The sequence below is a fragment of the Lactuca serriola genome, chromosome 3 (assembly GCF_051521515.1).
Source record: "Lactuca serriola cultivar US96UC23 chromosome 3, Lser_US96UC23_V15, whole genome shotgun sequence".
Taxonomy (NCBI): domain Eukaryota; kingdom Viridiplantae; phylum Streptophyta; class Magnoliopsida; order Asterales; family Asteraceae; genus Lactuca; species Lactuca serriola.
In genome coordinates, this window is record NC_136410.1 from 3,244,308 (window position 1) to 3,316,396 (window position 72,089).

The 72,089-nt window shown below is 35.3% G+C and overlaps 2 protein-coding genes and 1 long non-coding RNA gene across 6 annotated transcripts; 2 read left to right on the forward strand and 1 right to left on the reverse strand.

The window, feature by feature from the left end:
- The first annotated feature begins 5,336 nt into the window (after window positions 1-5,336).
- Window positions 5,337-7,910, forward strand: LOC145091331 (protein NRT1/ PTR FAMILY 6.3-like). The gene is made up of 4 exons (XM_079029031.1): window positions 5,337-5,548; window positions 5,699-5,916; window positions 6,023-6,600; window positions 6,924-7,910. The coding sequence occupies exons 1-4, from the start codon at window positions 5,434-5,436 to the stop codon at window positions 7,786-7,788; spliced, it is 1,776 nt and encodes a 591-aa protein (XP_078885157.1). The 5' UTR covers window positions 5,337-5,433; the 3' UTR covers window positions 7,789-7,910.
- Window positions 7,911-7,939: 29 nt separating this feature from the next.
- Window positions 7,940-11,917, reverse strand: LOC145091330 (oxysterol-binding protein-related protein 2B-like). Of its 4 annotated transcripts, XM_079029027.1 has the most exons (10): window positions 11,761-11,917; window positions 11,204-11,682; window positions 10,226-10,585; window positions 10,019-10,109; window positions 9,296-9,933; window positions 9,073-9,213; window positions 8,778-8,999; window positions 8,550-8,663; window positions 8,263-8,444; window positions 7,940-8,172 (listed from the first exon to the last, which is right to left on the reverse strand). In XM_079029027.1, exons 2-9 carry the CDS (start codon window positions 11,621-11,623, stop codon window positions 8,274-8,276), a joined length of 2,157 nt encoding a protein of 718 aa, XP_078885153.1. In that variant the 5' UTR covers window positions 11,624-11,682; window positions 11,761-11,917; the 3' UTR covers window positions 7,940-8,172; window positions 8,263-8,273. The 4 variants fall into 4 exon arrangements, with proteins under 4 accessions (XP_078885153.1, XP_078885155.1, XP_078885154.1 ...); XM_079029029.1 differs by lacking the exons at window positions 11,204-11,682; window positions 11,761-11,917 and adding an exon at window positions 10,704-10,880; XM_079029028.1 differs by lacking the exons at window positions 11,204-11,682; window positions 11,761-11,917 and adding an exon at window positions 10,671-10,880.
- LOC145091332 (uncharacterized) lies at window positions 10,744-11,903 on the forward strand. The gene is made up of 2 exons (XR_013702118.1): window positions 10,744-10,880; window positions 10,971-11,903. It is a non-coding gene; the product is annotated as an uncharacterized LOC145091332 (long non-coding RNA).
- Window positions 11,918-72,089: the final 60,172 nt, after the last annotated feature.

Here is a 72,089-nt window from a genome sequence, read left to right on the forward strand (position 1 = left end):
CTGAGTTGTGGAAGCATTGGTGTTTTGGTTATCAGAAGAAGTCATGGTTGAAGATCGATAACTCTGATACCATATAAATATAAAGTAATGAGGTTGGAGAAAAGTTTTGTATTACATCTCTCATATATATATATATATATATATATATATATATATATATATATATATATATATATATATATATATATCTTTACTATCTTATAAAAGAAATCTAACTATTTCTAAAAATAGATTGAATATAATAATATTATTTTTTTAAGACGTTCAAGTGTCTAAGCATAAAGTACAACTAATTATAAATTTATAAATAAAATAATATTATAAGCTTAGACATGAAAATGATAAAACCCAAGTATGAATCCGTCAATAGCAAATTCTCTGTAACTTTGGCTAATTAAACTGGTGAAAACCAATGGAATCGGTGAACAAGATTCAAAATTGATATCAGATTCAAAAGAACTAAAACTTTTGAAAACCTTAGAAAACATAACCTCTCATCTCTCTCAAAAAATTCTTCCGACTTTCGAAGATACAAAGCTGATGACATAAGAGAAATCGGAGTTTGGGCTTTATTTTTCTGCATTTCTCCCTAGACAGGTTTAGTGTTTTTTTCAGATCTTTCTTTCTCCGTCTCCTTCTCTCGGTCTTCATTTTTGTATTAATGGAGATAAGATTGATATGCAGTCGACAATGGAACGAGAAGTGTTTACTTTGATGTTGTAATTTTAACTGTAATATGTTGGTTTTAACCCTAATCAGTCAAAATCATCACTCAAAAGTATCGATTTTTCTTGATGGATGTGATGCAGGTTGTAATTTGCATCACTGACTTTCGTGATGGGGAAACCTCATGCAATTTGACATTGATTTTTATTCTGCTACTAGGTTTTGGATCTAACCACAAAATGTTACATCACTATTTTCTATTCCTCAGTTGTGATTTCTATCTTTTTTTTTTTGGCATCTATGCGTTCGTTCATTTGCTTGGATCAATCGACCTCTGGTTCTAGATTTTGGTTGATCTTCATCTTCTTTCTTTTTTATTTCCTTTCGATCTAACCTTTCTTTTTATATTTTAAGCCTAAATGCTTCCCCTTTTTAATTTCTAATATTTCTTGGACTTTGGTGTTTTCTGTAGGTTGCTGTCGGAGATTCTCTCCGTTTGAAGGTTAAAGTAATAGTAGTTAGAAGTTATTGTTGATTCTGGCTTTAGAAGAGAACGACCAAGAAAGAGCTACTAATGGTTCAAAGTTTAAACATATTTATGTAAGTTTTGCCGTCATTTAGTTTTGAGTTTTAGAAATAAACCCAAAAAGAGTAGCATTGTGTTAGTTTATTGATTTTTTAGGATTGTATATTTCCTCAAGTTTTTTTTAGTTAGTTTATGATGTTTAAATGTTTGTTTTAAAGGAAAGTGATGGTGGTGGGAGAATGAGACTTATCTTGAAGAAAGTAGAAGGTCAGCTTATTTCTTTTTCAGTTTTCCTTTTATTCTAAAATAATAATGGTCCTTATTATTTCTTATTTTAGTTAAATGACTTTGAAACTACATCAATTTTTGTCATTAGGAAGGATCTGATAAGATCCCCGATGGTTTGGAATTGTGGTTTCAGAATATTGCACCATTTAAATATCAGATCCCAAACATTGCTCGCCACTGGGCAACGTATCAGAATGTCTCCGTATCTTCATCCTCAAGATGACACTGGGAACATGATGCGTTTATAATTGTGACTCCTCTCTTTTTCAACGCCAGGTTGGTTGGATACGTCCCAGATTAGCTTTCCAAATAAAGGTATTGACCTTTATAGGGGTATCATGAATCCACAGGATGATTACTTCGTGAAAAGTACCATCATCCGATAAGGGGCAGATCCATGAGTCCGGATCTGGAGATGGTCGGTGCTCACCAATAGCCTCGTACAGCATCTGAAAGCTATGAATCTGTTCATCAGTTGCAGGGGTTGATAGCTAATAACATAAGAACGATTGGAATAATTAATATCAGAAAAACTGATATTCGAAGCAATAAGTTTTGAATGAATACTAAAAACAATTATGAAGAGTTCTCCAGTTTCGATGATGGTAATCAAACAAAAGGTTATTTATCGTTATTCCTTGTGAGCTCGTAATCTTGGCTATTTTGTTTGTACACTGAGACCTTATGATGCAATATATGTAGACTTGTTTGTAAGCTGGTTCCAAGAAGTTGAACCAGATATAAAAGTTGTCATCATTTCCAAGAAGACATATAAAGAGGCCGTTTCTCAAATTCCTACTTTTTCTGATAAGGATGAGGAGAAGCAAAATTTAAATGTTGAAATTACCCCTATCATCGAGGAGGCTAAACCAACTTCACTGTCGTCTCCAGAAACATCTGCTTCAAGTATAATATACTATTTTTTTATTGGCAGTACCTGTATAGAAGCATTGTGAGTCCACACATAAAACTAATTTTCAAGTTTAACTTGGTGAAATATATTTCTTTCCACGGGTTCAATTTGGGAAGTTATATATGGGTAGATTATGAAAAGGAACTTGAGAATATTGAGCACGTCTAACTGTGTATCAACCTTTTATAGTTACTAACTTTGTATTCATGTTGTAACATTGATTTTTAAAACTTTATATTTATTTATTATAACAATCAACTTCTAAATCTTTCTGTTATGGCATTGTTTGACTATGAATGTCAAAGAGAAATCTTTAGTTTAAATAATAAAAATGGTGTTTTGACTAAACAACATATCGCTAATAATCCATGCCATTAACTTTCTTCTAAGTAATTAACATATAAAGTTAATGTGTAAATGATTTTTTCAATTGGCAAAGTAGGCAAAGAAAAACTTAAATTATTTTGTTTTAGTAATTTTTATATCTATTTGACATTGACATTAGTCCCCTTCCATTTATACCAGAGTTTTAAATTACCTTTTTTATTTAATTGATTTTCATTTATACTATTATTAATAAGCTATATCAACTAATAATTCATTAGAAACATATAGATAAAATTTTGCTTAAATATGTTTATTGTCAGTGAGTTGCAAAGATACAAAGATACAAATAGACATTATTTTGTTTAAATGAGAAAGCGCCTAGATCACACACTTAAGTGGTTCGACGCTCGCTTAATTGGTTTGGTGGGTTCACGTTTTTCGGTTATATTTTGGTTTTCGATTTTGTTTTCAGGTTAAGTATTTTGTTAATTAATTTGTTGGGAAACTATGATTTCATTTAAGATAATTTTATTTTTAACTAAAACAAGTTATTTATATTTTTGACCACAAATATCAATTTGCTTATATTTTTAAATCAAAATAGAAAGGTATAATTATTTTTAATCTAAATCAGACAATACTTATAACATTCTAATTGATATTTAAATATTCGTAATTTATGTTATTTAGAATATTACATGTATCCAAAAGAAAATTAATTCGTCGTAAAACTTCACCAAAATTAGTATTCACCGTCCGCAATAAAGAAACGAATCACCACTATAAAACTATTTGTTGAAGCGTGCTAATATACAAATCACCACTATAAAACTAAAACTATTCGCCGAACGGTATTTTTTTTTTTTTTAAATATGACATGTTATCGAAGTCAAAACCAATTTTTATATAAAACACAACTTTTATCTACCCACCAAAAAGAAAATATCAAATTATCATTTTAACCATATTAAAATATGATTTGTTGTTATAACATGTTTACGAATGAAACTAATTGTCGAAAAAAACTATTCATCGCCGCCGCATTGCATGGGTAAACGACTAGTATATATATATATATATATATATATATATATATATATATATATATATATATATATATATATATATATATATATATATATATATAAAAGAGAAGAAAGTTAACTACAGAAACTATGGTAGTGATTGCTAATCAAACAACTACAATCAAGGATACACAAGAGATAATCATCCTTAAAATAGAATTGCGAAAATATCTTAAGTAACATATCACGTTCCCTTGTACATTCAATCAGCTAACGATATGACAATTTAAAGATAACATGTTTTATGAATCAAGAAAATAAAATCTAATTAGATGACTACAACTCAAAAAACGTTTTTTTGTACGCGTCTACACTTGTCAAAATTCATTTCCAACAATGGGGCCTAGGAACATCAACATATCTGATGATTGGTTTAGGTACGTAATTAGCAATCATCTTAACCAAATTCCTTTTGCGATATACATTTTTGACTAACAAAAATCTTACCGATTAATCTCCACATACGAAACATCAACATATCACACTTAAACATAGCATGCTCATCAACATTCTAAGCCAATATACATCCATATCAAATTATCATCAAAAGTAATTAATTAAATTCAATAGTTACTTTATTATTATATTTTAAAAAGAAAAAAGAAAAAAAAAAGATTATATTTGCATGTAATAAAGGTAAAGTTGAGGAAAAGCTAAGGATGGTGGCCACAAGAGTACAAGCAGCCTTGATTATCCCGTGGTTAAGTTAAGGAAGGACATTGTCATGTGTAGCTGGTTGGCCTTCAATTAATTAAAAGCAAGCACTGCAGCACCTGTATCTTTAATCTGTATGGGTTTAACAGTTAACATTTGGCCCATTCAATCATCCCTTTTATAGTTTTATTTACTTCTTTTCCTTTCAAGTATTATTTAAATTTATGAAAAAATAATTATTGGTCCTTATGAATCTTTGTCTAATAATATTCAAATATATGAATATATAAAGTTGCCGTAATAGAGAGGTTTACAAGTTGAAAAAATTAGTTAATAATGGAGTAATGGAAATGATTATATCGTGTAAAACTACGTATAATGAGTTGTTATATTAAATGAAGTAAAACCAAGGGTAATGAGGCTAGTTGCACTTTTAGCTTCTTGTCACAAATATTCATAACTTTTTGACGTGTCAAACTCTAAACGGTCTTTAAGCCAAATAAAGTCAATTATGATTTACCCCCACAATCACTTTCCATGTTAAGTACGACCATCACATGAACACTCAATAGAAAAGTTTCTTTTTATAAAAAAGAAAAACTTATAAAAAAAAAAAACATGTACGTGTACCAATTTTGACAAAAAAATGCGCAAAGTAACTAATAAAGCCGGATTTTTTTTATTTATCTGGTAACTTTCACATAAAAACTAAAAGTTTTAATATGATTAAAAACTAAAAAAGGTTAATATTATTCAAGTTTACGGGGTTTAAAACAAGAAAATAATAATAAATAAATAAAAACGACTTGATGTGTGACATTGTCACGGCTATAAAAAGACAAGGTCGGTCTTGCCACAACTCAAATTTATAGTGTTTTTAGCATCTCCAAACATACTGCATATATATATATATACACATACACGGATACACCTTGCTCTTCATTCACTACCAAAATATTAAACAAAACCATAACATGTCGCTGCCGGAATCACAGATGGCCAAAACTCTACCGGACGCTTGGGACTACAAAGGCAGGCCGGCACCCCGTTCCACCACCGGCGGCTGGACTAGTGCCGCCATGATTCTAGGTCCACCTCCACCCACGGCGGCTCAGTTTTCAATCACTTAAGTGACTGAAACAGTCACCGGAGATGTTTTATTTTTGTTTTTGTCGTTATACGTATATATATATTAATTATATCGTGATCTGATGTTTTTATTTTTAATTAATTATTCAGGGGTGGAGGCGTGTGAGAGGCTAACGACGTTGGGTATCGCCGTTAACTTAGTGACGTATTTGACTGGTACTATGCATTTAGGACAGGCTAACGCCGCTAACGACGTTACTAACTTCATGGGTACCTCTTTCATGTTATGTCTCCTCGGCGGTTTCGTCGCCGACACCTTTCTCGGCCGCTATCTTACAATTGCAATATTCACGGCGGTGCAAGCAACGGTCAGTACTTAACTTATTTTTACTCTTCCATTCCCAAAACATTCAGCTCTGAAGTTCTGATTAGATAATATATTAATTTTTACGTTTCATGCATATTTATATTTAGGGTGTGACGATATTAACGATCTCAACCGCCATTCCAAGCCTACAACCACCAAAATGTTCCAAAACCGGTGGTTCCTGCATTCCGGCGACCGATCTCCAGTTAGCCGTTCTGTACCTGGCCCTTTACTTAACTGCTCTGGGAACCGGAGGGTTAAAATCCAGTGTATCGGGTTTCGGGTCGGACCAGTTCGACGAAACGGACAAAGAGGAAAAGGCCCAAATGACAACCTTTTTCAACTGGTTCTTCTTCTTCATAAGTATTGGGTCATTGGCGGCAGTTACGGTTCTGGTTTACATCCAGGACAACCTAGGGCGGCGGTGGGGGTATGGGATCGTGGCGTGTTCAATCGGGTTAGGGTTGATGATCTTCTTGTCGGGTACAAGAAGGTACCGGTTTAAGAAGCTCGCGGGTAGTCCGTTAACCCAAATAGCATCGGTTTTCATCGGAGCATGGAGGAAGAGGCATTTGGAGCTTCCGTCGGATCCTTCCTTGCTGTTCAATGTCGATGATGTTCCCCAAGGAGTTGGAGTTGACGGAAAAATCCTTAAACAGAAGTTGCCTCACAGCAAACAGTTCCGGTCAGTCATTTATCTTAAATAAATCAATTAAATATGATATCTATTTCTTAATTCTTACACCCCATGTCTGTCGGTTTTGAATTTAATCAAACATATACACTATCACTATACAAAATAATGCACTAAATAATAATAATATTTTAATGTATCCAAATGAGATGCATGTGTGATTCGAAAAAAGTTCACGAGCACCTGAAGATGAACCCAGTCTGTCAACAATATTTTTTTATGACGTGGTTATATATCTACCAAGATTAATTCTCTCTCTCACGATTAAAATATATAGTATATCTTTATAATGATTATATATATATTTTTTACAGTTTTCTAGACAAGGCGGCAATCAAGAACAGTGAGACAGTGAAGGAGGTGAACAAATGGTACCTTTCGACTTCAACCGACGTAGAAGAAGTGAAAATGGTGATCACGATGCTCCCGATTTGGGCGACGACAATCATGTTCTGGACAATATACGCCCAAATGACAACTTTCTCAGTGTCACAAGCCACCACCATGGACCGCCACATCGGAAAATCCTTCCTCATCCCTCCGGCGTCCTTGACCGTCTTCTTCGTGGGGAGCATTCTGTTGACCGTTCCGGTGTACGACCGCATCATCGTCCCAGTCGCCAGACGGGTCCTCAAACACCCACAAGGGCTAACCCCACTTCAACGGATCGGGGTTGGCCTAGTCATGTCTGCGTTAGCCATGGTTGCAGCCGCGTTGACCGAGATCAAACGACTTCGCATGGCTCAGACCCATGGGCTGGTCAACGACCCGTCAAAGGTGGTCCCACTCAGTGTGTTTTGGTTGGTTCCTCAGTTTTTCTTGGTGGGGTCAGGGGAGGCGTTTACTTACATCGGGCAGCTTGATTTCTTCTTGAGAGAGTGCCCGAAAGGGATGAAGACGATGAGTACAGGGTTGTTTTTGAGTACGTTGTCGTTAGGGTTTTTTTTAAGTTCGTTGTTGGTGAGTATAGTGCATAAGGTGACAGGGGAGAGAGAGCCATGGCTAGCGGATAACTTGAACAAAGGAAAGCTTTATAACTTCTACTGGTTGTTGGCAATTCTAAGTGTTTTGAACATGGGGTTGTATTTGATAGGGGCCAAATGGTATGTGTATAGGGAACATAGGCTTGCTGGGGATGGCATTGCCATTGAGTTGGAGGAAGACAAGTTTGGTGCTTGAAGATGATGATGATGATGCATATTTATGTGGACTAATTTGTTTATCTAAAGTTTTAATTTGTAAAATGTTTGATGATCAAGATAATGACGAAAGTGATACGAACACTTAGTTACTTACTTAAATTTTTGACATATATATATGTTGTAGGCAATGAACGAATAATGTCTATCCAATAAATATATATATATAACCCGAAAGATACACATCTAAATTAAGTAGCTAGCTAAGCTAGTTTTAGTGCGCCAAGTGCCAACGTTACGACACCCACCCGAAGATTGTTGTTATCTATATCTTTTTTCTTTCAGCAAGCACTAAGAATCTTGAAGAATTGGGTTTTATACATACATACATACATATGGATTTTTGTACCTCCTCCCTTTCTCCCTGCATTTTTATAACATGATAAAAACTCTCTTTAAGTTTACTTTTTCTTTTATTTACCATAGAAAAGAAAAAGAGATAAAAGTAATTTACCTTGGGATAAATCAGGATGTGTTGATGGAATCATTACTAAATTCACCAAATATATTCGGGCAACCCTCCCACTTACCATCCTCTCGTTCTTCCCAATATCCACCTATATACCGATACGTCCCGTCTTCACCCTCTTTTTTAAACCATCGCGGTTTCCATCCATTTTCTTGTAGTTTTCGTGACTACAAAATAATAATAAATCAATCAATATTCACAATGTGTTCCTCATAAGTTCAAAGGTTAATGTCAAAAACCGGAAACAAAAGGTTAAGGTTAAGAAAGCATACCATTCTTTGTCTGGTCTCAAGACGGAGCTTTTCTGAATTTGCCATGTCATATTCACCGTTCTCAAGGTGTCTTTGGTCTGGCCTGAGTCGTGAATCCGTAGGTGGAAGTTTCTCCTTTTTATTTAAAATAAAAAAAAATAAACACCAAAAACAGATGAAAAACAAATCTTAAATAAAATTGATATCATCAAGAGTATGAATTTGAAAGAATGAGTTTGTGATTTGTACCTGTAGTCCTGGGGTTAACTCGTTCAATGTGATGGCAAAAGATGTTAGATTGTATCGAGTGAGATTAACAGGAGGCAGTGTCCTTTGCCACAATAGATGTGCATCACTCATATCCTTTGGTTTCACATTTATAATTCCATTTATGTAGTACATGCTGTCGTCCCATTTCCCAAATAATGTTGCCTGTTTTTTTCCATTAACATCTTCAACAAACCCATGTACCTGTTCAACAAAATAATTAGGGATCAAAACTCTATAATTTATATTAATGTTGAACATTTTTTTAAGCATTTACCTGGCGTGGATTTCTTTCAAGAATTGACTGTTCTTTGAACTTGAGCTTGCATGAATATTCTCTATTACCACGTATATGCATCAATCCATGATGATCACAGTATACTTTACCCAAAATAAGATTATAAATACTGGTTGTAACCTGATGAGACCAAAAACAAAATACACATAAATATGGGGAAACATGACTAAATGACCATTTTACCCTTTTGTATTTTTCATACCTTGCTCCATTGGAAAACCTCACCATCATCAAATTCTAAGGTAAGAACGCCAACAGGGTCAAGTTGAATTGATCTCCCCCAAAATTTAGTTCTGATGTTGCTGTCCCCCCAAAATTTCCAGCCTCTACCTTGAGAATGACAAGCTATGAGAGTAGGATGATGACTCACTTTTTCAGAAAAGAATCGGACTCCTTTCTCAGGGTAATCAGCCTCATAAGTTTCCCCTAACAAAGGATTGAAAGGTTTACAATGTCGTCCTTCTGAAGAAGCGTATCCAGAAACAGCAAAAGCAGCAACATTTAAAACTCTTTCAAGACTGTTTCCATGTTCATAAGCACGATCTAGAAGGTAAGAGTACTCCAGATCCTCAAAACATTTTTGTAGAGATGAAATTGGCTCATTGAAATAAACAGGGAGACAGACACGTGTCAGATCCTTTCCAACGTTGTCTTTAATCAAGGACCACAGACTCACACCCTTTTCTTTCTCACAAGGATCCGGAAGCTTCTTTCTCCTCTCGCCCATTACATCAGTAGCTGTAGGAAAACAAAAACAATCTTTTGTGTCAAAGAAACAAGTCTCCTCATCTTCTGAACCCTGATCCTCTAGTTCTTGTGATGATTCTGTTGTACTCCATTCTGAATATCAGGTTCCACAATTAAATTTATTTATATTTATACAATATACTCACATGAAATACTGTAATAGTAAGAAATAGCATACCACTGTATTTTCCACGATCTGTAAATTCCTGTTGTGTCAATTGGTAGTCACCTTCAGGAACTCCAGATGTTTCACCTTCAATATTAGAAGCCTGATTCATGCAAAGATGAATGCTTCTGATTATACAATTAGGTAAACCATACACATAACAACCACAGGTGATCATGAATTTAATTATATTACTAAACGAGAAGAGTTAAAATATACCTCCAACTGTCTTAAGGTGTCGAGCAGATTTGAACGCTCTTCACAAAGAAGTTGAACTTGTCCTTTAATTTCAGAAAATTCCAAGAGCATGATCTGTTCACAGTCTTTGATGAGCACCTCACTGATTCCTTCTTCAAGCAAGCGTTTCTTTAATCTTTCAGTTGACAATGATAGGTCAGGTGGGAGGATAGAGGGTTTAGAATTTAATCTTCGTAGGGTGAATAGATTTCTGGTTGAGGCTAAAGATTCAATCCAGGCAACTCTGTCCTTCTTTGAATTTGTTCGGAGATGAAGTGTCTTTGTAGCTGTGAATATATAAAATCGCCTATCATCTGATCTGCTCTCTCGAAATGATGAAACCTGCAAATAAAAAAAGTATTAATCGCATTGTGATTGCTGTATCCACTTGCATATATATTTCCATGTAAGCATATGAATGAATCACCCCAAGTAAAAGAAGGAGACGCAAAAAACTGACCAAAAGACAAGATCTAAAGGAAGTGGGACTTGTAAGACAAGGAAAACTCTTATCCAAGTTTAAAGCGACGAAGAAAAAAAAAACTGGGTGAAGCAGTCGTCGTGACCACAAAATAAAGCCAGGCTGCAAATTGCTATGTGGCCCTGTTGATGTGACCCACATATATAAAACAATCGAGTAATAATTTCCAAGTATTTACTGAACTGATATATCAATCATATACAAAATTCAATAAATGCTGATGTTATTATACGTGTATTTTATCAGCATACAGAGAATGGTCAATGGGGCTGAGCTCGGATATCAAGGCAATTCATGGCGGCACGGAAAAGATGTACAACCGGAGTCAACTTTTTGCCGTTAAAGGAAACTTTTCCGTGAAAAAGCGATTGGAACATACCGTCTCTGTGTTGTGTTGTGTTGTGTGCTCTTTTCTCTTGCTACAACCTTTTGCTTTTGGTTTAATTTACTAGTTATATGGTTCCAAGTCGTTTGATTACCTTGAGGTGAACGATTCCAACAGCTTTCTGATGTTTGTGATGCCTGCTACTACCGCTTCTATCGAGACGCTTAAGTCTTCCGGAGGACACGTCGCCGATGAACCTAACGTCTTCTCCGGCAGCGAGGGTTTCTGGTTGGAGGATCTTCGAGTAGGAAATTACGCCGTTGCGTAACAAAAACCATCTCGATCTCCATCCTTTGCCGTAATTTGTCCATTTGTATAAGACTCCGGCGAAGCTTGTGCTGCCAGAACAGGATTCAGATCCAGACCTCCTCAATCCGACGGCATTGCCGTCGGATCTCATGTCCGCCACCGAACACGACCTTGACAACTTCATCCTCGGTTCCGGCGACTGGTCCCCGATCGATGGACTCTCTAGCGATATACAACACAACGGATGCATCTCCTTTACTCTCATTTCGTCAATCAAATTCAATTCCTCAACTCAATAAAAAAAAACCCTGATCAAACCACCATCTGCATAAACAGTCGCAAATTGGTAACCATAGTACACCAATTGGCGAAATTTACGAAAGAATTGATAGATATACGTACATAGATGATGCAATATTGCGGTTGAAAGCGTAGAAATTGAGAGACGGAGAGATTGTAGGAGACGAAGTCGGAAGAAAGTTCAGTAGAAAAAAGAAGCCTTTTTCAGTATCGATATTTTTATTTGATTAAATATTATAATGATAGAGTGTATGTGTGACTGTGTGTTTTGCAATTTGAATGAATACTTATACAGAGGTGGAGTGGCAAAACCGTAAATTTAATGACACCATGGGACTCCATTGGCAAAATTTTGGTAGAGGTTGAAAGAGAGAAAAGACTCCATCATGTTTCAGCCTCTTAACAAAACAGACACATACATGAATGTCTATTTTGGGTAATCTTACAACCGTATTTTGTATATCTTATATTATACGAATCAAATATAACAAAAAAACATGGTTTTATTTACATTTTACAAAATGGATTAAAACAAATCATCAAGAACTAACTATTTTAATTAAGAGAAAATCACAAAAACAACCATAAAAACAAATATAACAAAAGGTTTACCAATTTGAAACTTCGTTCAAAATTATCATCAATTACATAGTGTCTATGCCAAAATGTTTTTAGCATAACAATATTAAGAATATTAAGAGTTGACGAATATATATCTATCAGGCCAAATGTTAATGACTTAACTTTTGTTGTAGATAAAATATATGGATTTAAGAGTTGAGTAGTAGATGTATGTATAAATTGTTCTAAAAAATTACATAAGACATATTGTAAATAAGAAACTCTAAGAAATAGTAGCTCCATAGACTGTTGTTAAGGAATTTTTTTTTCGTAAATTTCATTAATTGTACTTTAAAATAGATTTCAAAATCTTTGTCAATCCTGAGACTTATGGTATGAGTGGTGGTGTTGTGTCACCCTTAACAAGGCATGCACATCACCCCTTATGGCATAGCGGACGCTTTGTGGTGGGTGTGGCCTGAGTCACCACTCTTTACGTCTCTCTCTCTCTCTCTCTCTCTCTCTCTATATATATATATATATATATATATATATATATATATATATATATATATATATATATATGTGTGTGTGTGTGTGTGTGTATGCGTGTTTGTATGTGTATGTGTGTGTGTGTGGCTCTTCATGATGTGCTTCTTGGTGTGTCTATGGTTGAAAATGAAGATAGTGGAGTGAAGGTTGAGACGGCCATGCTTTTTGGCTTGTGTATACTATATGGCCTAAGATAAAACTAGGAATTGACTTTAACTTTTGCAATAGACAAAGAAATACATCTAAAATTTCCTTAGGTGTTGTTTGTTTTTGTTGGATTAGGTGTCTAAGCTCATAACTATATTTGGTATGTACTTGATTTGATTATGATCATGGTCCTTTTGGGTTGCCTTCACTCATGCAACTTGATACGATGACTAATGGGGAGAGAGTAGGATTTATTATATGAATAATAAATGGGTACTCAGAATGATTTTATATATTATAAGATTAATATATTATTTGGAAATCATATTGTTAATTGGTAATTAATCAGAAATTAATCTAGTATTAATTTTGGGATTAAAAGGAACCGATTAATAATTGAGGGACTATTGTGCAAATCATTGATAATTGCATAATTGGACTGATGGACTCCATAGAGTGGAGTGGACAAAATCCTAAAGGGGAAGCCCGATAGATTTCGTCCAAAGGGCTCTAAGGAGGGAGTCCATGGTTTGCTTGGTGCCTAAGTAAGGTATTAGGGTTTACACCTAAAAACCCTAGCAGCCACAGCTATTTAAAGACCCTCTAGTTAGGATTTTCATCTCTAAGCATTCTAAGAAGAACCCTGGCTGATTTTCCTTACCTCTCCAAGTCTTCCTTTGCATTGGGTGTTTGTGACTCCATTAGAGGTGCAACACTTGGGGCACTAGGCTTTCAGAAGTCAAGATCAAGCAAGGATTGTACTTGTTATTGTTGGATTAGTATCTAAGTCCATAACTATTTTGGTATGCACTTGACATGATGGTGCATGGTCCTTTTGGGTTGCCTTCACCAAAGCAACTTGATAGGATGAATTATGGAGAAAAAGGATTAATTATGATTTATTAATATATTATGAGAATAATATATTAAAGGAGAAATCATATTGTTTAATTAATATTAGTCAATAATTAATTAAGAATTAATTTTGTGGCTAAAATAGATTAATTAAACTTAAGGGACTAGAGCTATCAATTGTGTGATAGTTGAATATTAGGCTAATGGACTCCATATTAGAGGAGTGGACGAATTCTATGGGGAAACCCATTAGAAATCGTCCAAGGCCTCTAAGGAGGGAGTCCATGGGTTGCTTAGGGCCTAAGCAGTCAAATTAGGGTTTCCTAATTAGATAACCCTAATAGCCTTACTATTTAAGGACCCTTAGGGCACCAAAAACGTGGCTAAGAGTTTCATTAGGGTTTCTAGACGTTTTTGGGTGTCTCTCTTCTTCTCCTTCTTCATCCTCTTGCTCATGGTGTTTGTGAGCCATTAGAGGTGTGACATTTGTAACACTAAGCTTTCAGAAGCCAATTACAAGGAGGAATTGAGATTGTTATTCCTACATAACAATCAAGGTAAGATCTAAACCCTATTTTCATATATGATTTCGATTCTAGTATGCTAGATATAGGGTTTATGAGCTTTGGATAATTTGCATGGACAATTAGATAAACCTATATCCAAAGTTTAGGGTTTTTCATGTGCACCATAGGATTGATGTAATGCTCAAATCTCATCAGTGGTATCAGAGCCTGGTTGTTCTTCTATTGTATTTGATGCAAAATTAAGTTTTCAAAGCTGAAAAATTGCGAATTTCGAATCTGACCTGATTCACGTCGTGAACACAGTGTGTTCACCTCATGAGTTCAGTCTGACAACAGATTTTCGAATTAAACCAGGCTCATGTCGTGAACACGGTGTGTTCACCTCGTGAATTCAGTCCGACAGCTCAATTTCGAGATTTTTTCCTTAATTTGCTTTGGATAATTACCTTAAATTGTTTTTCCAAATTAAAATCAGATTTTTATATTATGGTAATTGATATCCAAATCAAATTAATGGATAATTGTCAATTTAAGGTAATTACTTGTTTTATAAGATAAATATTGATTATTTGTAAATTGATTTGAATTAACTTGGAAGAGAAATAGATTAGGTCATATTATGTGATAATTATTAATTATATGATATTTAATTATTTTTCAAATTTGATCTAAAAGATATTTTGAAAAGTTTCAAAATTTGCCCTCAAGTTTTGGAATTTAAAATTTAATTAAAAGGTTTTAATTTTGAAATATTAAATTCTAAAACTCTTAGTATTTTGAAAAGTTCAAAATTACACCTTATGATTTTATTAAGTTAATTAAATGTATAATTAAAAGAGAGTTAATAAATTCATAATGATATTGTTTATATTTAATTAAATTAAAAGGTATAATTTATTAAATTAAACCACTTAGTATTTTAAAAGTATAAAACACACCCTTATACTATATATAAAATTAAAAGTCTAATATTATATATGTATAACTTAAATTGCTAATCTTACCGTTAGTAGGCCTCATTCACGAAGCCGATCTATAAGTGGGTTATAAGGTTATGACCTATAAAATGGTTGTTTAATGGGTGTTCACTGTCACCCACCACTTCCTTGATTGGTGGAGGGTCGTTAGCCGAATGGGTAGGATAGGGCAAACCCTCTCCTCGTTAAACGTATAATGTTAAAGTAACTAAATGTTTTACAAAATTCCCAATCTTAGTTACTTTAGGCAAAAGTAAATTGATGCAATTCCATGAAATTACACTTTGTACCCTTGCTAAGACGTTAGTGGAGCGTGTGTGGTTAACCGGCACACTAAATGGTTCTAAGCAAAGGTAGCAAAGGGTGACTCAATGTTTGTCATAGTTCGGTGGAGCATGTGGGGTTAACCGGCACATCGAATAGGTGACTGTAACATTGGGAGCACCATGTAAGTTTGCATGGTTATTCACACCCTGTTTTGTGATCCTCGGCATCCCAGTCACAAATCGAGGGGCATATCGAGATTCAAACATGCCATTGAAAAGTTCAATGAATCTCAAAGGATCTAGGATTTTTCATTACATTTAAAATTTAATCTCTTTTTTCAATTTTCATGGTGGAAAATTAGTGAATCGTCATTCACTTACCTTCAAATGTTCTACAATTTGGGTTACGGCATCCCTCTCCCAAGTTGTAGAGTATTGTGTTGGGTCCTATCCTTAATATCTCATTTGGGTGTTTTATTAAGGACTCAATCGATCAACTAACTTGAATTTCTCCCGTTTTGTAGATGTCAAAGTATGACAACTATGGTGTGACATCCCCAATTTCACGGTCAGAAAAGACCGATTTGTTTATGCTTTGTTTTATAAATCAAAGTGATCGTTTAAAGAAAACGGTTGCGGAATTTGTTCCCAAAATAAAATATGATAACCATTTATCAAAACATTTCTCGAAAAGAATGTATTTTCATTAAATAATAAAACCTCGAGATGTCATGTTCGTTACAGACCAAAAGCATAAACAATATAAAATAGATCTTACAATAGTTATTTATAACTACTGATCTACAATCCCAAAATCTCTCGTCAAGTCCACCAACTTATACCCTTGTGCCGTTACCTGTAATGAAAAGAAAACTGAGTGGGTCAGGCTTGGGAGCTTGGTGAGCATATAGGATTTTCAACCCACAATAATATAATCATTATATTTAATCAGCAAACAATCAACCCAATTACCCATCCCCATTATCTTCTTAAGGTTTTACCCTAAGAACCAACTATCCTTCATTCATTCATTCGTAAGAAATTTGGCATGAATTCCATTACTGCCAAAGCTTACTTATCAAGTACTAAATCCATAGTTATCTGGTGCTAACTCCATAGTCACCAAGGTTCACTTAACAAGCGCTAACTCCATAGTCGTCAAGGTTTACTCAACAAGCGCTAACTCCATAGTCGCCAAAGTTTACTCAACGTGCGCTAACTCCATAGTCGCCAAGGTTCATCAAATAGGCACGAAGTCACATCGTCGCCAAGGTTTATATAATAGGTGCTAACTCCATAGTCACCAACAATTTCCATCTACCTATGTTCTACCCAACAATTTTGTAGATATAAATACTTTCACAGGTTAAATCATTTAACACCTATATAAAACTCCAATTTCCATGCCCATCTCAAATAGACAAATAACATATAAACACATAGCACGTATTTCATAGCAAATACTTCATATTTATGTGTTAGAAGAAAGTAACTACACACCCACACATATAAACAACAATATACTTAATACACTCAAACCATACTTGTATTATTATCGTGTTTATGAAAGGTAGTATACACTCACTTGATCAGAAGATGATCGGACAACACTACGACTTGCAGAAGTAGAAATCCTCAGCAGATCTGGAAGATCTCTACAAAAATCGCACTTCTCGCGGGCAGAGCTTCGACTCGGGAACCGCACTTCTCGGGATCTTCGGGATCTCGGGACTTGTCTCGGGGCTCGAGAATAATACCGGGGCTTCGGGGTACTTCTGGCACGCAAAACGATGCAAAACGGGAGAGAGAAGAGAAGAAATGAACAAAACTCTCGGCTGCCCTCGCAAGCCTTTTATAGGGGCTGAGCCTCGCACGTACGCGGGGCGTACTGGTCCGAGAAACGTCACTGCTTACGTATCCGAAGCCACTTGCTGCGATGTCGACACCTTCGGAGTACGCAGGGCGTACACGAGTACGCCGCGCGTACCTCGGATCAGACCGGTGACTCCTTCGGATAATGCCGGATTAAAAGATTAAAAATAAATAAAATTTATTTAATAAACTTCGGAAATTCAAATATTCTTCATACGAACTCCGTTTTCGACGTTCTTTATATCCACGCGAAGGTGAGACTACGCTCTACAACTTTCGTTTGGACTCCGTCGGCTAATTTCGATTTATTTTTATTATTTATTTTTAATAGGCCGCGACAAAAAAACTTCGTTATAAATTCATAACTTCTTCGTTTGACGTCCGTTCTCGCCTAACTTTTCGTCGTTTCGCTACCAACAACAAGATCTTCGATTCTCGTTTAGATCGCTAAGGCTAAATATCGCTCCAACGTAAATTCACTTTTTACGTCGCGCTGTGTCGTGTCGGTTCTGTCGCGAAACTTCGACAGGTCATAACTTCTTCGTTATAACTCGGATTTTGGCGTTCTTTATATGCACGGAAACCTCGTGAAATATACTACAACTTGGTTAAGATTAATCCTTCTAGATAATCTTCCATCAGAAAGTCATTTTTGACGCTTACTGTCTCTAAATTGACTAGCCCTGATGTACAGGCGTTACAATTATCTCCCCCTTAGGATGATTACGTCCCGGAATCATCAACGAAATAGGACTTGCATAATGATTCCATACGTTATCTCTTCATCCTAGGTAATAACCGTAAATTCTATGTTTCCTCGAAAGAGTATTTAACTCTATGGCTTTTTTGACCGCAGACGATTCCCAATCTTGCATCTGCTTATCGTACTATGTTGTACTTTCAATCGTAACCTTCAAGTTACCAAATAAGTCCTCATTGTGGACTCCTTCTTCTTCTCAGGATAAATACTTTCCTTTATCTATTGTAACAAACCGATGGGTCGTGCTCTATTGAGCTCTCATCGCACGATGCGACGCTTAGACTCGGTCTTTAATAAAGTTAAATTCCAGAATGGAATATACCTTCCTTCATATTCTAATGTGATTTAATCACATTTCAGCATGTAGCATTTCTACCTGCAAACTTCTTTTAACAATGAGCGCGACACTATCAATCGCATTAACTTCAACCTTCTGACTTAATTCAGATGTTACATCTAACTTGGTTCCATGAACCACGTAACAAACTCCTCGTAGTCGGACTCAATTTAAACATGACCACTAGGGTCGGAACAAGAACCATCTTACTAGTCATCACCGAAACAATGGTAATGACATACCAGAATAAAATGGAATCAATCACTAGCTTCTTGGTAACCTTGTGACTTTCCCTGATCAAAGTGCGAGTCCTGTGCTTCCGGTAGTATATGCATCTACTACCTTTCACACCTACTCATACTCGTCCCAAGTATTGTCCCGCAGTCGACCAAGTCACCATACAAGAAAATCACATAATCATTCAACACATCAGATAGCAAAACTAGGGTTTATATTAATTCTTGAAACTATTACACAAAAGTTCAAGTTCACCCTATACTATGCCTCTAACAGGCTATGCTTCCTGATACAGACTTTATATATTAATATGAAGTCTTCATCTTTTAATCCTCCCATCCTTTTCTGCTTCGTTGAGGAACATGTTGAATGCCCTTGGCTGTGGAGGTGTGTTTTTCTGTGGGCAGTCTTTAGAAATATGACCTTCTTCGTTACACCTATAGCACACCTTCTTGAGGGGTGCGCACTTATTGGCGTAGTGCCCTGTCTTCCCACATTTGTAACAAGTCATCTCCTCGCTACATTTCCCGAAGTGTTTCTTCTTACACTTCTCACACCACTTAGCTTCATCTCTTCCCCCAGATTTCGAGAATTTACTTTCTTTGTCGATTATTGAAGATCCTTCACGCTTCCTTTTCTCTCCAACTTCAGCTCTTTCCAGACCCTTTTCTTTTATTTGGGTCTCAACATTCTTGGCTGCCCAGATGGCGGCTTTCAGAGTGGTTGCTTGTTTGACTATCGGACCAAAGTCCGCTGGTAATCCATTGGCAAACTTGTTGACCTTGGAAAGTTCAGTTGGAATTAGGTGTGGAATAAGCTTCATTTTCTCCGTAAAGCTCGTAGCGTATTCAGTAACGCTCAATTTCCCTTTCTTCAGATTCTGGAACTCATTGTTGATTTCCAGAAGATCTTGCTCAGAGCAGTATTGCAATTTCAGTTGCACCACGAATTCTTCCCAAGACATCTTGCTAGCTTCCCCCTTAGGCATCGAACCAGCCAGTAACTTCCACCAACTCAATACTCCAGATTTTAACAGAGGGAGTGCAAGAGCGGTCTTCTGTCTGTTGCTACAATCGCAACTTTCAAACATCGTCTCCATCTCGGAGATCCAGTCCATGACTTGCACCGGTGTCGGGCTCCCAGAAAGACATGGTGGTTTGGATGCCATGAAATCCTTGTACTTGCATCCACATCCCTCATTTCCTCTATCCTGGTTGTTTTGGCGAACTATTGGTGGGTTGGCTTGACCAACGGTCCCACTATAGTTTCCTCCTTCAGACTGAACTCCATTTACTTCGGGCTCTTCAACTTGAATTGACAATTCCTCGCGATTCTGCCTGATCATACATCTGGTTTCTTCCATCTGATTATTCAACATTGCCTGGATCATCACTTGAACTCCGGCCATTGTCATTGGTTCAGGCGCTGCTGCTACAACAACCACTCGCTCAACCACAGGTGGTTGATTCCTATTTTCGTTCACGTTTCCAGCTCCACTCCTGGTTCTTGTCATTTTTGATCTATACACCGAATAAGGTGAAATTAGATCCTTATTCGCGATAGATATTCAAATCATCCTTATCACTCCGAAACGTTTACATGCTAGTTCTAATATCGTAGACGTACGCTTAGAATCCTACACACATAAGGTTTCAAGATCCGGTCGGCAACAGACCATAGATCCGAACAAATAATGTCATATATGGCAACATATAACATTTAGCACATAAAAGCATTTTAGGCATCACTCCTAAAATAAACTAGTGCTTGTGTCAATTTAGGTGTACTACCTAACATATTTTAGACACACTCCTCACAATCATTACTTAGCATTCTAAGTTTAAGTCTAGAAATAAATCCATATTCCTAGTTCGCTTAAACTAATGCTCTGATACCAACTGTGACATCCCCAATTTCACGGTCAGAAAAGACCGATTTGTTTATGCTTTGTTTTATAAATCAGAGTGATCGTTAAAGAAAACGGTTGCGGAATTTGTTCCCAAAATAAAATATGATAACCATTTATCAAAACATTTCTCGAAAAGAATGTATTTTCATTAAATAATAAAACCTCGGGATGTCATGTTCGTTACAGACCAAAAGCATAAACAATATAAAATAGATCTTACAATAGTTATTTATAACTACTGATCTACAATCCCAAAATCTCTCGTCAAGTCCACCAACTTATACCCTTGTGCCATTACCTGTAATGAAAAGAAAACTGAGTGGGTCAGGCTTGGGAGCCTGGTGAGCATATAGGGTTTTCAACCCACAATAATATAATCATTATATTTAATCAGCAAACAATCAACCCAATTACCCATCCCCATTATCTTCTTAAGGTTTTACCCTAAGAACCAACTATCCTTCATTCATTCATTCGTAAGAAATTTGGCATGAATTCCATTACTGCCAAAGCTTACTTATCAAGTACTAAATCCATAGTTATCTGGTGCTAACTCCATAGTCACCAAGGTTCACTTAACAAGCGCTAACTTCATAGTCGCCAAGGTTTACTCAACAAGCGCTAACTCCATAGTCGCCAAAGTTTACTCAACGTGCGCTAACTCCATAGTCGCCAAGGTTCATCAAATAGGTACGAAGTCACATCGTCGCCAAGGTTTATACAATAGGTGCTAACTCCATAGTCACCAACAATTTCCATCTACCTATGTTCTACCCAACAATTTTGTAGATATAAATACTTTCACAGGTTAAATCATTTAACACCTATATAAAACTCCAATTTCCATGCCCATCTCAAATAGACAAATAACATATAAACACATAGCACGTATTTCATAGCAAATACTTCATATTTATGTGTTAGAAGAAAGTAACTACACACCCACACATATAAACAACAATATACTTAATACACTCAAACCATACTTGTATTATTATCGTGTTTATGAAAGGTAGTATACACTCACTTGATCAGAAGATGATCGGACAGCACTACGACTTGTAGAAGTAGAAATCCTCAGCAGATCTGGAAGATCTCTACAAAAATCGCACTTCTCGCGGGCAGAGCTTCGACTCGGGAACCGCACTTCTCGGGATCTTCGGGATCTCGGGACTTGCCTCGGGGCTCGAGAATAATACCGGGGCTTCGGGGTATTTCTGGCACGCAAAACGATGCAAAACGGGAGAGAGAAGAGAAGAAATGAACAAAACTCTCGGCTGCCCTCGCAAGCCTTTTATAGGGGCTGAGCCTCGCACGTACGCGGGGCGTACTGGTCCGAGAAACGTCACTGCTTACGTATCCGAAGCCACTTGCTGCGATGTCGACACCTTCGGAGTACGCAGGGCGTACACGAGTACGCGGCGCGTACCTCGGATCAGACCGGTGACTCCTTCGGATAATGCCGGATTAAAAGATTAAAAATAAATAAAATTTATTTAATAAACTTCGGAAATTCATATCTTCTTCATACGAACTCCGTTTTCGACGTTCTTTATATCCACGCGAAGGTGAGACTACGCTCTACAACTTTCGTTTAGACTCCATCGGCTAATTTCGATTTATTTTTATTATTTATTTTTAATAGGCCGCGACAGAAAACTTCGTTATAAATTCATAACTTCTTCGTTTGACGTCCGTTCTCGCCTAACTTTTCGTCGTTTCGCTACCAACAACAAGATCTTTGATTCTCGTTTAGATTGCTAAGGCTAAATATCGCTCCAACGTAAATTCACTTTTTACGTCGCGCTGTGTCGTGCCGGTTCTATCGCGAAACTTCGACAGGTCATAACTTTTTCGTTATAACTCGGATTTTGGCGTTCTTTATATGCATGGAAACCTCGTGACATATACTAAAACTTGGTTAAGATTAATCCTTCTAGATAATCTTCCATCAAAAAGTCATTTTTGACGCTTATTGTCTCTAAATTGACTAGCCCTGATGTACGGGCGTTACATATGGTCTTCCCAAATCCCATGGAACAAGCTTTCCACATGTTGATGATATTCCACGATTCGATCGAGGAAAACGAGATCATACTTCACTTCCTCTACCTCCTCCTATTGTTCTCCCTAACCGACAAGCTCAAAGGCTTGAAATGTTCAAACACACTCAAGCCCTGTTGGCGATGAAACATGAAGATGGAAAGTCAGTGTGTGCACACGTCTTAGAGATGAAGTTACACATTGATATGTTAAGAATGATGGGACTCGTTGTCTGTGAGGAGCTGGCTGTTGACTGGGTTCTTCAGTCACTTCCTGACTCATATAGTGAGTTCGTAAGAGAGTACTATATGATAGATCACAACATGACCCTTATCGATCTCACCAATTTGCTTATTGTTGCTGAATCAGCGATGATTTGGTGCACTGAAAAAGCAAAGTTGATTGGTGGATCTGCCTTCCAGACCTCTATGGATATAGGCAATAGCAACGAAACGCATGCCATGGTCGAAAAGTTTGATCATAAGAGAAAGGCAAAGTCTAAAGTAGTTCCATGTACTGTTCCAAAAGAGTCAATTTGCTTTTATTGCCAAGAGAAGGGGCATTGGAGACGAAGTTGTCCATTAAGTTCCTGTTCATTGATTCTTAATACATAATGTGATAAGATTACATTTGAATGTTTTGCAGGATCAGGGAAAATAGAGGAAGCTTGATGGAAGAGCTAGATGAATCTTGTCACAAAGAAATGGATCACGATCACATGGATTCGAAGATCAGATTTTGAGCTTAGAAAGTTATGATAGAGTTGTTAGGAATATTTGATTACATAGTTTTTCAGTTGATTTTGCATTGTAAGGACATGTTTTCCGCTGCTTTTATGAATAAAATAAATTTTAATTTGTCTTATATGTGTGTGTGTATATATATATATATATATATATATATATATATATATATATATATATATATCCTTGCAATGAAATAGTTGTGAAAATTTGATGTTTATGTATTTCTATAAATGTATTTGATTCTTAATGATGTTATTTATGGAAGTGTCAAAAATTTCTAAGTAAGGAAAGATTCCCATCACCCAAGTTTTGTATCGTGTTTTGTGATCGTCTTGGTAATCGTAAGAACCATATTACAATTCATCCTCTAAGGATACCTTAGTGCACTGGTTTGGCTAAGAAGAGGAATGGAGAATTGTTGAAATGGTTAAGTCAAAAAGATGTATCGTACTTCGTTCCAAAATCAATTCTTAGAGTCATACTCCAAGATTGTGACTTGAGTGAGATAATCTTAAGTAGGAATGTTCTTACACTTGCACATTTTGGTAAGTTGGGATGTCTTGAATAAGACAAAGGCCAACTAATACCAAATTGTGCATAGTTTTGTCTTGACATAGACACACACACTAACTCTTGGATATTTGTTTTGTCAAGAAATGTTTCTTGATAAGAGAATCTAATATGTCAAGAGGTCAGTGGGAGTCTAAAGATCTTGAAAAGTTTCAAGAACAAATCAAGAAGTAAAACTATTAAACACTAGCACACGACTTGAGGATTGTAACCTATCGTGTTGATGTATTCGTGTTTCTGTGCCAATCCAATTAAGTTACTTATGCATATGAGTTCTACGAGTTCTCAATAGAATGCATAAGGGAAAACACCTTGTTCAATGAAAGTACATTGACTGGCGTAGGTGAGCTGCTAAATAACGTCGAAGCAATGGTGGGACCCTTGATGGCAAAGAATCAAGTATGAACAAGTTATGTCCATAAGAGCTTGGATTTGTCACAAACATTATCTTATGATTATGATTATGCTTATGACAAATTTGCATGGATAGGAACCCATGCACCATAAAATCTAAGTGTCATAAGGTTTCTCTCCTTCATGAAAAAGATTGTGAGGAAACGCTTTCACTAAAAGAGATTTTAAGGAGATAGCAATTATGTAAAGTGCATTCTCAAATTCGATTATGATTACGACATCCCTCTTCATAGTTCGAATTGTGAGATTTGGCAATTAGTCTGAACATTTGGGACTTAGTAATATAAGTTCTGAATTAGTTTAGACACACATGTGAGCTGTCTAAGGAAAGCTGTGTGAGTTTTAGAAGCTTAGATAAAAGGCTTATCGAAGCACATCGTATTGGAAATATGAACTTTGGAAGTCAATAAGTATTACCTTCTAGAAGTCCAACTGTTTTCTGAATATGTGTCAAAGCTAGTGGGAGCATAAATGTTATGCTGGAATGGATATAATCATCATGTTAGTGCGAGCATAATTATTATTTAAGTATTGCAAGTTGGAAATATTAATTATAGAAAAACAAAAGTTTCACTTTGCAAAGTTTTAGGGGTTGAAAAATTGTTTTTGTTATAATTAAGGGAGAGAATGTTATACTTCGTTTCCAATCTAAAAGCTTAGATCGAGAAATTTTAATTGAGTTTAGTCAAGGGTATATTTATTATTTGCATTCTCAAAGTTCGATTATAATTACGACATCCCTCTTCATAGTTCGAATTTCAAGAACACGGCAAATAGAAATATTATGACAGTATTATAGCAAGAAACTGGTAAAGTATCATGTTTTTCATTATGAATCGTATCCCACACGCTTCGGGTATAGGATCGATTACATATGCTGTAATATCCGACCGTTCTAAAATTTTCCAAATGCCTAGGGAATTTAGAGGGAAAAAGGGAATAGAACTGGATTTGACTAAAATAATGAAATAACTGTCAAGGACAATCTAAGGTTCGCCAAAGATTGATCGCTTGTGGACAGTTGGAAGTATACTCATGGATGGACCATATTGACATTATTATGAATAGATAAGACTCTATTTAGAATGAGTTGTCATATGACAAATATGAAAATGTTTCCTTATTGCGAGTTGGACGTTAAGAATGTATGTCTAGATTAGAAACTTATATGCAAGAAGGATGTTCAAAGGAATGTACTTTGAATGTGAGACTTCACATCTATGGAATTGTCTTGTAAAAATCTCCAATAGAGCACTTTGTAATTTCATTGGCAAAGTTTTGGTGACTTTGGCACCGTGATATTACGAATGGACAGTTGCATAAAAAAAGTTAGAATCTAACATATTCTAGTAGTGACAAGAATTTTGTATTCATACACTAATGGATTAGGAATTGTGAAATGAGCATCATTGGAAACGTGTTCATTTGATTTATTTCTCAAAGAAAATATCATAGGAAAATATAATGTGCATGCTAAGAGCATGGGACAATTGTTGTTATAATTCAAGTAAGAAGTTGATTACCCGAAACAAAGAGTAATCAATATGGTGATTAAATAAAATGTTTTATTTATACTCAAAGGTTTGAGTCCATATAGGATTAGTATTATTCTTTTGTTTCACTTTGCATGTTTTGACTTCCCGAATAATAAGATTATTCAAACCCTCCATAGTCGCTATTTCTTTGGAAGTAGGAATGAAAGAAGACTATCATGAATCTGACTGTAGATTGTCTAAAATGTTTAGACATAGCACAAGTTTACTACAGGGTTCATGAGTGCTGCTATAAGATTAGAGTATTGGATTAAACCCACGCTCACTTGGATCGCTTCATGGATTTTATCACGAGTGATTGGTGAGACAATAATATCTTATATTCTTGAAACAAAGATGTGTGAGTTGTATCTTGCGAGTCGGTGCACATTGATAATGCGTAAATGCACCAGTAACTTGGTGTTATAAAACGTATTGTTATGTGTGATTCGGTGAGTGAGTGCAAGCAAGCATTGAATCAAAGTTTATCTGTTCCTTTTACCCAAAGTGGGATAAAAGCGATACCTATGGACCCCTCGATGATTTAGTGATGACACCTAAAGTGCTTGGCCAAGCCGAGACTAAGTTGATGTGTTCAATTATAATCTGTTGTCAGTCGTCATAAATTAGAAATCGAGAAACAACATATAGACTGAGAGAATGATTTAAATCCATGTCTCACATCTATACGATATCTAGAACAGAGGAATATATGATCCCTTATCTAAAGGACACGCTTCTGATAAGATTAGAGTTGACAGCGGTTTTTGAAAGCTACGATTGTGGATCAGGATCTGAAGTCATACGCAGAATAGTTATTAGACTTATCCAAGTGGGAGACTGTTGGATTAGTGTCTAAGTCCATAACTATTTTGGTATGCACTTGACCCGATGGTGCATGGTCATTTTGGGTTGCCTTCACCAAAGCAACTTGATAAGATGAATTATGGAGAGAGAGAGGATTAATTATGATTTATCAATATATTACGAGAATAATATATTAAAGGAGAAATCATATTGTTTAATTAATATCAGTCAATAATTAATTAAGAATTAATTTTGTGGCTAAAAGAGATTAAGTAAACTTAAAGGACTAGAACTATCAATTTTGTGATAGTTCAATATTGGGCTAATGGACTCCATATTAGAGGAGTGGATGAATCCTATGCGGAAAGCCATTAGAAATTGTCCAAGGCCTCTAAGGAGGGAGTCCATGGGCTGCTTAGGGCCTAAGCAGTCAAATTAGGGTTTCCTTGTTAGATAACCTTAATAGCCTCACTATTTAAGGTCCCTTAGGGCACCAAAAACGTGGCTAAGAGTTTCCTTAGGGTTTGTAGACGTGTTTGGGTGTCTCTCCTCTTCTCCTTCTTCATCCTCTTGCTCATGGTGTTTGTGAGCCACTAGAGGTGTGACATTTGTGACACTAAGCTTTCAGAAACCAATTATAAGGAGGAATTGAGATTGTTATTCCTACATAACAATCAAGGTAAGTTCTAAACCCTATTTTCATATATGATTTCGATTCTAGTATGCTAGATATAGAGTTTATGAGCTTTGGATAATTTGCATGTACAATTAGATAAACCTAGATCCAAAGTTTAGGGTTTTGCATGTGCACCATATGATTGATGTAATTCTCAAATCCCATCAGTTATTACAATATAACCAGTGAGGTAATGACTAAACCCTAATTTATATGTCAATTTCGAAATTGTGTATGCTAGTCATAGGGTTTATGCTTGGATGATTATTTGCATGTATAACTTGAGAAAAACCTAGATCTAAAGCATTAGGGTTGCATTTACAACATAGGAATGATGTAGTGCTCAAAACCCATCAGTTTTTTGTCTGCAGATCTTCTTGGCCTCTTCTCTCTATGTCGCGCAGATCACGCACATACATTAGCCTTCACAGACTGTTTGTTTTTTGAAAACCGTAGACCTAAAAATGTCTGCGCGCCCTCTTCTTGGCACAGATGTGGACCAAAATCTTCTAACATCTTCTAGCTTAAAAACGCGTATATCTTTATTTTTTTTTAGTTTTTTTTAATTTATATTTATTCCAACTTATTAGTGATAAACAATTTGAATAAAAAAGTTAAAATACTTTAAAAAAAAATTCGACGACATAAACATAATATTTATGACAAACTTTAAATATGAAAAAAAAAATCATAATTTATTCTTATATTTTTTGTGATAAATTTTATAAAACATTATTTAATATAGTATCATCAATTTCTTGAAAAAATATTCATGAGACGTTTTTAAATTGATTTAATTGAAAAAAATTGAAGTTTATTTCTGTCTTTTCATGTATCGAATTTTTTGATTCCTAATTACAATGTTTAGATATAATTTTGCAACCAAGATTGTTGGTTTTTATCAAATATATACGTTAATTTGTATCATTTTTATTTTCACTTTTTGTACAACAATACATAAAAGTTGATCTAGATTTGTTAATTATTTAAAAAAAGTCATAAAATATTAAAAAATCACTTTGAAGTTTAAAAAAACAAGTTTATTAAGATGCTAGTTTATTTTAGTAGTCTGTCGGTGTTAAGAAAACAAACAAGTCATAGACTGTTGTTAATGATTTTTTTTTCGTAAATTTCATTATTTTTACTAAAATAAATTTCAAAATCTTTGTAAATCTTAGGACTTATGGTACGGGTGGTGGTGTTGTGTCCCCCTTTACAAGGCATGCACATCACCCCTTATGGCATAGGAGACGCTTTGTGGTGGGTGTGGCCCAAGTCACCACTCTTTATGTCTTTCTCTCTCTCTCTCTCTCTCTCTCTCTCTCTCTCTCTCTCTCTCTCTATATATATATATATATATATATATATATATATATATATATATGTGTGTGTGTGTGTGTGTCTTTTCATGATGTGCTTCTTGGTGTGTACATGGTTGAAAATGAAGATGGTGGAGTGAAGGTTGAGACGGCTATGCTTCTTGACTTGTGTATACTATATGGGCTAAGATAAAACTATGAATTGACTTTAAATTTTGCAACAGACAAACAAATACATCTAAAATTTTCTTAGTGTTTTTCAGAATTTTAGCATTCAAATATCGTGAAATAACTTCTAAAATGTATCATTTCAGTTTTAGACTACCTTTTCGCATAGCAAAATTACAAATATTGTACTAAAAGGATATTGACATTAACGAGCATAAAAAGTAAATATACTCTTACATAATAATGATCCTTTTAAAAAATAGCTACTCTAGTTTTGAAAAAAAAATGGATTTATGAAATCATATATTTGAAATAGAGGTGTTTCGAAAACAATGTTTTGCGAAATTGGCTATGAATTTTTGAAGACAATTCGTAAAAAATATTTTTCTTGAAATGGGCTTCGTTTATTGAAATCTGATTTATTACCATAAAGCAACTTCAAAAATAATTTTTGTTGAAAATAATTCCAAGGTCATTAACTAGTTGTTAATACCTTTAAATAATAACATGGTACTTTTGGATTGGTTTCGTGATACAAATAACATTATGAAAATGGAGAAAATAAATTGTTAATTTATTAAGAATTTAGTAAATTATTTGGAAATTATTTTGGTATTTAATTAAATAGTTTTAATTAATTAAATATGTTGAATGTTAAGTAAATCTTTAGGATGAATTTGAATATTCTAGAACCATCCGGAGAAAAGATGTGAAATTTGAATAAGGAAGGGTTATTAGTTAGGAATTTGAATTACTTAATGATTTATTAGCTCTCTATAAATTGAGAGCTAAGAATCAAACCCTAGATGCTTTTTCCCTTCATAAATTCGTTCTGCCCTCTTTTCCTTTGAAAGATATCCAACACATGATCTAAGGATACAGGATGTAAGTTTTCTATTCAATTTGATTTTAAAGTATGTTGGTTACCAGTAAAACCTAGATTCTATGATGCATGTGCATTTAGGTAAATCTGTTGATTATTTCGCTACCTTTAGATAGTTTACTTGATGCAGTAAATCCACAATAGTGACATCGGAGCCAATAAGTTTTAGTTTTTGGAACATATTTATAAAATCAAAAATTGAAAAGAAACTTACTTAATCGCAGAGCGCCCCCTTCTAGATGCGGCATGCTTGCCTGACTTTTAGGTTCTAGAATTTATCTTAAAAAAAAACAACTGGAGATAATATTCTTGTTTAAAATATTATTTTAAATTGTTTAAATGTGAGAATTCAAATTTTATATTAACTTGAAATATCGTTTAATAGAATTTAAAGAATATTTGATTAATTAAAATTTGATTAATATTTAAGCTTAAATTTAAAATTTGAATATTTTCCTTGATATTATTTAATAAGTGAATATTATTTAAATTTGAATATTTAAAAAAATAATATAAATTTAAAAGGTTTAAATTTAGTATATGGTATAATATACTATACATATTATGGTTATACCACATGTATCCTCACATGTTAACTAAAAAGATTATCGTCGAATCGAGAGTAGGTACACCACTCTAGTACTGGTTTAAGGAGACATCTATGATTCCTAATGAGGTCATTTTTAAAATGTTTCTTGCTTATCTCCCTCGACATGTTTTGTATTTTAAGAGTGGAGTTACCAAAATGGTTTGATCGGATTTTGTTTTTCAAGGTTAATAGTATAAATAAAGTAATAAACAAAATTTTTTGTTTTATATGTTTAAAAATATGAGTCATGTGTTGCCCATGAAAACACACATACTGCTTATATTTTGATGATGGAGCGTGTGTGGTTAACCGACGCATTATTTGCGAAAATATAAGTTAATATGATGTTTTACTTGTGAAATTGTTCAATTGATGGAGCGTGTGTGGTTAACCGACATGTCAACAAGAGAATAAAATTATATCGAATGTCACATGATTTTGCATTGTTGATTCACTATTTATTCAATGATCTACGACATCCCCTTCATCGAATCGAGATGAGCACTAACGAGATTAACATGTAAGTGAATGTCAATGAATCTCAAATGATCTAGGAGTTTAAAAATATTGAAACTAGTAAATTGCATTACCCACCTAGATAGCGTTATGGTGTGTTTACGACATCCCTTTAGACATCACGAAGCCAAATATGGATCCAAGCTTTAATCAATAATTTCATTTAGGGTTAATAATTATATTAAAGATTAATAAATCAAACTAGAATGTAATTAATATTGAATGATGTCTATAAGATAAATCCACAAAATTATACTATGATAATACCTCAACAAGGATTAGATTGTAGGATGATCAATCTAGTCAAAAATTTGTAGCTTGAGAATTTTTCTCAAGAACGAATAGAGATATCATGCCTATTAGAAAGCTCATCCTAAAGATCCTCCCTCCACTACATTTAAAAAAATGTATGAACAATTATCAAACATTTTTAAGAGAAATGAAATTTTGTTTAGTTAGAAGTCGATTATGGTAATCATGATCAACTAACTCACATGTACACATAATTAGTTCATTATGATTTTGGATATGAAGAACCTTGAAATGTCCATATAGAGTTGCATGGCATGATTGAGTGTCCTTTGGAACTAACATGAGCAATAATAGAAACTCCAACTTCAAAGACTCTTACATCCACTATCATGAACTAAAATGTCAAAAATCAATAAAGTCAATTGTCCATGGGTATAAGGCGATTTGTGATGATACACCTAATCTAGGCCTAAACGTTAAGGACGATATGAAGATTTGTTCTAAGACATGTTCTGAGAGGCTAATCATTTCCAAAATAAGAAGGAAAAGTAAAGCATAAATTCCTAATATGTCCGATAAATAAGACTAAAACGTAGGGAATATGGTTTTGATTATGAATTATGAGCTCATACTACTATCCATAGGATCAAATGACATCTCGTTATCATGAATGTTTAGTCTACAATCAGATATGCAAGTTTATAATACCATTAGAACATTACTTCCATCCCTTGAGTATTATACTATGGATAAAGTACTAACATTCACACGAGTGTGTTGTAACTGAATAAACTAAGGGGACTAAAACATAAAGAAGAAAGTTTGATCATGAATATCGAGTCCTTGTTACTATATATGGGATTAAAAGATAGTCATTCTCCTAAATGTTTAATTTTATGTTTTATGATTGAAATTATTTATACAAATCCCATAAGATTGTTTTGACTTAACGTAGAACATTTTATATGTTTTTTATTTAAAAGGAAAGTCATGAAATCTATGAATCTAGATAGGAACAATGATTCAAAACCAAATTCGAATATTTGAATATGGTGTACTAATGTGAAATCATCTTCTTGAATAAGGATTGCATTACCAAAGATCCAGTTAGACATGATTTTGGAATTCATTTGACTACAAGCCTATGATAACTGCAAACTCTATTTGTTAAGAAATATGAATATCTAAAGGAAATTTAACTAGTTGTCCATTCAAATTTGACCACAAAATGTACTGATTCAAATAGATCAAAAAATATGGATGGAATGTACTTGTGTTATAACATCCTGATGATAAGGTACTTCTAATTTTAACCCTATAGTTTAATTATGTTGAATTTGGTTCCATAAGTTAAAGAAAGTGTGAAAAAATGGCCATAGTGGCATTTTCGTAAATTAGCCTTGGGGGGGGGGGGGAGTATGCGCGCCCTAATACGCCGGGCGTACATCTTGTAAGTGGGGCGTGCTTTCCAGATATGAAAACCCTACTTTTTAGGGTTTAGCTCTTATTTAAACTCCATTATAGCATCATTTCCCCTCACCTCTTTAGCTACCATTCTCTTAGATCGTTCTTGCAACCCTAATTTGCCTTGTGAAGCCATTTCAAGCTTAAGAGTATATGTTTTTGTGCTTTAAAGAATAAGTAAGGGAGTAAAACTCACCTTGGAGGAGCAAAGCAATTTGGATCTGGGATTTATACCTCATTAACAACCTTTTGAAGGTATAAAGCTTGCAAATTTATCACTCCATCATATAGATCTAGAAATGGGCGTTTTAATGATGCTTTTTGGTCCCAAAATGTTAGATCTTGAGCATGGCATGTTCTTGATTCATTAAGTGTATTTTCAGATGTTAGTAGTGGACTTAAGTCATAAAGATGGAGTCCTAATGGTTGGTTTTGTCCCATGCATGTCATTGAGAGTCTTAAGAAATTAAGATGTTGGGTTTGTATGGATTAAGCACTTATTGAGCATGCTAGGTCATAAAGTTGGAAAATTTATGACTCCTAATGACATGTTGACCTTGGATCTGCATTTGGATGTGTTAATATGTTATATTAAGCACTTAATGGGAAAAAGAAGAAGTTTGGGGTTACACCAAGCTTACCTGGGTTATGCCCAACATACGTGGTCAATGGCCCCGATATGGTCAAGGAAGGAGTACGCCCAGCGTACCTCCAGAGTACGCCCAACATATGATTACTGAGTTGACTCGGATGGGTTGACTCGGTTGATTTATGGATTTTGACAAGTTTAACCTTGAATTTGACCAAGTTTGACCTTAAGGGTATTTTGGGATTTTGATATTGATTGGTCACTTGGATGGATAGGTGTCGGTTGGAGCTAAGATTCAGAGTCGAGACCTCATCAACTTTTGTCCAGTTTGTGAGGTGAGTTTTCCTCACTATACTTACGGGTCGAAGGAACCAAGGCCGGTCCATTGGTTTGATATCCTGCTATTTTCTGATATGTTGAGTAGGGAATAGATACACATGATTACGCTAGTTTTCGACATGCTAGTCTGGTAGATCTGTAGGACTACCTGTGATTCTGTCTGCATGCTTATATGTATATGTTTTTATATGTTATATGTCGACGTGTTGTGTTGGGTTGAGGTCGTACTACTTCGTGCGGTGTCACAACCCGAAACTTTTTTTTCCGTTTTCTGTTATGCATTTCCGTTAATGAAATTTCAGACCCGTTAATTTTCCGTCAAAATTTTGGTTTAATAAAATAATCTAGTTATGCTTAAATAAATTGTTTACGAGTCAGAACCAAAAATCGCGCATAAACCTGAAAATCTCGAAAATCAACATTTTTGGTCTAAAGGGGATTACGACCGTAAACTAGGTTTACGGCCGTAAAATCGTTTACGACCGTAAACTGGTTTATGACCGTAAACCCTGTTTACGGTCAATGATGAGTGGTCCCCACTTTCACCCTATAAATAGGATGCCTCCGACTTCATTGGGACGTCTTTTTGGCCGCATTCTCTCCTCCTCTCTCTAAGTTCTTCAACCGTAAACTCCTTAAATCGCGTTTAAGTTCCTAGAAACATCGAAAAACACCTTTTGGAGCACTCTGAAGCGTCTGGAATCACACCTCGCATCGAAATCAACATTCAAACCTCGTTTTTTGAGTTTACGGTCCGAGCTTCAAAGATCGTAAACTCAGTTCTTGAGTTTACGGCCGTAAACTCCGCCACCTGCTGAAACCGTAAACTCATTTCATAAACCGTAAACCCATCTTCAGAGATCGTAAACTCGAGTTCTAAGACTGTAAACTCATTCCTTCGATTCAAGCAAGTCTCGGTAACATTCCTCAACCGAATTCAAGTGTTCTTATGACACTTTATTTATCGAAATCGCTAATTTAGATACATATACGTATTTATTTGATAATAGGATTTCGTTAAGTGTCGCGTGCAACAACTCGGGAACCTTCTTTTCAGTCAACAACTCCACGCAACAACTGTGAGTTCATACCCCTACATTTTTCCGCATTTTTATTGTTTTCAGGGGGAATACAAGCTAAACATAAATGTTTTCTTCAAACTAAACATAAACGTTTTCAGAAATACTCATAAAACTGATGCAAACTTTCATAATTTTATTTCCCTTTTGTACCATGTCCAGCATAAGGGACATTTTCCCCAAAATTTCATAGTTTTACAGATGCGATATTCGCTACGTTATTCATACAAACTATAATCGGGATAGTTTAGGATTTCTCTAAGAACTTATCAAGCATGAAAAACTTTCTCTACTAAACATATGCACTGGAACAGAAACCATTTACAATTTATAACATTGTTTTATCATGATTTTCATAACTGTAATTTATCATTATACGTGGTATACACTCGGATTTCCATTATGGTAGAACGCTACTGCTTTACTTGTAAACTAGATTGTACGATACTGTGAGGAACTACTTCATTACTATACCCTTAGGTGTATAGGGATAAATCCTACCACTATATAACCAGAGTCTCCTGGAGGGAGAGCGTGAGGTTTGTGAATAGATCTATTCGGGACTGGCAATCCCACATCTGGACTGTTAGCTACAGTTTGGCGGGCACGCCTAAGATGTACAAATGTCATTTAACTTCAACGCCTAAAGAACACTGGAAAGGTCTCTAGTCATATCAAGCATGGTTATACGACTCACATTATGTATAAATCACTGATAGTTTACCAACCTGGTTTTCTTCAATAGTTTTATTTATACCAAATAGAACTAAACACACAATGCATACTGGCCGAGCCAGGGTTTTCAAAACGAATCATTTACGTTACGGTTTTACATTTAAATACATATACTTCATGATTAGCTTTAGCTATTCGCACGAAGTAGTATTTTGCACAACTCTACGATTTTCAGAAACAAACATTCATGGTTGTATACGAAATCGATCACATTACGTTTTTCACTAAAGAAAACATCAGATTTTCTTGAAACTACATAATCATTTCGGCTCGCTCATCAATAAGTTTTCATTACAAATTATTGCTTATTAAATCACCAGCTTTATGCTGATATTTTTCAAACTGCTTGTATTCTCAGGAAATCAGTAGATAGGTACTTGCTGGATTTTCGAGAAACTGAAGCATTAAGAGTTTTTAAGTTTTCACAATGCAAAATTATTGGATGTAATGCAAACTAAGTTTCAAAACAAATGTAAACATTTTTACTTAAGTATTCACTGTAATGGTTGTGTTGCTATGATTGTTGTTATTCATTGGTTATGATGCTATACATGACGTCCTTCGCCCCGGAACATTTCCGCCATCGGTTTCGGGGTGTGACATGCGGTAGCCAAAAACCCTAGAGCATTCCAGATATGAGATGACGGCCGGGTAAGGCATACTAGACATATACTGAGGGCTTAGGAGCATTCCAGATATGAGCTGAGGACCGAGTGGTATGCCAGACTCGTACTGAGGGATTAAAGGTATTTCAATCCAGTGACTGATTTTGTCAGGGAGCAAGCAATGCAAGTCATCTTAAATCGGAAATCAGGAAACAAAACATGAACAAAGATAATGATTATAATCCATGTCTCATGTCCATACGATATCTAGAATGGAGGAATATATAATCCCTTATCTAATGGACGCGTCACTGACTAGCTTAGAGTTCGACAACGGCTTTTAAGAGCTATGATTGCTATTTGGGTTGTGGAGTCGTACGTGCAATAATAGTTATTAGACTTATCCAAATGGGATACTGTTGGATTAGGTGTCTAATCTCATAACTATAATTGGTATGTACTTGAACCGAGAGTAGCATGGTCCATTTTGGGTTGCATTCACCAGAACAATCTGATAGGATGGATATTTGAGAAAGAGGTTATTTGTGATTTATTAATATATTATAAGTATAATATATTAATTGTGAAATCATATTATTTAATTAGTATTGATCAAAAATTAATTTACTGATCAAAAGAGACTAATTAAATTAATGGGGACTGATTATGTAAATCAGTGATACATATGGTTTGGGCTATTGATCCATGATGGGCTAAGTTTATGTAAGAATACATGAAGAGCTATTCCATATGGATTATGGATCATAAGCCTAAGTATAAGAATTAGGGTTACATAGGACTCTTGGATTCTACACTATATATATATATATATATATATATATATATATATATATATATATATATATATATATATAACCTCTTGGCCTAAAATTGGTGACACTAGTGATCTTAGAGATACTATAACCTATTTTGAGAGCCTCATAACCTCTATCTCAAGTTCTTGAATTGTTGATGGTGTTAATCCTCCTACTAGTTTTATGATTCAAATATCAAATTGTATACTAGTCGTAGGCTTCATGCTTTGGATAATTTTTTTGTTGCATGTATAACTAGGGAAAACTTAGATCCAAAGCATTAGGGTTGTATGTGCATCATAAGAGTGTTAGAGTACATAAAACCCAACATATATGTCCTATGCTTTCAGTAGTACGGGCCCAATACCACCTTCCACACTTACATGTACCTTCCACAAGGCTCTACCTGATAACTCTAATTTGTCCCAGAACAAAACATATCTCATAAACTACTATATAGCTCAAATCCTAGGCTATCCTAAGATTTTCTCAATCTCATCAAACCAAAACTCAAATCAGTTATAACATGTTGCCTTATGCTTGCAAAGTATACACAAAACAGGATCAAATAGACTTTCAAATAACAGAGTCTACCTTAGAACCACAAGACAAGGAATAGGAAATAAGGCCAAATCAATCATTCTAACGCTATAAGACCCTAACCTAATACAATTTTGAAAGCATACACATAGCAAGATTCATATGATTATCACATTCGAAATATCATCATAGCATGGCAAACATACTGGGGAAAAAAACTTACTTGAGCTCGGCCGATTACGCGCATTGCACTCTCCCTTTTTCTTACGAGAAATTGGTTTAAATGTCTTTAACTTTGATTTTTTTTAAAACAATTTTATCATTTCCTCAGTTTGATTTCTGACACACCCGAGGGTGTGCCCGACTCCCTTAAACCAAGGCTCTGATACCAACTTGTAACAACCCAAATTTTCAATAAAAATTTTCATTTTCAACAACGAAATCATTTCCATAAATTATAAAATCCCAATCACAATTGTTTTCAAAATCCATAACATCAATTAAATTATTCATTAATCAGAGTATCCCCATACAAAACGCCATAGAGTGCATGTTGCGCCATCACGTCGGGCCTTTGCATTTAGATCCTGAAGTACCTAAAACAACCAACAAGCTGTAAGCTAATGGTTAGTGAGTTCCCTAGAGAATACCCCACATAAAACACATAATCATATAATCCATATCAATCACATAAGCCATGCATATATGTAAAGCCCGTAGAACCGAGCTAGTCAGTTTAGAAGCAATAAGTGTCGAAAATGACTTTTTGGCAAAAGATAATTTAGAATAAATAATCTTAACCAAGTTGTAGTATATGTTACAAGGTTTCCGTACATATAAAGGACGCCGAAATCCGAGTTATAACGAAGAAGTTATGACCCGTTGATGTTTTGCGGCGGGACCGGCATAATACCGGGAAGCGTAAATAGTGAATTTACGATAGAGCGAGTTTTAGCCTTAGAAATCTAAACAAAAGTCGTAGAATACGTTAAACCGAAAGCGTCCATAAAAAGAACGCCCAAATCCGACTTCGTATGACGAAGTTATGATATTTCGAAGTTTCGGCTTAGCGGTCTACAGCCAGAAGTTTGAATATTAGATTGAGTGGTTTTTAGCCAAAAAAACCGAAACGAGAATCGAATCTTGTTAATAGCAGCGTAACGATAAAAAGACAGACGACAACGGACGTCGGATGAAGAAGTTATGGATTTTTAACGGACCAATCCTGTCCCGGCCTGTTAAAAATATAAAATTTAAAATAAACTCAAAATTAGCCGACGGAGTCTAAACAAAAGTTGTAGAGTACATTTCCGCCTTCATGTGGATATAAAGAATGTCAAAAACGGAGCTCGTATGAGACAGATACGAATTTTTGAAGTTGGCACTCGATTTTGCGAGACCTGATGCGAGTTAGTTGACGTGGCTCGATCTGAGCCGTCCGATGAAGCCCAGCCTCACATCCGATGATCACCACGTCCCTCGTTCGCTACGCCCCACGTCCGAGATTGGGTACGCGCAGCGTTCCTCGGTCTTATCCGGGTCCTGTCCGAGTGCGAGCCACCTGTGCGAAGCTGGCAACCTTATCCGGGACTACGCATAGCGTAGCTGCTGAGCGCGCAGCGTAGTCCGAAGCCCCCAGCCCCTATAAATAGATGTGAAGATGGCCGGATTTATCACACCAAAATCATTTCTCTCTCTCTAAACTTTCTCTCTCTAAGGGTTTTAACCCTCCCCTAAGCCTAGGTGATCCCGTAGCACCCAAAGGAAGCCCCGAGGCTCCCGGAGTCCCGAGAAAAAAGGATCTTTTGGTTCGGAAATGCTACTCCGAGCAAAGCCCGATTTTCTTTAAAATCCGTTGTAAGTGAGCTACGCTTACGCAATTTTTAATATAGATTTCGAATAATTATAGTAATGTTATTAGGTCCTTAAAATAATTATTTGGGCTATTATTATGAGTTATATAGTGTTGTTTAACGCTTATATAATAATAATAATAATAATAATAATAATAATAATAATAATAGCTAGACTATTAAATTAGTCTCGGTGAATATTAAACTAAACCCTAGTGGTAATGATACTAGGTTTTGTCGAGGAAAATTGTTTTAAGAGTTACGAAGTACTGTCCGAGGACCGAGTCACCACCGTATCAGGTGAGTGCATAGTTACTTTCATTTTACACATAGATATGAAGTATTTTATATAAACTATGTGCTATGTGTGCATATTATCTAAATACTTGCTGTCTATGCTGGATGAACGCTTTTATACATGTTTTAAATGATTTAAACTGTATACGTATTTTATATATACGAATATGTTGGGTATGACATGAGTAGATGAATGATGAGAGATAAAAGATGATGTGAGTAAACATTGGCAGCTATAGACTTAGTGCCTAATAAACAATATCGGTAGTTATGGACTTAGTACCTAGTGGACAAACACTGGTAGCTATGGACTTAGTACCTGTTAGGAATTGGTAGCTATGGACTTAGTACCTATTAGATAAACACTGGTAGCTATGGATTTGGTACCCAATGAATAAACTATAGCAGCTATGGAATTAGTTATTTATGAACGAGCATTGGCAGTTATGGATTTAGTGCTAGTCCTATAACCCTGGAAGCAAGGGACCTCGGAATAAACGAATGCAGGATAGATGACTCTTAGGATAGATCCTTAAGAGTAAAGAAGATAATGGGGATGGGTAATTGGGTTGATTTCCTGATTGATTAAACATAATAATTATATTATTGTGGGTTGAAAACCCTATGTACTCACCAGGTTTCCCAACCTGACCCACTCAGTTTATTTATATCACAGGTGTTGATATGAAGTCACATTTCACTGAGAGATTAAGGAGATATAATTCACTAGTGATAATGAATGTAAGTTATGTTCATGCTTATGTTTCTGTATTGACAATGGCATCCCAAATGTTTTAATTAAAATGAATAAAAATACATTTCTTCTGAAATGCTTTGATAATGGAAGAAATTTCGCAACATTTTTATTAAAAGAGGTCCTCTGATTTTTATAAAGCATAAACAAAATTGTTCTTTTATGGCCGTGAAAACGGGGATGTCACAGTTGGTATTAGAGCATTAGTTTAAGCGAACTAGGAATATGGATTTATTTCTAGACTTAAATTTAGAATGCTTAGTGATGATTGTGAGGAGTGTGGCTAATAGATTTAGATAATACACCTGAATAGACACAAGCACTAACTTATTTTATGAATAATGCCTAAATTGCTTTTACATGCTAAATGATTTGTTATGCTTTTTGCTATAGTTTGATCGGATCTATGGTCTGTTGCCGACCGGATCTGGAAACCTTATGTGTTTAGGATTCTAAACGTACGAATACGATATTAGAACTAGCATATAAACGTTTTGGAGAGATAAGGATGATTTAAAATGTCAATCCTAAATTAAGATCTAGATTCACCTTATTCGGTGTATAGATCAAAATTGCAATAACCCGCAGTGGAGCTGGGAATACGAATGAGAATAGGAATCAACCCCCGGTGATTCAGCAAATACTTGTTGTAGTAGAAGATGTACCTGAGCCAATCACCATGGCTGGAGTACAAGCCATGATTCAGGCTATGTTAGCTGAACAAAGGGAAGAAATGAGGCGGATGTTGAATAGGGACGAACCTACTATGCTCATTGAGCAACCCGAGCTGATTCCCGAGCAATCGGAGGAAGGGAACTACAACCGCCAAGTGAGTCAAGTGGGGACTCAAGGTGAACGAAGGGATGGCCCAGAGAGGATAAACAACAAGGATGGGCGAATGTACAAGAATTTCTTAGGTGTGAAACCACCGAGTCTCCCAGGAAGCCCGAAGCCGGTTGAGATTATGGATTGGATCTCCGAGATGGAGATGGTGTTTGAGAGTTGCAGCTGTAGCGAGAAACAGAAGACTGTCTTCACCATAAGACAGCTGAAAAATGGAGTCTTGAGCTGGTGGAAGCTATTGGCAGATACGATGCCACGAGGAGAAGCCCTAAGGATGTCATGGGAAGAGTTCTTGGAACATTTGAAAATGCAGTGTTGCTCAGAGGTAGATCTGATAGACCTAAACAACGAGTTTTAGAACCTAAAGAAAGGGAAGATGAGTGTTGATGAGTATGCCATCGCATTCACCGAGAGGATGAAGCTATTTCCCTACTTGGTTCCTACCGAACTCTCCAAGATTGATGTTTGCTAACGGATTGCCCACTGACTTTGGCCCAATGGTCAAAATGGTAACTACCTTGAAAACAGTTGTTAGGGCAGCTACGAACGTAGAGACCCAGATAAGAGAAAAGGGTCTAGAAAAAGATAAGGTAGGAGAGAAGCGGAAGTTTGAAGGATCTTCAAGATCCAACAAGGAGAGTAAATTCTCAAAGCTTGGAGGAGGAGAAGGAGGTGAAGCGAGATGGTGTGATAAATGTAAGAAGAAGCATTGTGGGAAGTGCAACAAAGAAGTGACTTATTACAAGTGTGGAAGGACTGGTCACTATTCCAAGGATTGTACACATAATGATAGGGTATGCTACGGATGTGGCGGCAAGGGGCACCTGTCTAGAAATTGCCCAAAGAAAAACGAAGCAGCAAGGCCAAACACACCACCAAGGCCAAGGGCATTCCACATGATCCTCGACGAAGCAGAAAACAACACGAGGAACCAAGGATGAGGAATCCATACCCGAAGATCGAGTTATGAGGTAGCCAAAGAGATAGAATCATATGATGTAGCGTATTAGAGGCATAGTCTAGGGTGAACTTGAACACCTATGTAATAGTTTCAAGAAATAATAAAGACTTCGTTTTGTTATCTGATGTGTCAAACTATTATGTGATTTTCTTACATGATGACTTGGAAAAATTGCGAGACAATACTTGGGACGAGTATGAGTAGGTGTGAAAGGTAGTAAATGCATATACTACCGGAAGCACAGGACTCACGCTTGGATCAGGGAAAGTCACAAGGTTACCAAGAAGCCAATAATTGATTCCGTTTTATTCAAATATGTCGTTACCATCGTTTCGGTAATGACTAAGAAGATGATTTTTATTCCGACCCGAGTGGTCATATCGAATTAAGTTCAACTACGATGAGTATGTTACGTGGTTCAGAGAACCAAGTTCGATGTAGCACCGAATTAAGCCGGAATAATTAATCAAAGCGATTAGTAGAAGTATCGCGACGGTAGCTAGAAATGCTACCTTTTAAGATGTGATTAGAACATGAAGGAAGGTATAATCTGCTCTGGAATTTGACTCTAAAAGACCTGAGTCCAAGCAATGCATCATATGATGAGAAGTCATTAGAACATGACCCATCGGTCTATTATGATAACCGAAGGAAGAAACTTATCTCAAGTTTGTTAAAGAAGGAGTCTCCGATAAAGATCGAGATCGTGACATGAAGATCATGACTGAAAGTCTAACATGAGATAGAGAGCGGGTCCAATATCGAGCACCGCCTGCAGTAAGGAAGTCTTAGAGTTAGATACTCGTTCGAAGAAACATCAAAGTTACAGTTATTACTTAGGGTGAAGAGATAACGTATGGAGTCCTCACGTGAGCCCTGTTTCGTTGATGATCCCGGTACGTAATCATCCTAAGGGGGAGATAATTGTAACGCTCGTAGAACCGGGCTAGTCAATTTAGAGGCAATAAGTGTCAAAAATGACTTTTCGACAAAAGATTATTTAGAATAAATAATCTTAACCAAGTTGTAGTATATTTTACAAGGTTTCCATACATATAAACAACACTGAAATCCGAGTTATAACGAAGAAGTTATGACCCGTCGAAGTTTCGCGACGGGACTAGCACAATACCGGGAAACGTAAATAGTGAATTTACGATTGAGCGAGTTTTATCCTTAGAAATATAAACAAAAGTCGTAGAATACGTTAAACCGAGAGTGTCCATAAAAATAACGCCCAAATCCGACTTCGTATGACGAAGTTATGATTTTTCGAAGTTTCGGCCTAGCGGTGTACAGCCCGAAGTTCGAATATTAGATCGAGCGGTTTTTAGCCAACACAACCTAAACGAGAATCGAAGATCTCGTTAATAGCAGCGTAACGATAAAAAGACAGACGAAAACGGACGTCAGGTGAAGAAGTTATGGATTTTTAACGGACCAATCCTGTCCCGGCCTGTTAAAAATATAAAATTTAAAATAAACTCAAAATTTGCCGACAGAGTCTAAACGAAAGTTGTAGAGTACATTTCCGCATTCGCATGGATATAAAGAACGTCAAAAATGAAGCTCATATGAGACAGATACGAATTTTTGAAGTTGGCACTCGATTTTGCGAGACCTGATGCAAGTTAGTTGACGTGGCTCGATCTGAGCCGTCCGATGAAGCCCAACCTCGCATCCGATGATCGCCACGTCGCTCCTTCGCTACGCCCCGCCTCCGAGATTAGGTATGCCCAGCGTTCCTCGGTCTTATCTGGGTCCTGTCCGAGTGCGAGCCACCTGTGCGAAGCTAGCAACCTTATCCGGGACTACGCCTAGCGTAGCTGCTGAACGCGCAGCGTAGTCCGAACCCCCCAGCCCCTATAAATAGATGTGAAGATGGCCGAATTTATCACACCAAAATCATTTCTCTCTCTCTAAACTTTCTCTCTCTAAGGGTTTTAACCCTCCCCTAAGCCTAGGTGATCCCCTAGCACCCGAAGGAAGCCTTGGGGCTCCCGAAGTCCCGATAAAAAAGGGTCTTTCGGTTTAGAAACGCTGCTCCGAGCAAAGCCCGATTTTCTTTAAAATCTGTTGTAAGTGAGCTATGCTTACGCAATTTTTAATATAGCTTTCGAATAATTATAGTAATGTTATTAGGTCCTTAAAATAATTATTTGGGCTATTATTATGAGTTATATAGTGTTGTTTAACGCTTATATAATAATAATAATAATAATAATAGCTAGACTATTAAATTAATCTCGGTGAATATTAAACTAAACCCTAGTGGTAATGATACTAGGTTTTGTCGAGGAAAATTGTTTTAAGAGTTACGAAGTATTGTCCGAGGACCGAGTCACCACCGTATCAGGTGAGTGCATTGTTACTTTCGTCTTGCACATAGATATGAAATATTTTATATAAACTACGTGCTATTTGTGCATATTATCTGAATCCTTATTGTATATGCTGGATGAACGTTTTTATACATGTTTTAAATGATTTAAACTGTATACGTATTTTATATATACAAATATGTTGGGTATGACATGGGTAAATGAATGATGAGAGATAAAAGATGATGTGAGTAAACATTGGCAGCTATAGACTTAGTGCCTAATAAAAAATATTGGTAGCTATGGACTTAGTGCCTAGTAGACAAACACTGGTAGCTATGAACTTAGTACCTGTTAGGAATTGGTAGCTATGGACTTAGTACCTATTAGATAAACACTGGTAGCTATGGATTTGGTACCCGATGAATAAACTATAGCAGCTATGGAATTAGTGCTTTACGAACGAGCATTGGCAACTATGGATTTAGTGCCAGTCCTATAACCTTGGAAACAAGGGACCTCGGAATAAACAAATGCAGGATAGATGACTCTTAGGATAGATCCTTAAGAGTAAAGAAGTTAATGGGGATGGGTAATTGGGTTGATTTCCTAATTGTTTAAACATAATAATTATATTATTGTGAGTTGAAAACCCTGTGTACTCACCAGGTTTCCCAACCTGACCCACTCAGTTTATTTATATCACATGTGTTGATATAAAGTCACATTTCACTAAGAGATTAAGGAGATATAAATCACTAGTGATAATGAATGTAAGTTGTGTTTATGCTTATGTTTCTGTATTGACAATGACATCCCAAATGTTTTAAATAAAATGAATAAAAATACATTTCTTCTGAAATGCTTTAATAACGTATTTATCATGTTTTACTGGGAACAAATTTCGCAACATTTTTATTAAAAGAGGTACTCTGATTTTTATAAAGTATAAACAAAATCGGTCTTTTCTGGCCATGAAAATGGGGATGTCACAATATAAACATATAAGGATGCCCTGGACACCCTCCAGGGTCTTACTCCAGGATGCCATTGGTACCCCTACATGGTCTTACACCTATGTGTCATGGTCACCCCCATGGTCTTATTTGGAACGTCATGGGCACCCCCACGTGGTCTTACAACCAAGTTCCATGGGCAACCCTCATGGTCTTTACATGGAATGCAATGGGCACCACGCATGGTCTTACAACCAAGTGTCATGGGCACCCCCATGGTCTTTCATGCAAATATCGTAACAACAACTAGTATACCATATAACATATAACCAACTAGCATACCACTTAGGATATAACTAACTAGTGTACTACATATCACAAAATGGGTCGGCCTTGCTGCCTTCGACCTATTGGTATGGTGAGGAGACTCACCTCTCAAGAAAAGCTGAACTGATACGATCAAATCCCGACTCGCAGCTCCGAACTCAATTTCCTACAATCATCATGTGACTAACTTTGTCAAAATCCCGAAACACCAAGACTGCCCTTAAAGTCAAACATGGTCAACCATGGTCAAAGTCAAAGTCAAGGTTAACAGTCCATGTTGACCCAACTCGTCGAGTGTACCTGGAAACTCGTCAAGTACCTTCAGTGTTCAGAAAACCGGGAAAACCCTAGCCAACTCTCCAAGTTATCTCATCAACTCGCGGAGTTCGCTCAGTATCCAAAAATCAGGGAAACCTCGAGCCAACTCGTCGAGTTCCGTTGTGAACTCATCGATTTCTCTAGTCTGCCAACCCACTTAATGCATTAAGCCCCTTTTTCTCGAATCTAAAGATTCCAAACTTTAGATCCCTAACCATAGAGACGACTAGGAGGTTAAAGTTTCCAACTTTACCCCTGAGGTCATCTAATAAGCTTTAGACCCAAACCCTAACTCCTTTGAAGAGGGTCTTGACCCATTAAGCCTCTAGCTCTTTGCTTCAACGTTTCATATTGCAGATTCGAGGTTCTAGGGTGGTTTAATCACATAAAGTTTTTAACTTTACATCCATGCATTGCATTAAGGGGCTAAAACACTCAAACATGGCTTATTAAGAGATTTAAGGAGTGGGGAAGGCCATGACTTAATAAAATGGAAAGTTTACATCCAAAGAGGCCATAGGGTGTCTAGATCTGAAGTCATAGCTTCAAACGATGCTCAAGTCCAAGAATAACCCAAGAATAAGCTAAAATGATACAAACCCTTCTAATGGAGAGATCTAGCAAATGAATGATCAAGGTATAAGCTTTATATCTCAATATGAACGCCTCAACGGTGAAGACACCGGATCTACAACCTCTTTCTTCAGCTATGCGCTTCCTCCTTTAAGCCTCTTCAAACAAACACCAAGAATGAACTCTTTAACCTCTCACACACTCACAATGATATGAAAAGCACAAACTAGGGTTTCTTTGGACAAAGGGGGTGATGAGGGAGGCTAGCAAAGGGGTTTAAGGACTTTAAATAGGGTGCAAACCCTGAAAATTAGGGTTTTTCTTTCCAGCATCTACTCGTCGAGTTGGGGCTCCCCAAATCGTCGAGTTGAGTCCTTAAACCCACATCCAAAAGAATTCTTACTCGACAACTTGGACCTTCCCAACTCGTCGAGTTCCAGTCCAAAACTCTAAAATATTGAAAAATAAATAATACCTGTACCAAGCATTACAACTTGTCGTTTAATGGATGTTCACATTCATGTCCTGAAATGATGTATTCTGTGTTAAAGAATATTTGTGCATAATGTTAATTATGAAGTAAATCTATAAGCTTGCGTTAAATTGATGGCTCTAATCATAACACCTAATTAATCAAATGATATTTGATTCAAGCTTATCTATGTCATAATCATCATGACTATATAAATATGAAACATATATACCAAGGGATGATGTTCATTGTAAATATCTAAAATTGTTTTTCACTGATAGCATACGTGGCTCTCGAGGATTAACTTGATAACATGCAGAATAACACACGACAAATATAATATATGGCTTGCTTGCTATGAGATACAAAAGTGATCCAATCATTTGATGATATTGTGTAGGATCTGCAGTAGGTTTATCAAGAGATAGATTTAATTTTGTTCTGAATGCCATGTGAACTTTCACTTTCGTGTCATTTGTCATTCCAAATTTCGTAAGTAATGATTTCGTGTAAGCTTGATGATTAATAAAATACCTTCTTTACTCTATTTTATGTTTAAGCAAGAAAGAAATTTATTGGTCCCATCGTACTCGTTTAAAATTTAGTTTCCATCAATTTTCGAAAATCATTAATCAACTTGGGATTATTGGATCCGAAAAATATTGTCGTCAACATAAATTTTAACAATCATAAGATGTTCACCCTCCTTCTTACGAAAGAAAGTAGGATCAACTGAACATTGTTTAAACTTGGATTGTTTAAGAAATTTAGTAAGCGTTTCACACCAGGCACGAAGAGCTTGTTTCAAACCATAAACATCTTTATCAATAACATAACAATGATCTAGATATTTTTCATTTACAAAACCTAGTGGTTATTCAACATAAATAGTTTCTTCAAGCTCTTTATTCAGAAAAGAAGATTCCACATCCATTTGATAAAGTTCATTGTTTTGATGAGCTGCAATATCCTTTGACCATATGACATGCTTTGTTTCGAACATTATTTCATTCTTTGTCAGTCTTATTCCTGAATACCCATTCAAGACCTACAACAGAAGCATCTTTTAGAGTTAGAATCAATCTCCAGACTTTATTTCTCTCAAACTCATTCAATTCGTCTTGCATTACTTTGACCCAATTTGCATGATCAAGAGCAACTTTAACATTTTTAGGTTTAGTTTTTGAAATAAAAGAATTAAACATGCGAAATTCCATTTTCGAAAATAAAGCAACTTGTTTTTCTTTTTGTTCAGCAGGAGTTAAGACTCTTGAAAAAGTATCATCAATGACATGAGTTTTCAGATGATCTTTTGTCCATATAGTCAAAGATGGATAATTTTGATCATATTTTGAATCAATTTCAACATTATTTCATAGACTTCTGATTACACATCGGTGTACTTAGTTAATGAACTCTCCCCCTGGAAATTTGTGTTCATATTTGAATTCTCCCCCTGGAAATGATCACAATTATTCAAATTCCCCCTGCACAAAATCTTTATTATTTAAATCACAATTGGAGTTCGAATTTAAAATAACAACTTCTTCATGTGAACAAGGAACAAAATTTTCTAAACATTCTCCTCAGAAGTAAGATTTTGATTTTCATGGAGAATTTAAATATTTTCAATTGCATCATCAACTAGCTTCAATAATTCATCTTCTTGTTATATTTAGCTTTCTCTTCAGAAGAAATTTCCTTTTCTAGTTCATCAAAAAGATTTAAAAAATCTTCATAAAGAGTCATAAGAGGACAAGTTTGAGTATTATAAGATGGAAAAATCTCATTAGATAAAACATTTGAATGTTGTCGAGAGTTTTTGATAAAATTATATTCAAAAGTAACATAGTAGCTTTCTTAAATCCTTTTGGATTTCTTATTAAGAACATGGAAAGCTTTTCACATCACGGAGTATCCCACAAAAATTCCTTCACCAGCTTTAACTTCAAACTTGTTGCGATGCTCCTTCGAGTTATAAATGAAGCACCTAGACCGAAAACATAAAAAAATTTGACGTTAAGTTTTCGTTTATTCAGGATTTCATATGGAGTATTATAAAATCTTTTATTAAGAAAAGAACGATTTTGAGTAAAACATGCAGCTCCAATCGCTTTAGCCCATAAATATAAAAGGAAGCTTAGCAAAGGTTAACATTATCCTTACAACTTGATATAAGGAACAGTTTCGTCTCTCAACTACACCATTCTGTTGTGGAGTATACAGAGATGAAAAGTTATGAATGATTCCTTTGCTTATCAAGAATTCTTCAAATACTTGATTCTTGAATTCCTAGCCATTATCGCTTCTGATTTTCCAAATTGGTTTTCGCAATTGTAACTCTATATGCTTCACAAATCAATCATCCTTTTTGAAGTCTCAAATTTTTGTTTAAGAAAGAAAACCTATGTAAATCGTGAAAAATCATCAAAAATAACCTAAATGTATCTATTACCACTAACACTTTCAATTGATGAAGGACCACGTAAATTAGTATGAATCAATTCAATTGGCTCAACAATTTTAGAATTTATTATTGAAGAATTACTTTTTATGCTTTGTTTTCCCATTTCACAAGGTTCACACAAATTTTCTTTTTCAAATTTAATAAGTGGAAGACCTCGCACATGATCACTAATAACAAGCTTATTTATATCTTTAAAGTTGAGATGCGAAAGTTTCATGTGCCATAACCAACTGTGTTTCGAATAAGCTTTAGAAAGAAAGCAAATTGAAGGTTTTCCTTGAATTGGTTTCATGTTTAGGGTATACATTTCACCTTTTCGCTTTAATTTCAGAATCACCTTTTCTGAAGCTTTATGAACAATTTCCAAACTGTTCTCATCATACAATACTTTCAGATCGGAACCTAAAACAAGTTGAGAAACACTTATTAGATTGTGTTGCAATCCTTCCACATAAGCTACCTCCCGAATTGTATCCATTTGTAATAATCCCATATTCTTTTATTTATCCATTTGCATTGTTACCAAACTTCACTTTTCTAACATCTTTTAAATCTCGATACTTTGTTAATGCCGATTTCCTTCCCTTCATATGACGAGAACAACCGATATCAGTGTATCATTCCGAATTGAACTGCTTGTAATGAATTACCTACAAAATTAAGCCAATTTAGGAACCCAAACCATTTTGGGTCTCGATAGATTTTTGCTTTTCAGTTCAAAACTGGAAAAATCTTAGATTTGTTAATCCAAAAGGATTTTTTAGTCACAATAATATTCACACCTTTTTCCTTTTTGAAAACTTGAGATTTATTGTCACAAATATTGATTTCAACAAATGAAGTTTTTCTCTTTGAATTAGTTTCTCTTTGTTGTGCCATTTTCTCCAAAAATTCTTCATCTCTTTGTTTCACTTTGCCTTCATATGCTTGTTTGATTATGTGTTTAAGCCTATAATTATAATTGGTATATACTTGAAGTGATAGTAGCATAGTCCTTTTGGATTGTCCTCAAGACTAGCAACTAGATAGGATAATTTTTTGGAGAGGGACGTTTATTTATTATTTGATTAATAAATTGAAATAAATAATTTGTTAATATTATATTAATATATTAATTAGAAATAGTAAATTTTAATTAATATTTAATCAGAAATTAATTATAATTAATTTTGTGATTAAAGGAATTAATTAAAAGTGCATGGACTAAAGTGAAAATAGTTGAACAACAGACATTCTAGAACTTTCGGCCAACTGTTATTTTGAACAACAGACATTCTAGAACATTCTATAAATATAACCTCAACCCTAGAATTTTCGGCCAACTGTTATTTTGAAGTGCCAACCGAATTTCTGAGCCTCCATCCTCTCTTTCAATCTTCTTCCTTTGCTAGTGTTTGGTGTGAACCACTAGAGGCACGACATTTGTGGTGTTTGCTCTCAAGGATTCAACAACACAAGGATTTTTCATTTTTATTAGTCCATAGCAATCATGGTATGTTTCTCCTAACCCTATTTGGTATTTTTCGAAAATATGCTAGTTGGTCTAGGGTTTCTTATTTGTTATTCAAAGTTGTATGTTCAATTAGAGAAAACATAGGTCAAGTATTAGGGTTGCATGCACACATAATAATTATATGTTTTGCATTATACCCATCAGTGGTATGAGAGCGTAGGTTTAGTTTTCTATTGAATTGTTACAATCATTGAAATTCAACAAGGAGAAGCAAACACAATCATCATTTGGTTCTACCACCACGACACGGTGATCTTCACCACGACGTAGTGACCTACGATTTTCTCGACCACGACATGGTAATTGTTTACCTTGATGTGGTAGGCTGTCAGATCCATAAAATCTGGTTTTATTGTTATCACATGAATTAATTAGGATAATTACCTTTAATAATGTTTTATTGTATAAAACTGAATATTTTTATAAGTAATTTTATATCCTTATCTTGAATTCATGATTAGTTTAAATTTTAAACTAAAAAATTAATTTCTTAATTTTCAAAATTTAAAATATAACCTAGTATTTTTGAAAAATTTTAGAAAGACACCCTTATACTATATGTAACATTAAAAGTCTAATATTACTATATGTATAATAAAAGTCTGTCGAATCGATAGTATGCCTCATTCATGAAGATGTACTATAAGGGGAGTTTAAAGAAGCGACTTATAAAATAACCACCATTGGGTATCCACTCTTACCCACTGCTCCCTTATATGGTGGAGGGTCGTTAAACGAATGGGTTTGATAGAACAACCTAATTCTCATTAATAAGTATAATGGATTATAAAGTAACTAAACTTATTTTTATAAAAAATTCTCAATCTTAGTTACTTTAGGAAAAATATGAACTTGTATGCTAACCCATGAAATTGCACATTGCACTTGATGAGTCGTTAGTGGAGTGCATGTGGTTAACTAACACACTGACACACTAATAGGGATAAATAAAGAGCGGCAATGGGTGTCTCAAAAATTATCATTGATTAATGGAGCGTGTGTGGCTAACCGGCACATTACAATGAGATGATAAATGACATCGAGAGTACCAAGTTAACTTGCATGGTTATTCACATCTTGTTTGTGATCGTCGGTATCCTGGTCACAAATGGAAGAGCATAATCAATATTAAAATGTCACTGAAAAGTTCAATAATTCTCAAAAAGATCTAGGAATTTCATTTAAAACCAAATTCGTTAAAATTTTGTTTTTCGATGGTGAAATTGGTAAATCGTCATTTACCAACCTTTATATAATTTATAATTAGATTATGACATCCCTTTTCTAAGTTATAAATTATTTAGTAGGATCCTATCCTTGATATTTCATTTTGGGGTGTTATATTGAGGATTGATCTTATCTAACTAAAACTATCTTTCTTGTCTTTCAAATGTCAACTCCAACTGATGCTTATGGTTCCTCCTCTTCTATAAACACCACCAACTTCTCTCTGTTGCACATCTGTTCGAAGTTGAAATTGGATGGCACCAACTATAACGATTGGATGCACAACATTAAAATGAAACTTCGTTTTGAGAAAAGTAATATGTCCTCGAGAGACCATTGGATGAGATCGACGAAGAGAAGGCCAATCCTAAAGAAATGGTTTCCTACAAGAAACACTATAATGATGTCATAGAAGTTGCGTGCATCATGGTGGCGACAATGACTCCATAATTGCAAAGGCACTATGAGGATTACTGGTTGTGCGAGATGAACAAGGACCTTATAGAGAAATACCATAAGCGATCTCTTTAAGAAAAGTACGAGGTGGTTAAGTCCCTCATTGCTAGCAAGATAAAGGAGGGTGGGTTTGTTAGTAACTACGTTTAGAGAATACAACAATACGTGGACCGGCTAATCAAGCTCAACGTGAATTTTGATGAAGAGTTGGCAATCAAAATAGTGTTGAACTCACTTCCAAGTTGTTATGATCAGTTCATATTGACCTACCAATTGAACAACAACAAAACTACTTTGTCACAATTGCACAACCTCCTGCGAAGGGTATTTCCTACACTCCTACTTGTGCTCATGTTCTGGACATAAGACAAGGGAAAGGGAAAAAGAGGAAAGGTCCTCCAAAACAAAACTGGAAGGGAAAGTCCCAAGCCGGGTCGTCAAGTACATGACCCAAAGGAAAATCTAGTTCTGATGTTCCCTTTGTTTCTGACCCCAAAGAGGCCACTTGCTTCTATTACAATTAAAAGGGGCATTGGAAACGAAGTTGCCCGAAATACTCGCAGGATATCAAGGATGGCGATGTGAAGCCAACATCGACAAGTATTTACACTATCTTATCAAATAACTTATCATATTCCCGTTCTTTGGTCCTTGATACAGGATGTGGGTTTAACATATGTTCTGACTTGCACGAGATAAAAATAAGTTAGGATGTGGAGCATGGAAGGATGAACTTGATCATGGGGAATAGGCGATCTTCACCTGTCACCAATATTGGAGTTTATGGCTTAATGCTTAGTAGTAGGTTAGGTTTAGATTTAATAAATTGGTGTTACTCTTCAGAGATGACATGAAACATCATTTCAATTCATGATTTATTTAAACAAGGTTTTAGATATTCTTTTAATAATGAGAATGGTTCTATTTCTGCTTATAAAATTGGTGTTTTTTTATTTTGAAGCTTTACCTTGTGAGGGTGTGTACGAACCTGTGATGATTGTAGATAATTTAGGAAATAGTGTTTTTCAAATTGATTCATCTAATGGTATAGACAAAGTGTGCTTATGGCATTGTCGTCTTGGACATGTAAATAAGAAACGCATTGCCCAACTCCAGAAGGATAGAGTGTTGGAATCATTTGACTTAAGGTCAGATCATACATGCGAGTTTTGTTTATTGGGAAAGATGACAGGATCACCTTTGACTGGTTCTTGTGAAAGAGGTCAACGATTGTTGGATCTCATACACACAGATGTGTGTGGACCCTTAAAATCCACCATAAGGGATGAAAATAGATTCTATGTGACTTTTACTGATGATTATAACAGATATGGCTATATTTACTTTATCAAGCATAAGTCAGAAACCTTTGAAAAGTTTAAAGAGTTTAAACATGAAGTCGAGAATAAGTTGGGCAGAAAGATAAAGATGCTTAGATCTGATAAAGGCGGTAAGTATGCTCAAGAGTCATATTAAATGGATATTGCTAAATAACATATGATACTAATGGTTCACACTAACAACAACTTGATATAATTGATTATTTATTAGAAATTGATTTTAATAATTGTTCAATAAACTCTTATCATTAAATTGGAAAGTATTTAATTTTCATTAGCAAGTAACATTATATTATTTCATATGGTATGAATTAATAAGTCATGCACAACTTTTTGGACTAGTTGAAAACCTTTTATCTTTTACTCAAAAGACAAAGTTTATATTTTATAAACCTTGAGTTTATTAAATTTAAACTAACTTTCCTCTTTTTATATCATTTTTTGGAAATTGATAAAAGGAAGAAAAGTATGAGCTTTCCATTAGTTTATTCAAAAGTAATGAAGCATGCGAGACTTGTTAATGACATGGGAAATTAGTGCTTAAAGTATTAAGAGCCAATGGTTAACACTTTCACTTTATGAATATAAATAAGGGGCTTGCATTTGGCTAGTTAATTCATTCTTATTCTTGATGCAAGTGGCCGGAAGTTCTTCTTCCTCTCTCATTCTCTTTAGTTTTGCTTTGAAGACTTGGAGATTACTTTCTTTTACATGCTATCTTTAAGTTCATATTGGTTATGAACTTACAGCTTAAAGTTTGAAGCGTTTTGGACAGCATCTACATCAAGTTGAGTTATTGGTGGTGTCTCAAAGTTTCCACATTCTTCATCAACTTCCAAGCCTCCCAAGAGGACCCAAAGAACTACAAAGGTTGTTATTTCTTCATCCTTTCTATGGTTGGTGTTTAATCTTCCTATAATTGGCAAGAAGATCCTTGGTGGGTATAAAATATTGATGTTATTTCAAAAATTTAAAATCTTCCGTTGCCATATTTTTCAAGTTTATGAAACTATTTTTGAACTAAAACCCAACAATTGGTATCAGGGCCATCTTGCAAGTTTGGTTAGATGTTTTTTATTTTTGGAAATCTTAGTTTTTGGAGAATATGAATAACTTGTTTTTTGTATAAAAAGAAGTTCATACATATTTTTCTATGACAACTTTATATTTGTTATTTTATGTGACAAAAGTTTCATGCATCCTTTGTCATTTAAAGTTATCTTAGAAAACAAATGTTGTTTGATGTATATCTTGATGTATATGATGTGCATAAACTAGCCAATGACCAATGTGTTGTTATATTGTTGTGTTGGTTATTTTTGTTATAAAATGGTTGTAATAATTTATTTATTCATATGGTATGTAATAATTAAATAGATTAGCTTTTCTTGGTTATTTTTGTAAAGTAATAGATTAGTTTTTAGAATTATTTTATTTGTACAAAAATGTAACAAGAAATCAAGTTGGAACCATTTTTTAAGGCAAAAGAGCATTTTTCAAGTCTAAATGGTGTGCAGGATTTTCAGTGACATTTTCTGAAAAGTGTCGCTAATGCGGTTTAAAAATGGTTGTTGGACTTTTAGTGACAGTTGCTGAATTTTAGCCTTCAAGAAGTTTTTCCTATCTTTTGCAAGCAATGGGTGTTTACTCAAGTGGGAGCTTCTACAACAACATTACATTAAGTTTTGGTCCTTTTAAATGTCCCTTTCGGAATGGACTTGACATTTTTGTGTTGGCTCACAAAATGTCATTTTTTATGCATGTTTTTGTTGTTTATTTATGCAATTATTATGTATCGTTGATAAATTAGTTTTTCAAATGCTAAAATAATTTTGGACAAAATAAACATCACATGGAGTTTGAGTTTTCAAAATTGGACATAAGATGTACCAAGTTATTATTTTAAAAATAAAACTCAGTTTTATAAAAACGTTAATAACGACAAATTTTGAAATACTCCATTATAAGTTTTAAAATGGTGATTTTTGTAACTTATACAAACTTCATATATATATATATATATATATATATATATATATATATATATATATATATATATATAAGTAATGAAATGAAGTTTTATTGAAGATATAAAAGGTTCAAATGCAATCAAAATTAATACGGGTTATTAAAATTGAATCGCGTCAAATTATATAGAAACTAGCTATTTATATAGAACCTTTAAAAGTGATTTTCTTTTGAAAATTGATACCATGGTTTATTATATGCATGTAATAATCATGATATCATATTTTTAAACTATAATTATAAAACATATAAAGATCCTTTTTACAAATCTCAAATCTATGCAATCCTTTTGAAAAATACTCATACGTCTCTTGTATGCACTAGTGGGATAAATGATACCTAACCGCTTAGTGAGGTCTTTTGATGGTCGGGGTGTCTTCGCGATTTTTGTAACCAAGTTATAGGCCAATTACACATGTTTTTCAAATTGGATAATTTGATCCTAAATCTTTTGTGATAAAGGATACCTAAACAAGAGAGTTTCGAGGCATAAATGAGATCAAACATGTATAATTAAAATTGTTATTAGAGATCCCATAAACCTATGAATTATATAACAAGATATAATTGATAATCGATATCTACCGGGTTGAATTCAAATGGATGGGATAAATGATACCTAACCATTTATTTGTTATGCAACTTGGATCCTAGACTTTGATAATTAATGTTTTTGGAAAATAAATGGGTATTAATTATTAAAGATTAAATATTGAAAATACTAAATGAATTTTGTTAAAATTTTGTAGTTAAATAATCCATTCTCATTATCATGAATTTTCATTTTCTTTAATGACTTAATGAAACAATAACATTCAATAGATACAACTTCAATGAATGGGTTGATGTCTTAAAGGACAATCTCATAAGAGATACGAAATAGGATGATTTGTTAGAGATGGAGGTTAATTTAGTATTCGATTAATAAATTGAAATATATAATTTATTAATATATTATGAGATTAATATATTAATTAGAAATAGTAATATTTAATTAATATTTAATCATAAATTAATTAGAATTAATTTTAGGATTAAAGGAATTAATTAAAAGTACAGGGATTGAAGTGCAATTGTTCAATAGTTGATCAAGAGGGATTCTACAACCCTTCATAAGGCATGGATGGTTTCTTGAAGCCTTAGGGTTTCTAGAATTATCCCTGGTGGATAATCAGGAAGGTAGATAATTACCCGGTTTAAGATAATCTTGGATTTGAGCTTATCTAGTGTTTCCTGACTACACTATAAATATAACCTCAACCCTAGAATTTTGGCCACCTGTTACTTTGAAGAGCCAGTCGAATTTCTGAGCCTCCTTCCTCTCTTTGAATCTTCTTCCTTTGCTAGTGTGGGGCGCGAACCACTAGAGGCGCGATATTTGTAGTGCTTGCTCTCAAGGCTTCAACAACACAAGGATTTTTCATTGTTATTAGTCTACAAAAATTAACGTATGTTTCTCCTAACCCTATTTGGTATTTTTCGAAAATATTCTAGTTGTTTTAGGGTTTCTTATTTGTTATTCAAAGTTGTATGCTCAATTAGAGAAAACATAGATAAACTATTAGAATTACATGCACACATAGGAATTTTATGTTTTGCATAATACCCATCAATGCTTTCATATTAACATCTTGATTCAAAACCTTTCTCTTTTAAACTTCTACAAATTTTGACATTTCAACATTAAATTTTCATCTTTTCGAATATTATGAATTTTGTGAAAATTTTGATTTTGCTTTTGGACGTGGAGATGAATAAACATTTTGATTAAAAGATCTTGATGAATTAACAACCTTTTGATTTGATTTCTTTGAAACATGATTAACACATTTATCATTAATCACATTTTCCTTTTTCTTCAAAAAATGTTTGCTCGCAATCAAAATTTTCTTGTATCTACCATTCATTGCTTAGATTTCTTCAATTGATTTTGATTATTTTATTTTCTTTTTGAATCAGTTTTCTAAACATCTTTTTTTGTAACACAATTTGGTACCTCTTTCGTACCACTTGTTTCACCAACCTCGTCTTTAAAGGTTCCGGAACATATTTTCCTTTGACTTTCCATGAAGGCTTTTCAGAAAGACCTTTTTTCTCATCACCATTGTGAATTGGCACAGACCAAAAATGATCTTTGCATCCTTTTTCATTATCATCATTAGTAATTGATGTCAATTCCAATGTATCGTCTTTATTGATACCATTTTCACAAAAACTTGATCTGGAGTTTTCTGAACTTTTGGAAAAACAGTTGCTTTTTTGGTCAAGGTTTATAATACATTCATTGCTCATTTAATTATCATCGTACAATGAGTGAGATGGCAAACAGGCAACAAGCTGCGCCGATTTTCAAATGAGTCAAAGTTTCGAATCCTTAATTCACAATATGATTTTCAAATTCAATATAATCTTCAAAAATCAGATTTCTTTTTGATTCTTCAATATTTTTCACAAAAGAAGAACAATCAACTTCGTCTTCAAGAAAAATTTACATTAGAAACATTTTCTTCCAATTTCAATTTTTGGAATAACAAGTTATATTTCTTAATTGAATTTTGATTGAATTGTTGTTTTCTTCTTTAGTTAAAATATTGTTCATCATCAATTTATTTTCTTTAGATTTATAACTTCCTTAACCTTCTCAAGTCTAATCCTGTAAGAATCATGCAAAGACTCATCTGACGATATCACAGATTCACATTTATAAAAATCAAAATCAGTTTCATCTTCTTTAAATTCAAGAAATGGAAGAATCATCTTATGCAACTTTTCACCTATATCACAATAAGATAGAGTTATGTAATATTATTGTACATATGTTTTGCTATCAAACAAAAAATATTACATTGCTTAGTCAATAGCCTATTGTCTCTTTTCAAAATTATAACACCATCTTGTAGCATAGTGATTTCTATGTTAAGGGCTTCTAATTTCAACCTTATCTCTTCACTTCTAAAAGTTTCCCTACTAAAACTATCCTCAAGATCAGAATTCATAATACGAGATCCTTAAGACATTCACTTAAATTGGAAATTGTAACATGTTCGGAATCCAAACGATTAACATGAATATTAAGAGATTTAAGAATATAATGCCCCTTGTTTATGAGTTGATCACTTTCTCATATTATCATGCATGTTCTGTAACACTCTTTGCTGACAAACAAACTTTCGATTTTGCACCCTCATCTGTGAAATACTTATGGCTTTTGGAGTCTGTACTTCTGACCATCAGACAATTTCCACCAACAAAATTCTTATCTTCTTTCATAATAAATTCTTTTCCATGAGTTGGCCTCCGAACTTCTTCATCTTCAGAATCAGTTGACCACACTTCAACTCTTCCATCGCTATCATCTTCTTCAACAATTAGTGCCTTTCCAATACTTTTTGACTTTCGAAGCTCTTCAATTTTTTGATTGTAGTAATCTTCATCTTTTGTCTTTTCCTTCTTCTCGTGCATCTTTCTCAACATACACTCTTCGGAAAAATGAGTTTTACCATGCCAATAGTTATAGTCAAAATCAGAATCACCTAACAACTTCTTCTCAACTTTCTCTTCTTCTTACTTAAACTTCTTGTAACCATCACCTCTTTCCTTTTCTGAATTAGAGTTCTAATTTGTAAAAGTTCCATCACAATTGCTTCCTTTTTAAACTTGTATCCGTTGAATTTTGAGTTGTTTTTCTTGAAAAAAAATTAGGATTGCTGACCATGAGTGTTTTGACTTCACCTGTGAATTCTTCATCAAAAATATTTGAATCAGATTCTTCTTGAATCACCTTGGATGATTTGGCTTTAGATCCTTCATTATTAATAACAAAAGCTAATAGACCTGCATTTCCAATACTCTTTGCTTCTTTCAAGACTTCCTTCTCATGATATTTGAGAATCCAAACTAGTTTAGCAAGTGAATAGTCCTTAAACTATTCATGAGCTTTGACAGTTAAAACAATGTGCTTCCATTCAAACCTCAATCCATTTAGAAAAGTAACATTATGTTCAATCGTTTTCCTATCTAAATTGTGCTTCATCATTCTACTCAACAAATGGTTAAAACGAGTAACAGTTTGTTCAACTGATTCATCTGATTTTTGTTCAAATGAACAAAATTTAGATAAAAGAATAGTTTGAGTCGAATGAAGTAAATCCTCATCACCAAAGTATAATTCTTTCAATATTTTCCAAATATCATAAGCAGTATCACAAGAACTTACCAAATGGAATGTATCTGGAGGAAGAACAAACCTTAGAAATTAAAATTCTTATAGGTTACACAACAACAATTGTTTTTCATCAGAAACAATGACTCTCTTTGGTTACACAATAACAAATATAATCAACATTTGTATTTAATTAGAAAATAAATTTATTTTATGAAAATTATATTTTACAAAAGTATAAGAAATTATTGTTTCTAGGAAATAATAATAAAATAGAAACATTAACTAGTTATATTCATAAGGCATGAATATATAATTTATGTATAAATGAAATGGGCACTCTGGTTAAAAATTTAGTTGACATGTAACTACTAGTTAGGAGCTTGTGTAGAGGATACTTAACTTTGACTCTAAGAGAGTCAAAGCCATGAAATCCATAATAGAGTAAGATTTTGATTGTTAGACTTGTTCTTTCACACCCATATTTTACTAAATACATCATGTCTTAACTTTATGGAAAGTATGGGGCATATATGGTTGTATATAAAGAAGTGTAAGTAACCAAAAACAAGCTATTTTTTTCCTTACACTTCTCTTATCATTTCTCTTTTTATGGATATTCCAAAACTGTAGGTTTGGAGCCTCTCTCCCTCTCACTCTTCATAAAATTTTGTGTTTTTAAGGGTTCATTAGTAGCTTCTCCTTAATATGTGTGTATGATGATATTTGTCTTTGTTACACTTACTAACATGCCTGTATATGCTTGTTATGTTTGTGACTCTTGCTAATATGAATGTATGCTTAGATGTAGGGGTGAAATAGACCCGTGCCGGTTGAAAGATACCGAGGGATTCAGAAGGGTCTTAGAGAATCGGAAGGGACTCAAAGAGTCGGAATGGACTTAGGGGTGGAATAGACTTGTTACAACTTTAGGCAGATATGTATGTATGGTATGTGGTATTTTGGGGAACTCACTAACCTTTGTGTTTACGGTTTGATAGTTAAAATGTTTCAGGTTTTCTTATATTAAAGGAAGGGTGTGACTTGATTGCATGACATCATTTAGATACTTCTGCAGTTAATAACTTTTATGTTTATACTCTGATAAATGTTTTGAATAAAATGGTTTTATTTAGATCTTTGATGATGTAATTGGAACAAATGCTTGTATTTTTAAATGAAAATTTTAGGTTGAAACTTGGTACATTACAATGTCTTTCCCAACACTTGGTCAAAATGGTAAGAAATAGAGTTAAAACTCCATGCATGACACTAAACAACATGAAAGTCTAGATCTAAAACATATGATGACCTTGGGACCTCAAGGAGTGATAAAATTTCCAACTTTATCAAAACCGTCCATTCCTATAACATAGCATAAAGGAAAATGAGCCTAAAACCTAGATCTACAAAGGGTGAACCATAACAGTGAGAAATCGGGGACTTAAAAAATTCCAGAAGATGCACCAAGATATGGAGATGAGTTGCTAGCTGATCCTTTGCTCAAAAAATCCTTCTTTCAACCTTCAAATTGCCTAAACACCAACAACGAGCTCAAAATACAAGAGGAGAGGTTAGGTTTTCGAAATGGGGAGATGAAGGTTGAAGGAGATGACCTAATCCTAGAGTCAAGGACCTTAAAAATGGAAAAAAAAACCTTAAAAATCTCAGGTTTGAGCTACAACAGCCACCACATTATGGCCTCCCTCTTGCCACATCGTGGTATACATCCGGACATACTTCTCATTTAAATGTCATGCCACATCGTGACATAAGGTTTTCCCCCCAAAAACCTTATCTTTGACCTTATTATGTTTCCAGCTGATTCGTTCTGGAAAATGAGTGTTACAACTATAAAACTATTTACATGATTTCGAATGAAAAATGGTCAATTTTGAGAAAAATGAAAATATAGTTTCTTTTGTGCATATTTTCAATTTTGACATATCAACATGTCACGTCACTAAAACTGACATCTTAGCATTCCACTTCAGCAGACAAACGTGTTGATCTGTCAAGTGGTTAAAATTATAACAAATTAGAAAACAAGTGTCTAATTTGAGACCAAAAAATAAAGCAATGTCAAAATCGAATTTTTGTATAAACTTAGTGAATTTTGTGAAATTTACCCTTATAATAAAAACCAAACGAAAAGATATTTAACAAATTTATATCGTCAATATAATTTGCTATGCCGATATATTTATAAAAATTGCAACAACTTTATGATAACGTAATCTATTTTCTCAAATTTTGACAAATTTTAATAAAACTCAGGTACCGTTGCATGTATTGCTAGATAAATATATAAGGTCGATACTAATGACTAACTTCGATTTATACCATCGAATAAAACATACCAATGTGATCGAACTCATACGTAGGAAACATAAGTAAAAATATTTACCAAAATGTACACAAAATTTATGTTGAAACATAAAGAAACTTCAATTTATATATACCAACATGTACATAAAAATAACCAAATAAGATTAATTTTTAAGCTAACGAACGAAAGTACAAATAATAAAAATTATAGTATAGGTGACACAACTCATACATAGACAACGAACGAAAGTACAAATAATAAAAATTATAGTATAGGTGACACAACTCATACATAGACAACGTACATAAAACAAGAATGAAAACTTAAAAAATAATCACCTCAAAAGTATTTTTTTTAAATATTAATGAATGAAAATTGTAAATTTAGCTTGCAATGTTGACCATTTTGAATATATATATATATATATATATATATATATATATATATATATATATATATATATATATATATATATATTATGGGGGATAAACACGAAAGTTTGGCAAATAAAGAGGATGGAAATGATATTTTATAAAGTTCAAAGTGGAGGATATCAAAATGATATTTAAAAAAAATACATGAGTAAAATATCATTTTATAAAGTACTTTAATGTGAAAAATATCATTTATGAAAATTGGAAAAAATGGAAGGTTCAGAGTGACATTTTAAAAAGTAATAAACGTAAAAATTATAACTTTTTAGTGTATTTTAAGAAATATAGCATGTAAAATATTATTTATGAAACTTAAAAAAATGGAGAGATTAAAATGATATTTTAAAAAGTATAAAGTTGAAAAATATCATTCTACAAAACATTTTAAAAAATATAGGGATTGAAGGTGTAATTTATGAAAGTTGATATTTGCAATCGTTCACAAAATAGGGTAGAAATTGTCATTTATTAAAGTTACAAAAATATAGATGTCAAAATAATATTTTAAAAAGTATAAAGACAAAACTTCAAAAATGGTCCCTGTGGTTTTCGAAAATATCAAGTTTAGTCCCTAAGTTCAAAAAACCTCACAGGTGGTCCCTGTGGTTTCAAAACTTTTAACATTTGGTCCTTCCGGCTAACTCAGTTACCATTTAGCCGTTAAGTCAGGGGCATTTTTGGCATTCCACTACACAGGGACCATTTATGAGGTTTTTATTTACTTTTTTTTTAAATAAATAAATATATAATATTTAATATGTAAGGGGTCTCACTCACTCACTCTCTCTCTCTCTCTCTCTCTCTCTCTCTCTCTCTCAACAGATTCCAGCGCCACCGTGATCCCCCCTGATTCCCGCTTCCTCTTTCCACCGTCCCCGGTTTTCTTATTTCCCTTTTTCAATTCCGGCGGACTCGTTCTCTATCTTAAATCTTCGTTTTCTTCTTCTTTTTCTCTTTTCCTAAAAAGTTGAAGCTAATTTCTTACAGGGTTTGGCCAATGGTCAAAACTAGTGGTGAATTTGATTTTGAAGGGAAACTTCATTCCTCATTCCTTTTCGCTCCTTGTTGCTTTTGCAGTCAATGTGAGTTTGGTTGGGCCAACTTCCTTCCATAACCCGTCACAATAAGTCATGATTGTTGAGGGAGAAAACTTTTGATTACTTTTTCTTTTTGCATTTCCCTATTTTGAAAATGAAAGCTCTGTTGAATGGATATCAACCCAGTTCCGGCGAAGGTCTGTATCTCTCAAATTTCTTCTTCTTTTTATTATTTTTTTCTCCATCATCGTCATCTCTGCTATTTCGGTTTACGATTCAGTTCATTAATAACGAAAAATAGATCATTAAAACCCATACAACTCGCCATAAATTTGGGTATCTTTCAAATCACTTGAAGTAACTTTACTTTAATTTCATCGTGATCGTTTTTTTAATCAAGTTATTTTCCCCCTTAAGACAGAGATTTGTGAACTAAACTTCGATTTAGATGCCAATTGATAAGATTCCGACATTGAAAACCTCCATTTTTGTAACGAATTATGAGTTTATTATGTTCAAACATTTCAAATACAAAACCGGTAGCACAAACAGTCATCAATTTGTTAAAAGTCAAGATAAATCGATGATAAATTGTTACTCAATTTTTGTTTTGTGAATAAAATCAGGTGAAAGGAAGTTGATGAATTCAGAGTTATGTTGTTTGTATTCGTATGCACCATGGTTGCAAATTTGTTGGCTGTCATGGTTGTCGCTACTTTGTTTTTGTTGTGAGTATTGAGAGAGAGAGAGAGAGAGAGAGAGAGAGAGAGAGAGAGAGAGAGAGAGAGAGAGAGAGAGAGAGAGAGAGAGAGAAGTGGGACCCTTGCATATTAAATTTTATTTATTTATATATTTAAAAAAAGTAATTGAACTCATAAATGGTCCCTGTATAGTGAAATGCCAAAATGCCCCTGACTTAACGGCTAAATGGTAACGGAGTTAGTCGGAAGGACCAAATGTTAAAAGTTTTGAAACCACAAGGACCATCTGTGAGGTTTTTTGAACTTAGAGACTAAACTTGATAATTTTGAAAACCACAGGGACCATTTTTGAAGTTTTGTCCGTATAAAATTAAAAAATATTTAAATATTTTTCTTTTTAAATATAGAGGTTGAAAGTACAATTTTTGAAAGATGAGGGTTGTAATTGTCGGTTGCAAATTAATATTATGTTAAAGTTATTCCTATATTTTATTTTAAATGTATTTGAGTGTTAGAGTAATGGAAATTAATAAGTTAAAGAGATAACACGTGGCGATTTAAAAAGGAAGTTGGTGGAAGGGAGGGGGCCTCTACGTTGTTTTACAACTTTTACTACTTCCTTTACCTGTTTACAATCACACGTCGTCATCACGTCTTTTCTCTTTGCTGTTTTCACTTCATTATAGAAGCGTCCTTCATCTTTTCTTCAACGTACCGGTTCTACGTTTTCCTTCAAAGTTCCAAGTACTTAAAATAATTATTTTTCTCTACCAAAATATTTAGACTTCAATTGCTTAGAATTAACAATTTTATCTTAAAAAGAATTATTTTTGTTCATTAATATCTACCATTTGGATAAGTTTTTACATATCTTTTATGGTACAGTTACTAATCTAGCAAAATTAAAGAAGTGATTAACAATTTTTAGCTAATTTGTTCCAAACTAGTCCACGAAACCATAGGTGGTTAAAATTGTCTACTGTTTCGCCAATTTACCTACTATTTTGATTTTAGTATATAAAGATTTTTTTTTTATTTTTCACTACGAAACCGTAGACGAAAAAATGGTCTGTTGTTTCCTCTAAGAAATCTATTGTTTCCCAAATAGTAGATTAAAAATGATCTACTGTTTCGTCCAAAATCTACGGTTTTAGGTTTTGTTTATTTATTTATTTTTTTTTTAAATGAAAAAAAAAACACTAACTTTTACTATAAAAGAGATTTTTTTTAAATATATAGTAGGTAGGATATAGTAGTCAAAAAGTTAGTGTTTTTTTTTTCATTTAAAAAAAACCCAAAACTGTAGGTTTTTAGACAAACAGTAGATCATTTTTAATCTACTATTTGGAAAGCAATAGACTTTTAAGAGGAAACAATAGACCATTTTTTCGTCTACGGTTTCGTAGTAAAAAAAAGAAAAAAAATCTTTATATACTAAAATCAAAACAGTAGGTAAATGGGCGAAACAGTAGACCATTTTAACCACCTACGGTTTCGTGGGCTAGTTTAGGACAAATCCTAATTTTTAGCTAAAAAGTAAGAAGTTATTAATGAATTTGGTTATATCAGTAATTTTCTCATCTTTTATCCGGTTATAAACCCTTTAGTCGATTGCCCTCATCAAGTAATATGCCAATGTGGACTCCTTAAGCTGACTAGGCATAAATGTCTCCATTACTCTCTGTGGAGACATTAGACCTTGAAAATCACACCTTATCTCACGCACATCACCTTTTACCAAAAAAATATATGTACATTTTCTGCAATTCTTAGGTAATCGAAATCAAACATCACAAAAAGGGTATTTGAACCAATTGAGGGTTACAGTTGTGTAAAACTTGTTCAAACATAAATATTTATGGGTAATCGAAGTTGCCGTCTACATAGGCTAATTATGTTACTGTTCGTGATCAAGTGTTTTCATCTCTTAGTTTTTGAAATCGGACAAGATGAAACAAAAAGGTTAGTGACATTTTTTTGTCTCCTACACAACATAAATTTTATGTTCAAAATTATTCAATGGCACACGGTTACATGATATATTTTGAAAAGTGTAACAACACCAGAATAGTTGCAACATATAGAAAGAGGAAGGAAAATATTGCCTTTCAGATTGTATATAACTTGGATGTTCAACGCTAGATCTTTCCAAATCAAAGGTTTGATTGATAAGAATGTTCGTTCTCATAATTTTTATTTTGGATCTATTGTTTCCCGTGAATTGATTGGCAGACACTACATTACTAAAGTTGCAAATAAGCCTAAGACAGAACTTAAGGAGATGATTGTTGACATCAAATTGACGTATAGGTGTGCAGTGTTTATAGGCGAATGTTGTAACATCCCGAGTTCAGGAGTGCAAGTTCAGGATGCAAAGTGAAAATGTGGACGGTCAACTCAGCGAGTCCATGGGTAGACTCGGCGAGTAGGGTCGCGATTCTGGTCGCGTGTTAAGTGGCCAACGCGGCGAGTCGGCGGCTGGACTCGGCGAGTTGGTGTTGTGTGGAGAAAACCCTAATTCTGGGGGGTTGAGCCCTATATAAAGAACATAATACCCTCTCCCCAGCCTCTTTGCTCTCCCTTGAAGTCCAGAAACCCTAATATTCGTTTGTGAGAGAATTAGAGAGCATTTGGATCTTGAAGGAGTGTTTGTTGAAGAGATCTTTGAAGATTAAGAGGCTTGGAGCAAGGGGCTTTTCAAGGTTTTGGCTTATTCTTCTGTTGGAGTCTTCTTTTGAGGTAATGATTCGTTGCTTGAGCTGTTATCCATCTAGATCTATCATTTGTGGGATTTTTGGGTGTATATCTAGTGTTATCTTGAGTTTGGAGGTCGGATCTGAGGTTGCTACCTCAGATCTAGAGTAGTGATGATCCAAAAGAGCATAAAGTCCTTGTTCAAGATCTGTTGATGAAGCCTTTTAGTCCCAAACCTTAGCCCAAGAGTGTATTATGCTTAGTTCTCCTTGGATTCACGTAAAGTTTGCCACTTTACGTGATAGATGGCTTGTATAAGAGTAGATCTATGGATTTGAGACCCTGCATGGCTTGGAAAGCCTCTGTATGGGTTAATAGCTAGTGGTACTCGGCGAGTCACATAGGTGTACTCGGCGAGTTGCTTGAAGATAGGCAGAAACTCGACGAGTTGGAAGAACAACTCGCCGAGTTGGTTGAAGATAGCCTTAGACTCGGCGAGTCTGTTCTTGGACTCGGCGAGTCTGGTCGTGAGGCTCTAACCTTTTCTGGTTAAGCTGTGAATCGGTGAATCAAGGGATTTTAGTGAGTTGAGTACGGTTAGACTCAGAGTTGTGGGACTCGGCAAGTCTTGGGGTGACTCGGCGAGTTGAGTCGTGTTATGGGAGTTTCATAGCATGGGGACTCGACGAGTCAGCGGGTTGACTCGGCGAGTAGAGTCAGTCAGGAGGGTTGACTTTGACTGAGGACTTTGACTTTGACCAAGAGTTGACCAATTGACTTCCAGGGGTATTTTGGTAATAATTGGTATGTATTGAGTTCAGTCTTTTGGCTTTGGAGTGGTGGTGTTCGTGTCGAGGGTTGGAGCAGCGTGGTCTTAGTCCTTCAAGTCGGCAGTGGAAGGTGAGTTATCCTCACTATACTAACAGGGTCTACGGCACCAAGGCCGGCCCTATATCGGATGGAAATTCGGGTATTTCTGTTATGTTATTGTTTTGCTATGTTTGAATCCTGGTAGTTAGGATGGTATACGTTAGGGACCTGATTAAGGTCGGTGTCCTGATAGTTAGGATGATATATGTGTGACCAGAAGGTCTTATGTGCTATGAAGAGTATGAGATATATGTTGTTAGATGTTATGAGAGCTGTATGAGTTATGTAACGATATGAGCAGTATGTTATGGACCGGAAGGTCATCATGTTATATGATATGTATATGCTATGTATGTCATGTAGGATAAGGACCGAAATGTTAAGATGATATTTATGTATGTGCTATGCATGTTATGCATGTAACGACCGGAAGGTTAATATGATATGGACCGGAAGGTCAACAGAGATATGGGATGGAAATCCCCCGAGACATTCGGATCGGAAGATCCCATGGAGTTATGGCCTGGAAAGGCGTATGAGCTGTGATGGCCTGGAAAGGCGTATGTGTTGTTATGGCATGGAAAGGCGTATGTGCTGTTATGGCCTGGAAAGGCGTATGTGCTGTTATGGCCTGGAAGGGCGTATGTGTTGTTATGGCCTGGAAGGGCGTATGTGTTGTATGTAGTATTTTGGGGGTAAATCACTAAGCTTTCGGGCTTACAGTTTCAGTGTATTGTTTCAGGTACTTCAGGAGATCGTGGCAAGGCGAATGCGTGATCGTACCGCTCCTCCGTTTTATGTTGATGTTTCTGGGATACTCTGATAATAAATGAATTGAAAACCTTTTTGTAATAACTTAATGAATATGGTTGTTTTTGAAAAGTTTAAATTGGTTGTAAATTTTTAGAGCGTTACAAGTTGGTATCAGAGCCTTGGTTTGAGTGAATTGGAGGAACATTCGTGTGAATCCAGTCTCAAATCAAGGACAGTTTTCAAATTTAAAATGGTTTTCAAAAATGAATAAAGGAGGATGCGGAGGTACGGTCAGCCGGAGCTAGTAAGTGGACCCCAAAATACCATACAAAGTTATTTGATTATGTGATATGTTAGAATAGTATGCTAGTACTAGGCTAGGGATCTTCAGGAATTGCATGATAGAATTGCCTGATTTCATGATGCATGGTAGCCTAGGGTTACTGCTATGAGAGGTAGTTATCAGCTCCTCTAGAGGTGAGGATGGAGTGCTTGCCATGTATATGTTTATCGCTAGGGTGTTGTGGTAATACTTGATATAAATATGGGTAGGTGTGGAAGGTAGTATGAGCCCGTACTACTGAAAGCACATGACCCATACGCATATCAAGGAAGTCATAACCCCTAGAGTCGGGTTGGGAGTTGGTTCCCGGGTTCTTGGGGAAGCATCTGATTTTATGGCGGTGTATTTCCAGTATGGTGGTTACGAGGCGTGTCGGGGATGGATCCGGGTGAGGATCGGGATCAGGAGAGGGCGGTTAGGGTGGATCAGCGCCACCCGAGGTCATTGGTCAGATGAGTACGGATGAGTTGGATGCCAGGATTCGTGAGATCCCGCATGATGAGATTACTGCTATGTTCAGGGCGGAGATGCCGGAGATGTTTGGGTTGATCAAGACCGCTATGGTTGAGTATTTGATGAGCGTTATGCGGCTCTTGCAGAGACAGCGGCCGCGACAGCCGCAGCGGCTATGGCAGCGGCAGGGGGAGGAGTCGGTCAGTATCGGGACTTCGATAATACGAAGCCTCCTACTCTTGATGGAGTTCATGATCCGATCATTGCTATGAGGTGGTTGTCGGACGTGGAGGGTTGTTTCTTCACGTGTTCATGCCCTGCGGATCAGAGGGTGAGGTGTGCTCTAAACCTTTTAAGGCTCGGGGCACAAGATTGGTGGAGGTTGACTACGGGATCGTATTTTGATGTGCAGCGGGCTGCAGTTACATGGGAGCAGTTCCGGAAGATGTTCATTACCCGTTATGTTCCACGGTTTGAGAGGGAGAGGTTGGCTTAGTAATTTTTGGAACTGGAGCAGGGTTCGGAGTCGGTGACGGAGATCACCATGATGTTCTCTGAGAGGGCGATGTTTTGCCCTGATTTTGCTTCAGAACAGCGTCAGATGTTCCGATATCTGAGTATGCTAAAAGGGGATATCAGGCAGTTTGTGTCTACGCAGAGGTGTGGGACCTTACTGGAATTGCAGGTGGCTGCTCTGCAGCGTGAGTTGGAGATTGAGTTACAGTTGAGAGAGTAGAGGCAAGCCCCGGTGCAGTCGCAGCCGACGCCGAAACGGTCCAAGACCGTTGATTCCAGGTTGGACAGTCAAAGCGGTCGTACTTGTGAGAAGTGCGGGAAGGGTCATACCGGGGGTTTTTAGGTCCGGTGGTGCATGCCGCACATGCGGAAGAGTGGGGCATTATGAGAGGGATTGCCGTCAGTCAGCCCCGGTTCAGGATATGAGGATTTGTTATCAGTACCATCAGGTTGGCCACATGAGGGCCAACTGTCCACAGCGAGTATCCAGGCCAATGCAGGTTCCAGCACCGGCTACTATAAGGGCTACTGGCGGGGACCAGGGTGGAGCGGAGCCTTCGAGGGCTCAGGGGCGTGTTTTTCAGCTCACACCAGAAGGGGTCAGGGAAGAGCCGGATGCGGTTGCGGGTATGTTTTCTTTTCATTGTTGTCTGGTTATCTGGTTATTTTGTGGTGTTGCATTTTATTCGCCGTTCTGCGTGTTTCAAGGGTTGATTGAAAATAATATTAGTCAGGAGTGTAAGTGGTCAGCATCCAAGGGATTGATGTTCAGAAATCGGTTGTATGGTCTTGAGGTCAGGTATGACATTTGAAATTTGAGGAACGTTCAGCTGAGGATCGAACTCCCTTAGAGTTCGAGATGCGCGATGTCGGGATGTGATTTCGCGAAGGTTGCCTATTTAGAGGAAATCAGTTCATGGATAAGGGGAATATGTTGAGCGAGGTTGTTTAAGTGATGTCGGTTGGGCCACCGGTGGTTGGAAGTCAGTGCTCTAAGTGGGGAGGATTGGAAAATTCTCATGAGGATCGAAAAGCGTTAGATTTTGATTAGCTGTTTGGGATCCAACAGTGTTTTAGCCAGCCAAGAGTGTGGGATGGTATGATTAAGTGACAGATCGATGGGGCGAAGTACAGACCAAGGATTATGGGTAGGGTGATTGGTTGTTGTGAGGCCTAGGATTAGGCCGGGATCTGGGTATATGGAATGGAGTTGGAGTTCGGAACCCCTAGAGGGCTAGAACGGTATGTATGGGAGAGATTCCCAGGAGGAACGACTCGGGATGATGTATGGATAGTTTGAGCGGATCGGGGGGACTGAAGGCCGGAAGGCATATCGGTCAGGCCGGAAGGCGTACCAGTCAGGCCGAAGGCCTGGTGAGGTGATCCAGTCATGCTGGTTACTCTGTATGTGCTGATAGATCTGTATGAGGAGATGGAATGAGTATGTTGCGATGTGATAGCATCAGAAGGTCTGGCCCCGGGTATTGATCATGATTAGTGGAAGGTAGTGCATGGGATCAAGAGTCCTTGCGAGCAGATTCATAGCATGTGTGGTGCATGGGATAGCGGTTATGCTATAAGGGAATGGTGTAGCATTGGGAGAGCACCGTGGCACTTGTTGTAGTGACAAGGCGGCCAAGTAGATTTCCTTGGATAAGGAAAAGGAAAGATATGTAACTCCGATAGAGAGTGTAAGTTCATGGATGTGAAAGCAGCAACACGGAGGTATGATTGAGGTGTTCCAATTATGCT

Excerpts from the sequence above, each read along its gene's own strand:
- LOC145091330 (XM_079029027.1), bottom strand. The coding sequence starts at position 11,623 with ATGAGAGTAAAGGAGATGCATCCGTTGTGTTGTATATCGCTAGAGAGT. Across the intron at positions 10,110-10,225 it reads ACACCTTAAGACAGTTGGAG|GCTTCTAATATTGAAGGTGA; the intron begins GTATATTTTAAC and ends TGCATGAATCAG. Across the intron at positions 9,214-9,295 it reads AGGTTTTCCAATGGAGCAAG|GTTACAACCAGTATTTATAA; the intron begins GTATGAAAAATA and ends TGGTCTCATCAG.
- LOC145091331 (XM_079029031.1), top strand. The coding sequence starts at position 5,434 with ATGTCGCTGCCGGAATCACAGATGGCCAAAACTCTACCGGACGCTTGG. Across the intron at positions 5,549-5,698 it reads TAGTGCCGCCATGATTCTAG|GGGTGGAGGCGTGTGAGAGG; the intron begins GTCCACCTCCAC and ends TTAATTATTCAG. Across the intron at positions 6,601-6,923 it reads CCTCACAGCAAACAGTTCCG|TTTTCTAGACAAGGCGGCAA; the intron begins GTCAGTCATTTA and ends TATTTTTTACAG.